Below are 72,089 nucleotides of genomic sequence, written 5' to 3' on the forward strand. Positions count from 1 at the left end.
AAAAAAAACCTGTGAAGTCCATTATATGTTAGTCAACTGCTCCTGAACGTGTGAATTGTTACGTTAAAGAAAACTGAACTTTCCTCTCCCAGAAGATGTAAGTGACAGATCAGGTATTAATTTTTCACTTTTAAAAATATAACAAAATAAAATACAAAAAAGATAAAAACTCTCACATCAAAATTGGATAAGATGAACACCAGAAGAAAAAGAACCCCAAAGAAGGCCCAAGAATTAGAGATCCAATTCCTTCACACACTATTGAATATCATGAAAATACTAAATTGGAGGCTGTAATTTATGTACAGAGAACCTGGTGCTGATCAGTGTCTGCCTTGAGCTTGCTGCTTCAATCTCTGTGCACTCACCTGAGTGTAACTCATGGTGTTTTGTTTTCTTGAGGTCCTCCATTCCTTTAGGCTCTTACATTCTTTTGGCCTTCTCTTCTGCCTGGTTCCCTGCACTCTGAGGGCGTAGATTTGATGAAAATTTCCCATCTAGGGCTGAGTATTCAAAGCAGATATTATATTTAAACATATTTGGTAACACATAACTGCAGATTCCTATATCAAAATACAGTTTTCTTTCCTTTTATTTGAGTATGCCAATTGTGGAAGACACATGTTAGTCAAATGTTCCATGGCTGTGGAAAGGCACAGATGAAACAACTTGAAAGAAGGAAATATTTACTTCTGCTCATAGATTAAGAGATTCAGTTCGAGGCACTTGGAGCCTCCACTTCCTGGCCTGTGGTAAGGCAGAGCATCGTACCAGTGGAAATATGAGTCGGAAAAAGCTACTTCACGGCAGGCAGAAAACAAACACAGAGAGGCCGGGTACAATGTGCCACATCATGGACATATCCCAGTCTCCTATGTCTTCTGATGGTTTCTCATTCCTAAGACTTCTGCAAGCTCCCAAAATAATGCCACCATATGAAGACAAACCCCTCAATATGTTAGCAATTGAGATGACACCTCATATACAAGCCATAGTAAATAATGTTCCTTGGAGCCACCTGCCCCAGGACTATGTCTATGGTTTTATGTTTGTTATGCCATCAATGTATGAGAATATCCATAGTGTAAAATATTGAAATGAAAGTGGAGATTCAAGAACTTGTTCATCTCTTAATTCAGTAGTTAACACTAGATACATCTCCAGTAGATACTAGATATCTTGATATTAATATAATGATATCAACATGTTTTTAATCTCTCTTGAAAAGTCAGTGTACCAATATCATGTTAATATTTGCCAGACTCGGGTGAAGAAGGAAACAATTTGTGGTACTACATATCCATCTCTTCTCAAGGATGAGGCTGAAAGTCCTTTTGTAGAATTAAATCTCACTGATAGTCTGTCTTTTGTATTCATTATCTCCTCCTGTATACTAACTTATCCTCTATTTTCTATTCATTTGCTAACTTTCAACTGGTTTATTTTACATATGGCATTTTTCCCTCAAGCAGTATAGATACTATTCTTTTTAAAATATCTAACTTATATTTTAATTGATTGACATTTTAGACATAATGGAAGTGATGTTTGTGTTGTAGAAATGCTTAAACATCACAACTCTTTATTTAACTTGTTTTTTTCTTTTCATATACTGTATATTATATTACTACAGTAAAGACACTTTAACTTCATAATTAAAACTTATTAGTATTTTTGTATTCTAATACTTTATTTAAATTATTATTATTGACAGAATGTCATCTGAATTTATTTTTTGTACAGATAAAGCAAATAGATAAGTTTAAAATATAGGAGCAGGTTGAAAAAATGGAGCTGTAACACAGACACACATGATTTTAAGATCAAAATTCACTTAAATTGCATAAAAAGGCCATTTCACATAAAAGTGAACTACAAATTAGGCCATAAACTCTATGATAAACAAAAATATGAGGAATTGTTAATTCCAGTAGTTGTGATTCACAAAAATATACATCAGTCTGTGCGTACACATGCAGACTCACTCCTGTCTTATGAATGAAACGAAAATATTTCCTAATACTGATAAAGTAAAGAAAAAAATCATTTTCATTGCAGGAAAAAAAAATCCCAAGTAGGTGATAGCCTGAACCCCAGAAAAATATCTTTAAACCCTGAGAAAATTCCATTAATCTGTTTATTCACTATCTCTTTAAAATGCTGACAAGCATCAAACCAAATATGTGCATTTGTGTATCACTGCCATGTGGGACCCAATGTGATCTGACTGAGACATAGATATTTAAAATTATCCTGTGCAATGAAATGTTTTCTGTTGATATCTCAGAGGGAAAAGGACAAGCTACCCTTCAGATACTCTCTAAAATCTTAGTTTATTTTTTTTTCATTGAGGTTTTAAAAATAATGAGTCCATGCAAATCTCAAAAAATATATTACTTCTGGGACCAGAATCTTGGCTCGGTGAGAAAAGGTGTTTGCTCCCAAGACTGTTGACCTGAGTTGGAACCCTGGCCACCCACATGACTGAAGAAGAAAGCAAGCTCCCAACAGCTGTACTCTAACCTACATAGGTAAACTCTGGCCTGTGTACACTTGTACACTCATGCACAAATACACACACAACTAACCAAAGAAATGCAGTGAAGTTTTAGAGGAAGTCAAGAAATATATCTCTTATCATCTTATATCAGGTATTATCATATGTTGGTAAGATCCTTATTAACACGTTATTATCATATGTTAACTAAATGTAGATAGCACTCCAATCAGCAGCACCCACTCCCCTTCATCCCCCTCCTCCTCCTCATCTCTTCAACTATCATTCTCCCTACTTTCTGTGTCCTTGGAAACCTCCTGCTCCTATCTATTCTCTATCCCTATTGAGTTTGCTTTTTTATTCTTTCAATTTTGTCACAAATCTAAAGAACTATGTAATTTATTTATCAGCTCTAGTTTTTGGGTGAAGTATCTTATCTGGAGTTTTGGATTTTATTTGTTTCTGATGTTACAGTTTATAACAGTTTAATTTTTTTCACTGTAAGGTAATTTAGGATGTACATAAAATTGCTACAAATTTTTAATAAATTTATGTTCTTTTATATAATAATTATAACCATAATTTTCATTATTGTTTTTGGCTCATTTTCTAATGATTTCATGTTCCAACACATCTGTCTCAGTAAGATTTGATTATAACTTTTATATATATATATATATATATATATATATATATATATATATATATATATATATATTTAAATGCTTCAAGATCCCTGGTGGCAGTAGGCAGTAGAAATGCTGTAGGTCCCAAATGGTGGTAGCAGGCCATATGGCGGTAGACAGTGGGCCCTGGGAGCAGCCAGTTCCAGGCAGAGACAGCTGTCGGTCCCAGAGCAGTGGCTGGTCCCAGGCAGGGAGACACATGGCAGGCAGGCAGGAGACAGAGACATGAATAGACACTATTTGCAGAGTGAGGTTGAATATTTATTCAGGTGGTTATGGGGAGGGGAAGGGGTAGGAGGGACAGAAAGAGAGAGAGAGAGAGAGAGAGAGAGAGAGAGAGAGAGAGAGAGAGAGAGAAGACAGAAGGGGGGAAAGCGGAGAAGTGGGGAGAGAGGCAGAAGCAAAGCTGCCTGTCTGAGAGGAAGATGGGAAAGAGAGTAAGCTCAGGCCAAAAGCTGAAGTTCAGCCTGCCTCAGCGGATGGGGAAGGGAGTGGGTGTGGCTTGTCTCTTAAAGGGACCAGGGGCCAAAACCATAACAATTACACATGTCATCTTTCTTTTGTAGCTATAGTTCTTACCCTTGGATGTAAAGGACTTTAACAAGTGAAGTCGCAAGTACTAGTCATGAGATATTTATATAACAAGTTTGAGGTATTGCCATGTTTGGTTGGGGATCTTCCTAAACATTTCAGTTCTACTCAACAGTGATACAGCTCACTGTTCTTTATAATGACCTACTTAGGTCAGACTGAGAGTAGTAAGGTTAGCTAGGTATGCATATGTACGAAGATGGTTAGAGGATTCCTCTGGCCATACTTGGCTATTGGCCTGAAGACAGTTTAGAAATGAAATAAAAACCCACAGGGAAGACAGAGCCCCTGCCCATCGTTCCCTTCTGCTGCTCTTTGACACACCATCCATGGCATCTCATGAGAAATTGGTATCTGAATTATTAGAAGTATGTTTAGGAGTTGGCTTCTCCCTCTGAAGAATTAAGAACAAGGAGTGAGGGAATACTACATCTAAATCAAGCAGGGCTTTTAGCTTTTCGCTTGCTGGGCAAAGGTTAACATCTGCAGCAGATGGTACTGCAGATCGCTCCAGTAAAGGACAATTAATGATGTTTCCAATACCAACAGTACAATTCAAAACCTTTCTCAACAGAGAGGGTTTCAAACTCAATTATCCAGCAGAATACCTAAGGAAGCCTAAATGCACACCCAAAGTTGTGGGATGTTAAAATCTGTGGTCCGCTTATGGCATTTGCATTTCTAACAGGTCCGTCCCTCAAAAAGAATCCTGTTTTCACTGCTCTGGAAATTATAATTTATGAAACTCGTTTATCTGAATGCATCTTTCAGTTTAAGTTCCAACTAGCCCCAGCCAGCTTAAAGGTCTCTATTTCTCTTCTTCATAGCTCTCTTTCTATGCAAATATTTCTCATAATTACATATTTTTCTGTAATTAAATGCCTAGCAGAACAAATTAAAGGAGGGTTGGTTTATTTTTGACTCAGAATTTGGGGATTATAATCTATTGTGGTGGAGAACTGATGGCAGCAGGAGCCTGAAACAACAGCTGATCAGCAAAGTCAGGAATGAAAAAGAATTCTCTTTTTTCAGGTAGCTTTCTTTTTATGCGTTCTGAGACAGACCCAATGGACACACATTTAAGGTACGACTTCTGACCTCAATTGATCTAATCTATATAATCCTACAGAGACATGTTCAAGGGTTTGTTTCCTTGGTGAATCTCCATCCTGAGAAGATGTCAATCAATATTAACCATCAAACGTCTATCCTTTGTCAACTGGATACTCAAAGATATGGATTTTAAAACCTATCCCTCTACTCTTTGTGCCCAGAGGTTCACGGCCATCTCATAATTCAAAATACATTCAGTCTAGCTTTTAAAAGCCTCAATCTTTTATGGATTCCTCAATGTTACAAATAAATGTAAGAACAGAGACTCTGCTGAGATACAGACAATCTCAAAATTGTAAGGTCCATTAAATAATTAATAACATTTAAAATAAGATATAACATACAAAGATATAGAATAGACTCCACCTTACAACAACATAGCAAAAATGATAACAACAAAGCAAGGTTCCAAGCTACATGTTGGGCATCTGAAATTCAGCAAGGAGTCTCCTGAGCGCCAAAGTGCCCAGGGTTCTTTACCTCTAAGACTCTGCCACCCGCAGCACATAGAAGTAACTCTAACACTGGCTACATTCCATGCTCACAGCATTACCTGATGGGAAGTCTGTGATTCCAGCATCGCCAAAATCGTGGGATGGAGACTGCAGCTTAGATTTCATCTCTTTTCCTTCACAGCTTCATAAAGTGTTCTTGTGGGTCTTCCTTACGGGGACCCTGAGCATGGCAAACTTTTGCTGGTCTCAGTAGCTCTCTGGAACCATAGTTTAAGATTCTAGTGTGCATCTTTAATGCCTGCATAATCAGTACCATATGTATGATACTGGCCAATTCTGATGCCGTTTCAGGATAGAGCCTGCACACCTTAGAGCATAGTTCTTCCATCTTTATGTGTTGACCCTTGAGAAACACTTTCCTAGGTAACTGGTTCTAAACAGAGAACCCCTTCCATCTTTCCCAGGTTAGAATCTTGCAAAGGAATTTGTGTTTTCACAACATAGAGCCAAAGATGGGTGGACTCCTGCCCTCAGGGCATTTCCTCTCTTCCTAATGCTGAGCATTATGTTTCTTTTGAATGACACTAATCATACTATCAACACATGTTTTGTCATCTGCACTCTCCTTACCCACAGCTTTAAATTTGTTTCCAAAACCTTACCTTACCATAACGAATTTTTTCACATTTTACTATTAGATGAGCCCCATGGAACAGTCATTCAATTTCCAAAGGGTTCACGAACCACAGGTTGAGAACTGCTGATGTAGTCATTTCTGTATTGCATACATTTCTCAGTGCTGTCATCAAATACCCAAGACAATGTAAAAGAAAGAAGCGTTTTCATTGGCTTACAGTTTGAAGGTCTGGGCAATGGTGGGAGAGGAGTCATGGTGGCAGGGGGTTGAGGAAGAGAACTTGTTACATTGCATCTGTAAAGAGCAATCAGAGAGAGAGGAAAGCAGGTGATCAGAAGAAGGAATGATTCAGCTCACATCTAGGATGCATCTCCCCACTGCCATTAACCAAATCCAGATAATCTCTCATAGATATGCCCAGAGGCCTGTTTCTATGGTTATGTTTACATCGTTCCATTTACCAAACTACACCATGCTTCTTGCCAGAACTTAAGTGTTCAGATTCTGAATGGAACATGTGAAGACTCCCAAATCCTTTTGTAAATAACAACATTGTTTTCTAAAATCATTCCCAAATACCAAAATTTTAAAAAATATTTTTTCAGTATAAGGTTCATCAAAATGAATATTATAAGAATCAAAAGGGAATTTTAAGGTCAAAACAGCTTAATTCCTTTCTCTTACATTCAACATGCTTTTATGATCAGACTGGAAATTTTTCTGCTCACACATTTAATACTTATGTTTTTCTTATAAATTATAGAAAATATTACACCTGCATTCCTTAGTTGGGGAGTGGAATGTATAAGATGAATGCTTGAATAATAATTGTTCATCTCTAACTTAAGGGTAATAATAACGCCACACTCTTAAAATACTTACCAGAATCACTGCTAATGAGTGATTACCGAAAGCACATAAGTAGCATAATTGTGTAGCTTGAATGGTAAAAGAGTACTATTTAATGATTTTATTTACCTCTCTCGTTTGCCATCTGTCTTCCTTCATGGAACCTCTGCAGTGAGTGTTAGGATTCAGCTAGGATCGATAGGTTAGTGCATGGTGTACGCAAATATGAACAAATTCCTAATATACAATGCAGTCCTTGATGGAAAAACAATAGTAATGCTATAAAATAACAATTAGAAGCATCATGCATGCCACTATTATTTAGAAGCACTCTCCTATGTTTCTTTACCTTGTGTTTTTTAACAGTCAAAACACATTCAAATATTCCTTCCTGTAAGACAAAGGCCCTATGTTTGAATCATTCCATTATTTGCTTATTCAAAAATTACTTGAGAGTCTAGACTTCATTTTAAAATGTTTGAAGAGTTGCAATACTGAGATAGACTCTCCTTTGTCTACAAGCTTGTAAATCAAAGTAGTGAAAACAGAAGCAATAAATCAGTGGGCAAACACATTAGGGTAGCTTGTGAAATGGTCCCTGAAGAAAATAAATATGGTGGTATACAAAGGTGGGCTATGGAAAGGTATTTAGGAAAGAGTCCTTCTAAGAGATGGTGTTTGAGCTAAGACTGTCAGCATGAGACATAAGTTGCAGATGACATCAACAGTATACGAGGGCAAAACTATGTTTATTTGCCCTTGAAATGAAAATAATTGATGGTGTTTAATTTCATTGTGGTTAATTCATATACATTATTGGACTTCAGTTCTGGTGCTTTAGAAGTAGTTTTAATGTTGCTTATATTGGTGAATATCCTATGTAGACATGAAAAGAATACATGGCTATGCACCACTGGCATCCAATAACCATAGAGCTGTTTTAGATGATTTTGATATTTGTTTCACTTTTTTCTGTCAATGATGGAAAGAGGATCTGTGATACCACAAGCTATAAAAATGAGTTATACCAGTTCTTATTTTTTTTAACCAGGTAATTTGTTTCAGATTTTCTGAAGTTCTCTTGATTTTTAAAAACTCGTTTATTGTATTTCCTTAGTGAATTGAATGTTTTATTATTATAGAACGTCCATCCATTATTCTTGACCATGTACCAGTTTTGAAGTCTACTTTGCTTTTCCTTGACATTAATATATAGCTAATTCAGCTTTTTATGAAACTAGTGTTTCAGTACTACAGAATGCTTGTCATTTGTTTATTAACGTACAAAGTAGCATTAATGTATGTGGATAAATTAAAATGCTTTCTTTTTCTGTCATGTGAACACACAGACACAAGTCCATGCATACTACATACAAATACCTAAACCTAAAAATTATGGTTTTAAAGTTTCACTCGTAGGTTAAAGAATGAAATAGGAAAATACTCTATCATATTTTAACTGTTATTTTCAGTTTTACTATTTCTTTTTTCTTTAACCCCGCTGTAGTTTTCTTACTGAAGACAAGTTTGGTTTCAGGCAAGGATAGTTATTTTTCACTTTCTACTGGTAGAGAACCTTTCTATTAGCTACAGTTTTCTGAATATAGGCATTTCTTCTTCTATCAAAACTCAGTGTTACACATTTGTGTTCCATCCTCACCTGCCTGAGCATGGAGTCTGGGAGTTTATTCAACCTGTAATTGTCTCATATTCCCTCTTGTTTCTAAAACGTTTTGCTTTTATATAAATTTAGAATGTTTCCAAGTGTTTTAATCAAGAATAATATATTCTATGTCACATACTCTGTTTTCTCTGGGCCTTAGAGAAACCAGAGTTCAGTTTTTCTATGTTGTTCTTCATGTCTCTCAGGTTCTATTTATTCTGTCCACTCTCTCCCTCACCCTTTTCATTGGAATAGTTCATATCTCATGATTTGGATTCAGGTTATCTTTCTACTTTGTGTTTTATCTGTATTCTCTTGTTCAGTTATTTCTTTTAATTGTCATATTGTTCATTTCTTGATTTGTGTTTGCATTCCCTTGACGGATGGTTTTATTTTCTACTTATTACATTAGTATATTTGCTTCTGTATTAGAATACAGTTATAATATGTTTGATATCTCTGTCTGTCATATTCTTCACTTTTTGCATTTAAAAAGTGTTGTCACTTCTCTTGCTCTTTCATGTGAAGGAATTTTCAGTTAAATTCTGTGTCATGAATATTGTTTGTGTATCTTTGACAGTTATATGCAGATTAATTTTTTTCTTGCTAGAGTTTAGACTGGGAATGCCCCTGTTGAGTGATTTTTCCTAAGAAAGCATGAACAAGAATCTAGTATCTCCAGATAGTGCGTTGATGAGCAACAGAAGAAGCAATTCCACTCAAGTGACTTTATTGGGGTTGCTTACTGGGATGTCCTTGAGAGTTACTTACAGGAGCTTGTGTAGTCCAAAGACAACTGTGCCACCAATCAGCGCACCTCTCCTTGAGTAACAACAACTCATGAAGTCTGCCTCCCTACATATCTTCCAGGAAGTTTCTCAGAAAGAGATTAGATTTTCACCCAACCTTTTTTTTTTCCCTTTAGAAATTGTTTACTCTATTTAAACCTTTGGAAGGGATCTTGATATTCTTGGAAAATTCAATAGCTTTTTGAACACCTTTCCTTTTAATTTCAGGATGTCATGCTTCAGTTTGGAGGAAAGAGATACAGAGCACCCCCATGATTGATGTGCTAAAGCTTGATCCTGATCGTAGTGTTCATGAAAAGCAGTGTAAGAGCCCAGCCCTTCCTCTTTTTCTCCTTTATTTTCCATCCAACCATAAGATGGAATCTTTTGTACTAGTGCATGCTATTCTCATAGTGTGCCATGCAGGACCAAAGCCATAGATAGACCTATCTGATCATGAATTAAGACTTCCAAAACTACAAGCTTTGACAAATGATTTTATAAATTGATTATCTTGCAGATTTGTGACAGTAATAGAAAACTTACAAATGCCATTCTTACTTAGTTAGGCTTGTAGAAAACATTTTACCCATTAAAATGTTTTTGTAATGTCACCAAAGCACTTATGTGGAGGAGTATTTGCAGTGCTATTTGGATTAATCTATGTATACTATTCCTAGTAGGTATACCATGCTCAGCTCAGAGGTTAGCACAGAGGCTCATATACCTCCATATAGGATTAAACTACCTCTTTATGGCTCTCATTTCTTTCCATTCTTCCTTGTATTTTCCAGTTCTTTTGTGGAAAAGCCCAGATTTTAATTGTCCTCATCTTCGCACTTCCCTAAACTAGTCTAAATTGGAGCTACAGCATAGGGGCATAATAATGAATTCTTCTCTTGTGATCTCAGTACTCTGTTCCTTAGAATTCCAGGTATCTATTCAGACCCCACTGCTGCTATCTTTCATTGTACATTTAAGACACAGAATTTTTTAAAAAAAAAAATAGATGACCTGCAAACAGTAATGTTTACTGGAAGATGTAGCACAATTGAACTTTCTTTTTTTAAAAAAATATTTATTCATTTTACGTACAAGCCACAGTTCCCCATCTTTCCCCTCTTCTTTTCCATCCCCATTTCTCATATCCCTTCCCTCCATCCACTCTTCAGAAAGGGCAAGGCCTCTTCATGGGGAGTCAACAAAGTTTGGCATATCATGTTGAGAAAGGACCAAGCCCCTCCCAGCTGCATCAAGGTATCATACCATAGCGAATGGGTTCTAAAAAGCCAGTTCATGCTCTAGGGATAGTTCACGGTCCCACTACCCCAGTGCCCCAAGTCATAAAACTGTCACCCATATGCAGAGGGCCTAGCTCAGTCCCATGATGGTGGGAATGCAAACTTGTATGGCCGATTTGAAAATCAATATAGAAAATTCTCAGAACATAGGGGATCAATCTACCTCATGACCCAGCAATACCAATCTTGGGCATATACCCAAAGGATGCTCAATCATACCACAAGGACATGTTCATAGCAGCATTGTTCATAATAGCCAAAACCTAGCTATTGGATATTAATGATAAGTTTCTACTATAAGACAATTCTGGAATTTATTCTAATAGGAGAAATAGTTGAAGGATTGAATTAGGAAATGATAATTTTTATATTAAAAATAGGTATTGTACTGTGACACTAAAAACACATTAGAAATTTTAAGCTACTTTTTCTTTGTTGAATCATCAAGGAAATATACCAGAAGAAAAGTCCTAATACTATTCAATGTGATTAACTGATAAATAAAGAGGAAAAGGATTATATTTGAGTCCCAGTATTGGGGGAGTGACAATTCCACTAATTATGTGGGAAAGAGTGAAAAGGCAAGCTTTGGGACTAAATATGTATGTTTGTGAGTTTTTGGTTGTTATTATTTTATTTTGTTTTTTCTTTGACTGAGCAACAGTTGGCACATTCATGAGATATTTAAATAGAGATGTGAAGTGAGCAGGTGGATGCATTCTCTCCTGTTTTCACAGATTCTACTGATGGGAACTCGCAGATGCAGTCAACATAGGTCTTAGGAAAAAGCCATGCTGGTTCTCCCATAGCATACATGAGCATCAGGGACATTTCTTAGAAATACTCAGGATAGCAGAATTATGCTGTGCTACTAGCTATAAAAAAATTTCCTATATTTTTCTTGAGGCTTCTCAGGAACGTATTATATAATTGGATAATTGGTAGCTATTTCATGCAAGACACAAACTGCTTAAATTCCATTGATTTACATTAAAGGTGTGAATAGTTGTTTGTTTGTTTTGCTTCCCTTAGAATCAGTGTGCAATCTTCTGTACCACATTTCCCAATATGCAAGTTGCTTAAAATAGAAAAACATCTTTCAGGGTGTTTTTTTTTTTTGTTGTTGTTGTTTTTTGTTTTTTTGTTTTTTTTGATTTTGTTTTTTGTTAACTGCTCACAGTGTTGTCTCTCAGTCCTCATCAGTATGTTGTCTCTCTGGCTGTGTTTGATAAATATATCCTTTCTCAACCCTCATTTGATCCTCTGGTCTCTAACAAGAAACTAAACGCAAAAAGTCTGCCTAATGAAAGCTGCTTATTGCGCTCCATGTCTTTTGGTTGTTTTGAGGCAGGCTTTCACTATGTAGAACAGGCTGGAACACACAGAGATTCAACTGCTCCTGGACCCCCTTCTGAGCAGAACAGTGGAATTAAGAGTATCCTAACCTGCTTTCTATATCTTTTTAATCTTCTGAAACATTAACCTAAAGATCCAATGAATTTCTATTTGCTCATCAAACCTGACAGAATGTCCGTGGCAGATTACAACAGCATTGTTAGCCTAAATCAAAAAATGTACGCATGCATATACACCAAATGCATCTATACAGCAATTCGGTGAAAGGAACAATATTGGCCCCTCTGCACTTTTTAAATTCTGTCTGTACCTCTCAGGAGAGATGATGTGACAGGAGCCATGTTCTTCCAGAAAGTAAGAGACAGAAGCAGAATCGTATATAATTAAAATGTTTACTGTTTTTTCCCATGAGATATAAGCCACTGACATTTTCCAGATTGCAAGCCAAGAAATGCTTGGGATTATACAGACGTCCTTAGCCACCTACAATTGCTGCGGGATGAAAACCCAGCTTAGACACAGTTCAGAAAATACTGATCGTATAACCTTTCTTTAGAACTCGAGAATTAAAAAGTTAGGTCTGATGAGAATTAATGGTAAGGTGAACATCTCATCTCTTCTCAAAGCAAATCAAAAATCCGTTTCTTCTTTTTTCATAGACTTTCAGGAATACTTGCTCTTATCTCTATTTGAGTCTCCCAAGGCAAAGTTATGGACTGTGCTGTGCCCTTCTTTCTGTACTCTTCCCAAGCGTTCTGAGCGCTATACACATCCCTGTCCCACTCTGACCCCATCATCACTATGGCATCTGTAAAATGTGAATATTGTCCTGACTTCAGCTTACCTCATATGCATTTATTCTTAATTCTGCATCCCTTCATCCAAACAGTATTTATTGAGTAGCTGCCTAGTTCCAAATGCCTTTACAGTAACAGTAATTAAAAAGGAAAAGCAAAACAAGAAAGTGTCTATTTTCACGATGCTTATATTCTGATAGAAAGAGTGGCAAACAATAAATAATGAATTGAAAAAATGTGCATTGCTTTCTTCATGATGAACACCAGGAAGAAAATAATCCAAGAGAAAAAAAAAAGAGTTCCAATACAAAGAGTAATTTGAGCCTTCGCATTCAAAAAAATCATCTTGCAAATCTGTGTTTCCTTCTTTTCTCCTGGGATTGCTGGGGTTCTCTTTCAACATCAAGTGCAGATAACTGGCTCCCTTTTTCAGACAAAGATCAGTTTATTTCTCACAGCCCATTGTGTTATATAATGGAATCTTCTGAATTTAAAACCATCCATCCTTGGGGGAAATTTCTCTCAATACAGGATGTACAAGGGGAGTGAGACACCAGGACACTTGAGGACTGGATGTTCTAAGGTGAGTAGAAACGGTCAACCCTGTAGGAAAGGTGGTTAAGACAGGACGTAAACTACTGAAAATAACTTCAAAATATCCCTGAAATTCTTGAGATTCTCTAGGTTTCCCCCTCCCTGAGATTATTATTCAGTAAGGACTGCTGAGAGTCGCTCTCTAAGCCAGCAGTTCTCAACCTGTGTGTGGAAACTCCTTTGGGCATTGAAAGATAGGCTTCACAGATCACCAAAGACCACCTGCAAATCAGATACACACATTATGATTTATAAAAATAGCAAACATACAGTCATTATGTCTCAATGGAAATAATTTTTATGGGTTGAGGCTTACCACAACATGAGGAGTCGTGTTAAAGCTTTGTTAGGAATGTTGAGAACCACTGCTCTCTACTGAGGTGCTTAGAAAAGACACAGACTCTGCCATGTGGAAGACACAGAGAGCAGCCAAGCCACCTAAAAGAAGGGAAAACAGCTTGATCCTTAGAAGAAACACAGGCCTGACAAACTACCTGCATGAAGCTCACACACACCAACTGAGCAACCGAGAAAGGGCACCCTTCCACCTGTTACTCAACCTCCAGGCTGCTCAATGTGCCCCAGGTTTCCAGCTTCCCTGAACTGTCACCAAGAAGGGGTGGGCTTTGGTGATACAGCTGTCTTTTTGTCATTTTTGCTCTTATAAGCAGTCCTTCACCCATATTCCTGTAAGAAACCCAATGAAATTTATTGAACCACTATGTTGGACTTAGTGCTATTCAAACATTGACTTGTTGCTGGAACCCTACCTGGAGTAAAAAGATTCTTGCTGATGTCTCCCCCAAAATAGTGTCACACACATTTTTTATCTACCTAAAGTGCAGTGAAGAAGGCAGCAGATGATACACTTTGCTACCAAAAGCTTCACTTTTTATCAGTAGTACAAAAGGATTTTATGGTAGAGCATCTTCACACCCCTTTCTTTGTTCTTTTTACTCTAGGCTGTCCTTAGACTTCTTTCAGCAACTTCCATTTTTTAATTTTTTTAAATTGTGCTAAACATTTTTGCTTGCTCCCCTCCCTTCTTCCCCTCTTCTCCTTCTATCCTCTTCCACGATCCCCACACTCATAATTTACTCTGAAGATCTTGCCTTTCACCTCTTTCTATATAGTTCCATGGATGTCTCTCTGCAACTCTTATAAAAGAAACTACAAGGTCACACCTCTTAATTCTTCTCAAGTAGGGCCACTCCCTGATGACTAAGAATTGTAAGTATATGAGCCTAGGGGGACCATTTTTATTCAAACCATCACATTCTATTCCCTGGCCCCATAAGCTTATAGCCATATCATAATGCAAAATGCATTTAGTCCAACTTCTAAGTCCCCATAGTCTTCTGTAGTCTCAACATTGCTTAAAAGTAAAAAGTTCAAAGTCTTCTCTGAGACTCAAGGCAGTCCTTTAGGTGGAACCCACTGTAAAAGCAAAATCTAAAAGCAGATCACACACTTCCAACATATAATGGCATGGAAGATGCATTACCATTCCAAAAGGAAGGGAAGGAAGCAAAACAGAACCAAAGAAGCCTTCCTGCCATGACTTCTCTGAGGCTCCATGCAGGACCCGTGTCAGGCCTCAGAGGCTTTCATTAGCCATAGAAGGTTTTGCAACCCCTTTCCTGTATTCTTGACTCTGAAGCCTGCGCCATGTGACTAAAGTTACTCAAATCTGCTACTTTATGGGGTTGGAATTGGCTCCCTCATTCCATGACATTTGTACCAACTTTCTGTTGATTTTCTTCCTTACTTGAGATTCTATTTAACTCCTTTGGTCAAGGGGAAGCTGACCTTGGGGGAATTTTGCCCTGAGATCACCACTCCCTTTATTCCATTTAGCAAAAAGTTTGTTTTTTAATCTCTCTCTCTCTCTCTCTCTCTCTCTCTCTCTCTCTCTCTCTCTCTCTCATCTCTATCTCTCTTCTCTTCTTCTCTTCTCTCTTTCTCCCCATGAGCACTGAACAGGGCTCCAGCATTTAATATTCTGGCACTCCTTTTTCTTCTCAAACTGTGTAATTCAGTTTTCCTTGCTCGGCTTTTTCTTTTTCACTGTAGATCTGCCTAAGATTGACCACTAATACCACGTGAGATGCTAAATACTAGGCTATATTGAAAAAAAAATACAGATAATGCAATTAATTTAAAAGTCTTCAATTTAGGAAAAGGATAAAAGGTAGCCACATTCTTTGCAAAAATATCACAAGAATGGTCTCTTAGCCACTTAGTAGTATCATTCTCCTCTGAAACTTTTTGATCTCTGTCCCCACATTTCAAATTGCTCTTGAATACCCTAACAGACAAGCTGACCTTGAAATCACAGAGCCTCTCCCTCCTAAGTTCTTGATTAAAGGGTGCTTATTTTTAAGTATTTATTCTAGTATTTTTAATTGTGTGCGTGTGTGTAATTATGTGTCAAATTATGTGCACATTAGTACAGTACCCATGGAGTCCAGAGTTTTCATATCCCTTGGAGCTGGAGTTACAGGAGGTTGTGAGCCTCCACATGTGGGTTCTAGAACCAGCACTCTGGTCCTCTGCCAGAGCACTACTTGCTCTTAAAAGCTCATATACCTCTTTAAACCCTCTTGGTATATTTATCAAATGCTCAAGTTTTAAAAATTGTGGGCATTATTGAGATTTTAATTGGTATATAATAACTAATGTATTAATGAAATGCAATATGATGTTCATATATATTATATGTCGGGTAATGTCTTAAGCAACATTTATGAATTTCTGATTTTACTGGTCAATACAAGTAGAAAAGACACAATAAACAAGCCTTCTCCCCAAGTGCAGAGAAATGGCTTACAGTCAGATGATACTTTATTATTTCCATAATGTCAGTTAGGATAGACTATCTTACTGCTTTTGAAGTAAGGGAAGGATTCCAAATTAAAATTTCTATTAGACTAAGCATTAATAAAGGAAAATTCTATTAAATTAAAATTATATTAAATCCAGGAAACCTGCAGACATATTTAGAATGTAAGTATGAACTTAGGTAAAGAATTGAACATAGAAAAACTTAATGAATACCCAAAATCTGCATGTTCAGAATGACTCCTAAGGGACCTTTACTTTTCTTAGGATTAATTTTTAACTAGGCTTAAACTTATTTATCCCTAGCTAATCCCCAAAAGATTCATAAAGCGAAGATTCCGTTTAATTATTTATTTGTGATAGTCACTGCTCAGGTGATGTGACATTGACCATAGATTGCCTTCCTATATGCTACATGCCCATGTATAACAAGGTACATATTCATAACAGGAGATTATAGCTGGGATCACATTTGCATACACCTCTTAATGGCCCTACACAGAATACTACATATGATATAATACTTCTTTTAGAGTTAGTATATAACTTTTTTACATAAAATAATTTTGTTATAATTCCCCCTCCTCAACTTATCTAGATTCTCATCCACTTCTCTACACATCCACTTTTATGTCCTTTCTCTCTTTCAAAGAAAATAAAAAGAAAAGAAAGAAAATCAAAACAAACAAGTAAACAAAAATTACAAGAAAGGTAACAAGATAAAAACACCAATGCAAAACGAAAAGCACCAAAAAACATGGAGTCCATTTTATGTTGGCCAACTACTAGGAATGTAGTAGATATACCAGTTTCACTACACTAGAGAAAACTGATTTTCCTTACTCAGAAACTTCAATTACCAATAAATTATAGACAGAGGTCGGATATTTTCTCTATATCAGATTCTCAGTACTGATGTTTTGTCTAGCACTTATGCTTGCTGTCATAGTGTCTGGGAGGCCATATGTTTATCAGTTATGATTCTGGAAGACACTGTTTCCTTGGAGTCATCTACCACCTCTGAATTTCCAAATCTTTCTGCCTCCTCTTCTGCACAGATCCCTGAGTTTCAAGGGTAGGGGATGATAATAGCATTACATTTAGAACTGAATGCTCCAAAGTTTCTTTTTTTTTTTCTCATGAGGACATCATGGAAGACCTGCCTACATTCTCCATCAGTTTGGCTTTTCTGGAACTATTTTTGAGGCTCCATGTCAGCACACTAATTTTTACTCCTTATGCTCTCATCCCTTCATATAATTTTCACTTCAATAGAAATGAACACTATTCAACTTCTTAAACTTTAATTAGACTTTATTCATTTAGTGGGGGCTAAGTGAGGGGGTGCGCAGGTACCTGTGTATGTGTGAGGAGGTCAGAGAACAATCCAAGAGAATCAATTTGCTCTTGGCGTTAATAATGCGGGTTCCAAGATGGAACTCAGGTTGTCAGCACTGAGCCATTTCTCTAGCCTATGATAACTTTTTAAATTAATATTTTTAAATGTGAAATTTAGAATCGCAGAACATAGAGAGAACCCATCCCTCTACACTGTCAAACAGTAACTATATTTCTCTCTTAGTGCTTCAAACGATAATGATACCACTGTGCTCTGGTTAAGCAGAGTAGCTAGTTTTGGCAACTTGACATAAGCTAGGGTCCTCTGGTAACAAGGAACCTCAATTGAAAAAAAAAAGTTTCAAAAAGGTTGTTTTGTCAAGTCTTTGGTTAACTTTCTTTATTAGTAATTGATGGGTAAAGACTAGTCTATTTTGATTGGTGCCAACCTTGATAAGAAATCAGACTGAGCAAGCTATGGAGAGCAAACCAATGAGCGGCATTTCTCCATGGTCTCTGGTTCAGTTTTTAATCTTACCTTCTCTCTCTGGACTGTGAGACTGGATATGTAAGTCAAAAAAAAAAAAAATCCCTCCTTCACAGGCTATTTTTTTTTCCTTTGCTCATAGTTTGATCACAGCAATAAGACACCAACAAAGAAAAAAATGGTGAGGGGAGATAAGTTAGAGAAAATTAACCTGTTAGAAGGATTTAATTTGAACTACCTAGCTTTTGTGGTTTCAGGTGATAGCGTTTGAAAGGATTAACTTTTCTCTTCTAACACTTCTTTCTGTTTTGTTCTGAGGATTTCAGTGGCTCACTTTGCTTTGCTACAACCCAGGCTGTCTTTCCAGACCTCTGCTCGTATATTTACACTCAAATAGCCTGCTGTCCTCTGTTTTATTTTGTCCCTGGTCTTGTTTCTACTAATAACCAGATGTGACAAATTACCTTGGATTGAATTGAATGAATTTTTATAACCATTTGAACAGAACTGGTCATTGAATAAATTGGCTTTAGACTTGTTGTCTGTCTGACTCCACCACTTACTGAATTATTGTGGGGGGAAAAGTCATCTTTACATGGCCAGGGGGGTGGTCAAGCACTAATATTTATTTTTAAGATCAAACTATTCTTCTTTATCTTATGTGACAAGCATTTATATCCATGAATCAAAAACAATAACTGCACATCCTTCACCACCCTTCCTTGTTGTCAAGGTGTATCCTGATAGCTCCAAGAAAGAGAATGATACTTCTAAGAAAGTTCTTTTTCCTGCATGAGTAAAGAGGGCTTCCTAAATTTGATTTATGTGTGTATTTCATAGGGCCTTTTAGCCTATATGATTTTTCATATAGATCAATTGTGTCTGCAAAGCATGAATGCAAGAAGCTTATTCATCAGTTCTAATAATTCAGAAATCACTGAACTCTTTCATAAGTACTGGGGATGATCTTCAGAGTTTCTATTCACCTAAGCCACAGGGAATTGTAGTCGCTATTGGAGTTCCTAAGTTCTCAAAACCAACAGTTACTTGGAAAAAAATATGTCTCATCTTAGTCTAAGTAGGAGTTCCATAAAAATACATAGAAATTCTAAGACACGTAATTGAAATATAAATCAGAATTTATTCTGTGCATCACATTTGTATGGATATCAAGGATAAATTGTATTCTCATTCTATCTTTCCAGCTTTTGGTTTAGTCGTGTTTGAGCATGTGGAAATTCCTATGAATGCAAATATTTCCTGTGCTTGAGAATAAGAGAATAAAAAGTCTAAGGAAGTAAATGCATTGTGCTATATAGAATTTAAAGTAAATATTACATAAAGAGAACATAATTCATTCTTTGTTTTTCCTACTAGATAAGAAAAAAACATAGTGAAACAATTTAAGATATGGTAGTTATAATACATTTAGCATAATGGCTTAAACACATTTACTCTGTGGGAAATATTCCTATGATAATAAGGCAATGTGAAAAATTGCCTGTGATAAAAATAAAATATGAATGCAAAGATAACTCAGAATCTATCATACCACAATATAAGATGTGATGCAATATCATAAAATACATTTATTCATAATATATACAATGTGAAATATTATTAAGTAAATATCAGTATGTAATTCCATTGGGTCCTTTATGGTTGTTTTTGAAAGTAATAAACTGAGTATTTAATAAGTTCAAAGTCTTTTGCCCCATTCTACTGCCTCGGGTTTTGAATTTAAAGGCCCTTACATCTTATAAAGCCAGCATGCAAATCAGCACTAGCTTAGCCATCCAAACACATTAATCCACTGCTGCATATCCTGTCTGAGCGCGTTCAGGCTCTACTGATAATGCTAACTTTCTGACTGCATGTGAAATTGTGGCGGAGAAAGTTTGCCAACCAGAATGCTCAGATATGAGGCTATTTCAACAGCTTTATTAGCACCCCTGCTGTGGCAAATGGCATTATGCGCCCACTTGGGATCCACTTGCTTTCTGTGTCTTGCTTAGAGTAACTTGCCGTGGCTCACAGTGGATGATGTATAATGATTGGTATAACTCAATGAACAGAATTCTGCTCCTGGCTTTGACATTCCCCCCTTAAAAATAATAAAAATAAAGTTGATCTCAAGACCCAGATAAGTTAATGAGGCTCAGGAGAAAGCCTTTTGGAGGAAATGGGGTGTCTCTCCTGGTAAATCAGTGCTGACACAAGCTGTACCTTCCTCATTTGTGAGGGGAACAAAGCCATGGTGTCTGACTCCGTGGCAACCTTCTTGAGACACGGTGTAGAGCAAAATGAGAGAGGATTTGAGCATGCCAATTAAAGCAGTTTGTAAAGAGAGAAAAATTAATTCCTAACCCTCTCACAGCTTCATTTTCTTAACAAAAGTTATCTGATTTACAAGGACAATTTCTGACACCTTTTCCCCAGATTAAATGCTATGCACTTACAACTGCACAGGAGACTTCTTCATCATGATAAATTTCACAGGACAATTCTCCTGAGATTCATGGGGCTTATATCCTGAATTCAGGAGTAAAAGATAAACCTCTCAGTATATCCAAAGCCTGCATTGTGCTAGAGCTGTTTTTCACTTCCCTGGTTAAGTTTATCTCTTTTATTCTTCTCTGAGCCGAAGCTAAATACATCCAAAATCTCTGACCAAGAAATCCTGAAAACATTAAAACATAAATAAAAATATCCCATTTCAGACTTCATTGGGGAAGAATTTCTTGATATCTAAGCCTAAATCTGTAGCCCGTGGCTGCTCTAAGTAGTCTGTTCTAGCATTTAAATGAGTGTGTCATATAACATCAAAAAAATTAAGAATAGTTTAAGAAGAGTCATCATCACTTTCAGAATTTACCATCAAGTGTCTGAACAGTGAAGCCATTCTTCCTGAACTCTGAGGTTCTCAATACAAGTGTTCACAGACTCTGCAGCCATTTCTACCATGCAGCTAAGATGCTTGATATTTGAATTACCAGATCACACACAGACAGGGGCTATTTGAAAGTTTTAGCTATCATTTCATGCCATGAGTAAAGAGACTGTGACCTACTGGTTTTAGAATTGTTACAGTGGCTCACAAATATACTCCTCCAATTTCTGATTTGGGCTCAACATGTTGGTTACACATCACTGCATCAGCTCTAGATACTTGACACACCCCAAGAACGTTTCTCTTACAGAAAGTAAGTATGAGGCTAGAGAAGACTGTGCCAATCTCTCTCTTTACAAGGAAGACTCATTCCAAGAATCTATGAGTAGATTCTGCTGTGGGTGATTGGCTAGAGCTGGATCATATGCTTTTAAAAGACATATTGATGTGTAACAGCAGAATCTGACTTTTAAAGAATGAACTAGACCTTCTTGTCTATGACATTAAACAAAGACTATGGAAACAAATACTGTTGCTTGAATGTGAGTTTCTCTGATACTAATTTCTAATATCCTTTCTTTCTTTCTTTCTTTCTTTCTTTCTTTCTTTCTTTCTTCCTTCCTTCCTTCCTTCCTTGCTTCCTCCCTTCTTCCCTCACTCTATTCCTCTCTCTCTCCTTCCCTCCCTCCCTTCTTTCCTTACATCTTCCTATCTTCCTTTATTCCTCTTCTTAAAGAATTTGTGATAACATAATATATTATTTTCTGACTCATGAAGCAAGGTTCCACGAGCAGTAAGACTTAACATCACAGACATTTATTCCTCACTTTTCTAAAACCAAACATGAAAAATCACTTGTCAGGTTCCCTAAGTTGCCACACAACCTCCAGAGGCGAATTTGTTTTAGACCCTTTTCTTAGCTCGCAAGTCTTGGCTTGTAGATGCATCATTCCAATCTGTATCTCTGATCACATACTGTGTTCCCTATAAATTTTGTTTCTGTATCATTTATCTTCTTATGCGGAAATCGATGACATTGGATTAGAGCCTAGTATCCTGATTCTAACTTGATTGTGTCTGCAAAAACTCTGTTTTCTCTTTGAACAACTTTTCAGCCATGGCTATCAGGACTTAACACTTCAATATTTGGTTTTGCAGTACACATTCAGCACGTGACACTGAAAGACCGGATGGAATCCTAGAAATACAGAATGAGGGAAATGGTCCTGTAAAGGCCCTTTTGAAAATGCAGATGTTAGGCAACAGTGTATAGTGTTGTCAAAGCACTGGCCCATGAGAGAAGTCTACTCATGTTCTTAATTTACCTCTTTTCTCAATATTTACATTTTTTGACCGACAGTGAGATTCACTGTTCTATCACCATGCCTTCCCTGGACAGGGAAAGTAGAAATTGAGAAAGGACTTTGTTTTTTATCTCACCAATTATTTATGCAATAGTGAAAGGAAAGATCCAAGGCCTATCTAGATGTATAAGCCGAAGAAACATGATATTGTACAAGTAAGAGGGAGAATGTGTGATGCATGGATAAGTCAGTTATGATACTATACTTATTTTCGTATTTATAGTGCTAGGAATTGAAAACAAGTCTCTGTGATGACACATGTTGCCCTGCATGTCTGCATCCCTAAACTGGCTAAGCCATGTCTCTGCCATCTCTCGCACCTGATTTCAACTGATTCCTAGCCCTCTTCCATACTGGGCATGAGAAAGTTAAATGATCTTTGATCCTCTGGAACAGCCAGCTCATGAGACCCTTTAGAAGACACATAAGCACTACAGGAGACAGAAAGCCTCTCTCTGTATGTAACAAGAATTGATAGCAGGCATTAACAAACTCTTTATCCCAACGAGCAGCAAGTGAACATCAACTCTGTTCAGATACTGCCCAATGCATGGATGGGTGGATGAACAGTAATAGTATAGCCCTGATGGTATATTATGTTCAGTTCTTGAATGTTTGTGAAGAGAACCTAGGGAGGAATACACACATGTAGATAAAAGTATCTTTCACCTGCAATGGAAACTGCACTGTAGTTAAAAATTAAAACTCTGATGACCATCTTTAAACAGATCTTATCAATGTAGCAAAAACTGCCTAATATTATTTACCTGTTGAACACTCTTGTGGATAAAGCATTGGGTATGGATTTGGAACACTTACTGAAATAAGTCAAAATTCTGCTATTAAAAAATATGTAAACTATTTAGAGTGGAAAAAGAGAAATAAGCTTTAATTTGGGGCAGATAGAGAGCGGCCATTGGGGTTTGAGTCACACTGGAAGTAAACAGAAAAATATTTATTTTTCTTGAGCAGTAAACAAGGAAATCTTCACTGTTCAAATAAAGCTTTGAAATAGCATATTGAATCGATTAATGAGATCTAGTTTGCTGTTTCCTTTTGTTTGTGGTAAAAAAGTGATATTGAAAGAAGAAAGCGTTTATGCAATACTTTAAAATAGGTATTGGGTGAAAGCAGCTGTTGGACCTTGCTCTTTGATCTTCTGTCATTTTCTTTGTATAAACTGGAATTTATCTCACCATTGACTCACACATTTCTCAATGCCATCTAAAAGAGAATCATTTATAGTTTTTTAAAGTGCTACCACTTAACTATCCACAGAGCTCATCAGAGGGGCATGAAAGTGAAGGTCAAAGATGTTATGAGACATCATGCAAACAGCAAGCCTTGATCTGTATATTGAAGAAGAAAATTAAAATGGTGTTTGTGGTGGCTGTTGACATACAATAGCTTTGCAAGGACAAGAAGGGACAGTTGCTTTGTTTTCATCTATTGCCCTGGGTTGATATGCATCTTCGTGGTGAATGCTTATATGCTTTATTGAGTTATGTGTCTCAATCCATTCATTTCCCGACTGGATATCAGGATCACTCAACCTTGGTCTTTTTGGCACTTTTCACTTTTAACTGTCTGATTCTTCTTGGTTTTGGGGGAAGAGGAAATGGGGCCCAGCACAGTGTAGGGTAATTCAGCAACATCTCTGGCTTTACCAAGCACATAGTAGTAGCACCTACCTGTTTGGGACACTCAGGCATGTCTCCAGGAATTATGACACGTCCACTCTCGAGTGAGAATTCCCATTTGTTAGCTATTATATAATCAATTACATACCTTCTATACTTTTAAGCATATTGTATTTTAAACTGAGGTTAACTATCTAAATCTCTGTAATAGAGTGGAATTAGTTTCTCCGAACAGGAAGAGGAACATTTAACAAAGAACCACAAAAACAATTAAGGAAAGGTTAGACCGTACACTTTTGTCCACTAATTCTGACAAGTGTAGAAGGTGAGTCAGTGTTTTATGTGACGGCTGTCTCCATTATCAAATGCTGTACCTTATTTGCACGTATTTAGCCACTGGCTCAGGACTTCAAGAACTTGACTCACGGTGGGTCAGACCACTATGACTCTGGATTGTTCTTAAACAAATTCTCCATTGCATTAGGCACGAATAAGCTTGTCTTTAATGTCAGACATGCCGATGGTCTTATTGCTTCTCATTTTCTTCTGGAATATGTGTGACACAGAAACGGGAAGGCAGCACTTCTGTACAATCCTGCTCCTGGACTCTGTGTTCCTCGTACAGGATTCCACGCTTGACTCCAATCATGTTGGTTCACTCAGTTCTGGGAGCTGGGGAGCAAGGTTAAAGGCTATCTGAGCTGTTTATGTTAGTCATATAATAAAATGAACTGAATTAAACAAAATGCGGCAACATTAATAGCAGTGGCTTCTAAGTGAAAGTCCCAGGAGGGACTCCTTTGGCTCAGCTTTGGAGTTTGTCTGAAACACAGTTGTCAGATGCTACCTTAGTTAGAATCTAACTAAGTTAGAATCTGGGGTATGTCTTAATAGATGCTTAGGCTTGTCCTCCAGGTAAGTCTGATAAACACAGCAGTATATACACTTCATTATATACACTAGGAATTCATGTGTTTTACCCACAAAACAAATGGGATGTACCTTTTCATATTTTTCCTTTAGCTCAATGTGGTAATGGGAACTGCCAATTCAAAGCTTCAAGCAATTGACTGAGGGTCACAGAGTATAGCAATACCATCTCCTAAGCTCATATATCCCATTTCCCTTTTGCCTTTCCTTTTTCTCTTTTCTTTTGGTTTCCTTTCTTTTTTTTCCTTTGCTTTTCTTCTTTCTCTGCTTACAAGAGGCTAACAACCTTTTTCTCCCTTAGCCCCGTAAATTGGCAGTAATTGACAGCCTGACTGGGAGCTGGGCTATAATTCCAAGTTTGAAGGAGCCAGGGACATGAACTCCTGTTTCACTTTTAAAGATGGATGTTAGATCTGGAGCAAGGAACACCAAGGTAAAGAGTTCCCTGGAAATGCAGACTGAAGGCTATTGCCCGTACCCTTTGCTTTCTAGACACTGAGTTCAGGATGAGGGCTGCCAAATGAATATACCTCTCATCAGCATTGCAGACATTTTTCTTTTTAACCTACACCTACCTGAATGACCCAGAAAGGGTCATGTCCAATGACAAATTTATCCATGCTGGCTGAACAAAAAACCCACGAATGTTCTCATCACCTCAACAAAACAGTACAGTGACTCTCAGGCCAGCTAAAGCTCCATTTAGCCCAAGGAAAATAATAGCATCATCTTCCCAATTACAAGGTGTTTCCGGGCACCAACGTGTCCAACAGCAGTCATTGCATACATATAATTACCAATGCCAGCAGATGCCAATCCATGCTTTGTCCTGTCCACAAAAGCTTCCTCTGCATCAATCATATCTAAGATTACTATGTACAAAATTAGATAACATGGTCCTTGGTAGAAAAATGCTGGTGGGGTTGTCAAGGAAACCATAAGTCAATAGTTAACTAAGAGTCTAATACCAGAGCCAAGCATGTGTGATGACCAAAATAAACTTACCATTAGTTTTTTAAAGACAACGTGTATGATATTTAATGATATAAGGTTCATATTTTAATCTTCCAGCCTCGATCATGATATACATACTAAGTTGTATGTATTTCCTAACAGGAGCTCAAAAAATTAGTGCATGGAATTCATATTCAAGCAGCTTTTCATCAACCCCTATTTATCCTTCCATACTTTATCAGTTAGCCTTTCTGGAGTATGCAAATATCTGGAACATTTTCCCATCATTTCATTTCCAAGTATCAGAACAGTACACTCATTTTCACGTTTGAAGCCATCTGACAGGTTTTGTAGGCATAGCAGGAGCATTAAGGAAGCAGCTACAAGGGAAACGTTACCATAGACTTAGTACTGGGGAGGAGTCTGAAGAGAAACAACATTGGAACAGAGTCTGAATCATTGCTTCCCATAGAAAAGTAGCAAAGCTCTTTTTAAAGAGTTGTATTAAAAGTCGCAGGATTGAGCATTTGATGACACAGTTTCACTTTATTCTGAAAAAAAAAGAATAGCAATAAAACTTTTAAAAATGACATCAGATTAAAACAGTTAAGTATAAATATCTAAGCAGGTATTAACATATTTCGTGCATAACCTTCTATTTGTAGATCATTCTGGTAGACCCTGTCTAGGGAGCGATGAACAATAAACGTAGTTTTCTGAACTATAAACATAGTTCTCTGAACTTCACCATTGCCAATTCTGGAAGACTGATTATTTCTTACCCCTAACTTTCAGCGTAAAGCAAGACCACACACTAGGACAATGCTTCTCAATCTTTCTAATGCGGTGAGTCTTCATGTTTTGGTGATTCCCAACCAGAAAATTGTTTTTTGTTGTTGTTGCTATTTTATAACTGTAATTTTGCTATTATTATGAATCCTAACAGCAGATAAGCAGGCTATCAGGTATGTGACCCCCTATGAAAGGGTCTTTCAATCCCAAAGGGGTCTTGACCTCCATTTTGAGAAGCACTTCACTAGGTGGTCCAGCTCAGACAAAAGCATCTTCCTTTACTTGTTTACATGCTACTGTTCTCTTACTCTGTCTTGCAAACTCTATCAGAAATCACCAATCAAGCTACACCATTCTAGTAAAAGATAAGATCACTTCTCTTATTACATGCTAAAATATGCTAATCCCTTTTCTCATTTCCATTTCTGCCTCAATAGTTTGTACTTTACGTGGAATGTAAAACAATTGTTTAAATGAGAAAAAATAGTAAATCTACTTCTTAAAACACATCTCTGGCTTTTTTTTGCTCTTAGATCAAAATTCCAAACAAAAAAAAAAAACTTAAGGCACTGATGACTACTATGCCCAGATTACATATGAAAGAACCAAATTAAATTTTGTTGTGAACGTATGATTGGCAGGAGGCTGAGCCCAGCCAGGGTAAATGTACGTAATTAATCGGCTGCATATTTCCTGCCCTCCTGTGTGCTGTGTTTATAGCATTACTGCACAGACATGACAAGGCACATAAAACTAATTATGAGATAATCGTGCCAAGAGCTGTCAGATAAAAGTATTAATAATGATCCTCACAAGATCAGTAACTCAAATTTGCCAAGCACACATAGTGAAGACCTGTAGACTCAAGGCATTGTACAATGTTACTTTTGATTTTCATAGCAAAGCTCATTCAATTTCTCTGAACAACGGAGTAATATTTAACCATAAATAAGAAACTTATGGAATTAAAAATCCTACAGTTAAGGTTTGCCCTCTTGATGTGTAATTTGGAGAGAATTTAGTAATTCTAAGCCCTAGCTTTTTTTAAAAGAAGTTTGTTTATTTATTATGTATACAATGTTCTGCTCCATGCATATATTCCCACATGCCAGAAGAGGGCGCCAGATCTCATTACAGATGGTTGTGGGCCCCCATGTGGTTGCTGGGAATTGAACTCAGGACCTCTGGAAGAGCAGCCAGTGCTCTTAACCACTGAGCCATCTCTCCAGCGCCTAAGCCCTAGCTTTTTATGCTCTTGATTTGCTAATATTTGGCCATGTAACTTCACTGAATATAAAACAACAGTAATATGAACTATAATATAATAAAACAGTTAATGTCACATTATAGATATAGTTACATATGATGTTGTGTTAAGTAAACTTAATAAGTTGGATTTTAGTTAATTTAAGTCACTGGCAATTTCAGTGACTCTCTTCAAATCAATAAAAAAAGAGACCTTTTAGAGATATAAAATATTGTGTTGATTGAATAATGTGTATTTTGTTCTCTTCAATATTATTCATTTTATTAAAGCATCTCATGGAGACCATTTAGTTGAATTCAAGTTATTTGTAATTCATTTCCATCAGTGCTCAATCAGAGAAGCAAAAGCAATAGGAGATCAAGATATAAATAGATGTAAATAGAACATTGGATAGATGGATAGACAGATTAATGACAGGTAAGGAGAATTTGACCTTTTGTAATTGTGGGGTAGTGTAGTCTCTACAAGATTCCAGCTTTTGCCTCTGGTCTTGAAACCTGATGTTTATAGCAAAGGTATTTGGATAAGAAAGATGGAAAAGGAAAAATTAAAGCAGTCCAACACCCACATGCATAAACTCCAGCCATGGATAATTTATTGTAATGCACTCTATTCCTTGGCACTTAACATGATAATATGTGGGACCCAAAGAAGGTGAATCCTTGCTATGGAGGCAAACAAAAGTGCTCGGTTCAAAAGTCAGAGAAGTTGAAAAAATATATGAGGGGCTTCTTTAGGAGTAGGTCTCCATGGGTGTCTCTTACCAATCATGGATGTGCTCTGTCTCTTTACACTCAAGATCCTAATTAGAAACATTGTCATTTAGATGTTGATATGCAAATTTAAACCAATGTATTATGTTTGGTAAGGGGAACAGAGGCAGGACTATAATCAATGGATTATATTATATACATATAATTAATTATATACTATAATTAATGGATATATTAACAAAATATATATTGAAGATAGAGGTTAGAGTCCTTTCTTGACTAACTGATCACATGGCATTAATATGTATTTATAATTACATTCTTTCTCTCTTAGTGTCATATTCTCTTTTTTCCAAACTAGTACCTCAGAAGGTTACACTAATCTGTGTAAAAAGACACAGTAGGGGCCACATCAAATACTTGAAAGATGAATTCAACTCTTCCATCAAGCTGTACTAAGGGACAAAGGGGGCGGGCATAGAACAGTAAGATATGTAAATATTGGTATATTGCTATGCTTTATTTTCTTTAAAAATAAAATTCTTATTAAAAATGGTAATATTCATCAGTTAAGTACTCTATATAAACATAGTCAGAGGTGCATTACAAATAACAAGGTAAATTCATATTCAGAATTATATTTATGTAAACAAAAACAAAATGTTGTCAACCTATGGTGGAAGTGTACCATTATAATCAGACTGCCAAGAGGTCCCTGTCTGATAATTTAGAGAATGATGTATGTTTATTGTTTTTAACAGATACAAAATACGGGGCATAAGCTTTGTTAGTCATGAATGGTTAGCAACCCATGTTGCAGATACACTAAAATCTACCTCTACTCTAATGGCTATTTTGTTCATGAATCCAGTGTTCATAGTAAGCATCGGCTATGGCTAGGGAAAGAGTCAGTAATAAAAACCACAGGTTCTCACTGGAGCCCTGCATGAATACATTGTGTGCTTATACACCACTGACAGTCTTGGAATAGGAGCTATAGAGAAGCTGGAGTTTTTGTCATGATGTTAATATACAAACTTGGCCTGAGTGTCAAATAAGCTCCAGTACCATCAAAGGCAACATAGAGTAGTTATAGTCCCAACTCTAGCTCTCAAGTGAGGCCTACGAATGGGCAATGGTCATGTCCCCTTTGGCCTTAAAATCTTGTAGAATGATCTTTTTGATATCTGTCTTAACCGGAAGCATACAAGAATGAGAATTGTAGGAAATTCAGATAATTCAAACTAGCCAAGTTACATTTTTTTAAAACCTCTTTTAGAATTGAGAGAAAGTTTGGGCAATTATATAATTGTGTGTGTGTGTGTGTTATATACATATAAATTAAATATATGTATATATATATATATAATTTTTACTTTTTTAAAATTTAATTATGTTTTTACCTCTATATCTTTCTTCCTACTCTTCCAGTGTCAATCTGTCTACCTTCTCCCTTTCAAATCCATGACCTTCTCTTCTTTAACCAATGTAGCTAGATATACACATAAATGAATAGACATGTAAATTCAACCTGCTGAGTCAGTTCTCTATTGCCTACATGTTTATGTTTCCAAGACTAACCATTTGGTATTGGATATCCAATAAGAGGTCTGATTCCTGGAGAAAACTAATTCTCCTCTCCCAGTCATTGCTAATTGTCTGTAGCCTTTCTTCTAGGGTGGAGCCCCATAAGATTTCTCCTATCTACATTGGGAAATCAACCACTGATAGAATTGTTAAGGTGATCTTTAGGCCACTGTGTTCTTGGGACTTTTGATTTAGCAAACTCTGGTTCCTATGGATATGCTATAAAGAGCTCAGAATTATAAACCTGGAGATTCGTAGCTGGTAGTACAGTTTGATCACCATGTAGACACAGGACTTTGATCAGTTATGTATTGTTGCACGGTATTCATCATCTCTCACAGCCATAAAATAAAATAGATACAAAAAATTACACTTGAGGGACTTCACTAGGCGAGGGTACAATTCATGCTTTTTAGTTAGCCAAGTGTCCAATCTTACCAGCTGTGGGATAAAGCCCAGCATTTGCCTCCGCAGTATGGAGATATAGGGATAGTGTAAGAAATGTGTAGGTTACAAATTTGCCTGTAAGTTTATCATCCCATGTACTATAGAATCACAAAGACAAACTGATTGTCTCAAATAAATCTGTTGCTAACATAGGAATGAAACAGAAATTGCTACAGGTTTTTGTAAATTCATTTTGTCCTTTGTAAATGAAGAACTTGCCCTGCGTTTTGATACCAATGGTAGTAATAAAGATACCCTGAATACCTGTAATGAAGTAGGCATGGAATAAATATGTAAATGAAGTAAATATTTAGTGTGTCAGTCTGCATAGATCTTTGCAGCCAAACATCAGCCTGGGTGTTCTAAGTAGCACAGATTTTATTTATTTATTTATTTATTTATTTATTTATTTATTTATTTTGCAATCGTGAAGCCCCAGAATAAGATACTATTATAGTTTTTTTTCTGGATGATAAACACACACCTCCTTCCCACTCTCTCCCTCTCTTGCCTTGGCCCAGAGATAATCGCATTTCTGTTTTTGGGTTGCCTGGTTCAGTTCTATTTCTTAAGCAGGATGTAGTTACTGCATTTTTTACCCGATTCTCTATATTGATTGTGTGTCATTTCTGTATCTATGTGATAGTTTTCCTAAAATCAGGTAAAATAATGACTGATACAAGGGCTAGTCAGTTTTGAAGTCCTTTGTGCCAATATTGATTATATTTGATAGTTATTCAAGTCCCTATGACTAAGTTAATCTGGGAACTAATAGCATATCTTTAAAAGCAGAAAAGGAGATAACAAGTATCTGTTACAAATAATACGATGTTGTATCAAGAAGGAGTCATGATCATCCAAACAAGATGGGTAGTAATGAGACTCGTGGAAGGAGGTGGCTTCAAGATATAGTAAGCTGATGGAAATAAGATTTGTATAAATGGAAAATGAGAATTACTTTGAGATCTTATGACTTAGACTAGAAAATCCACAATGGAGTGAGAAAAGATTATGATAATTTAGTCTCTGAAAGCACTGGGGATGTGTTCAAGTGAATTGCTTAAAGGAAAGAATTATATAAATAGTAATATTTTTGCTTTTTATATTTTTAAGATAGGCTTCCAATATACACCCCAAAGTGGTTTTGCATTCCTCCTACCTTAGCTTCTGTAGTACTAAGAATGAAGCTTTGTCATGACACCAATATCATAAGTACGTTTAGGTTGAAATGGGAAATCTTTGATTGATGTGTCTGTGTATTTGACAAGAGAAAAGAAGAACATCAATGGTATTAAAGAGAAGATTGGTTGAAATACGGGTGAAGATTGGGTTTTCTAGGTAGACACTGAAGTCAACAAAACTGATAAGAAGACTTTACTGAGTGTTTTCTCCCTCACCCAAGATCAGTATAGTCAGGGCATAGGAGAAGACATCAGAACATAATATAATAGTAGTGTCTTTATTCCTCTTGCTTTTACTCTTTTTCTGAGTTAATCATCACTTGTTTAGGGGAAACCTCACCTAAACCTTCTAGCACTGTGAGTACTGGCCCTTTAAAGCATCAATCAATTATGCCCCTACTCATTACAAACTCTACAATGAAACTGAACAGTTGGTTTTCCCTCCATGAGACTATTAGTTTCTTCAGCCAAAATAAGTCTATGCCTGTTTAGACTTCAGCACAGCAATTGGCTCATGAAATCTCTTCAAAACTGTTTGCTAATAGAATGAATAAATGAGAAGATAAATAAAACAGAAAGTGTAGGGGGCAATCTCGAGAAAACTGTGTGGTTTATGCAACACCACGTGAGTACTGTGACACAACAGACTGGAACTTCTGGTTACTCTGTAAGAAGATAAGCAATGCCAGGATTTCTGACGCTTCTGAAATCTCTCTCACTTAAAATTCTGAATATTAACAATATATATCTGCCGCAAATCCAAGACAACATCAAGACTTCAGAGTAATTAAATTCAATGGAAAATTCAGAAACTAAAAATTTTAAGGAAGTATAACATGTTCAACTCCTCAACATGTAATTAAAGTTACATTTGTAAAAACAAATTTTCACAGAACATGTGATAGCTAACTACATCATTTTGTATTCAAGACATGGCCTAAACAAAAATAAAAGAGAAAAAAGTACAGAGTTAGCAAAATATGGAAAATAAAGACCCATAAAGCAAGGGTATTTTCTGGATACGGAGATGAAACTAGTTTTGACACTATTTACTCATGTTTTCTATTCAATGGAGCACTGTATTCTGAATTTTCTTTGGATAAAGGGGCTTTTTTATTTCTTATGTTGAGCTTGTGAATTTTGCGATATTATTCAGGAAGAAAAGGATCACAGAGCATAGAATCTGCTCAAGCTAAAAAATGCATGCCACTGAGATTTGAATCACATAGATCCTCATCCAGTTTTCATTAAAAAAAAAATGCACTATAAGTCTTCCCTCCAGTGATTTGCAATGAAACACAATTTGTAGACATTAATACCAACACAAGCATTCACACTCTCAGGCATTTCAGAAAAAAACTGGAGAAAGCAACCTCAAGGCTGAATCTATGTTGTGTTGTCATTGCTCCATAGGGAGCACCAATTTCTTAAGTGGGTTCTCTTGAAATAAGTTAGGACTGGCAGTGGTCTGTATTGCCACTGTTGTCATGAACTGACTAAATTTATAATCCAACCACAGATTGTGGTCAAATGATGGAGCACTATTTAAACCTCTTTTATTTATGAAACAAGTACACAAAATTATTTCTGTTTCATCTCTATTCATGTGTAGTTAGGGATATTTTGAGACTAATGCAGCATAAAAACACACATTACAATCACCAGAAATTCCAAATATAGCTCTGCCTGTATCACAATTGAAATAGTAATCTTCAAGAAAATATATATCATTTTCGTGTTAGTTGCTATTTGAGTAAGTAAAAAAGAATAAGACTCTGATATATACATATGTAAAAAAGACTCCATGGAAGTTAAGCATAAGATCAAACAAAATATTAATTATACTATGTTTGGTTCTATCTAATGCTGGGTTTATACTTGGAATAACATATTCAATATTTAACCTTGTGCTTGTGTATTTGAAGTAGGTTATGCGCTACACATTATTGAAAAGCTTGGGAGAGTTACACTGTCCTGGGTTTTTTACTGAGCAGAGATTTACCCTTTTAAATTTGAAGAAAGCCAAGATGGCTCACTAATGGGATCAAAAGTTCTAGTTTTTCAACATGGCCTTGGTAGTCAAGAGTAGATTTCTTTCCATGATTAACTGCTTTTACCTATAAAAATGCATTAATTATATTTACTCACAGATTTAGACCTAATTTTAACTAGCATTTAGTTTAATACATATTGTATTAAAAACACACAGTAGTCATTAGCTATATAAAATACGCTATTTCTAAACTCTGGAAAACCAAGAAATAAGTGATTGCATATGTGTATGTGTATATGTGTATTTCTGCATGCATGTACATATACATGTACAAAACATATATATGTGAATGTATGCAACAATGATGATCAATGATAAAGATACTACAACTTATAGAGTGAGGAGGATATGGGAGGGGTTCATCAGAGGGAAAGCCAGGACAGTTGGAGGAATTAATGGAATTCTATTTCAATTAAAATAGAGTTTAGAACTCAGAGCTACTTATGAGTGACTAATTTCAGTTTGAGAATCAGATGATGTCATGGAAAACATCTAAGATACAGTTTTTACGTTGAAATAATAGACATACAGATCAGGGATCTAGACACAGTGATTAGCATGTTATACCAGTGGGTAGGTAAAGGGAGGAAATTGCTCTGGAAATCAGAGAGGCAAAGTTAAAACTGGATACATGTATTACATAAGTTTACATTTACTACATATTATTATATATTATGTATTTTTACTATATATGATATATTTATTACATTTATTGCAAAGTTGCTATAAAGCGATATCATGTATTTGTCTTGCCACTTGATGCAGCTGTGGTCACTGGTACATCCATTCAGAATATATTTGCGGGAATAGTTGTTTGTGAAATATTGAGATGCTTGTTAAAGAGCAAATCAAGCATACTAAGACATCTGCACCACTGGGGAATTATATGTAAAACACCCTTACAAACAGCTGTTGGCATCTGTTTCCTTTGTGTAAATATAAGGGGCTTCATGTTTGGTTTTTATTTTTAGTTTTTAATTTCAACACAAAAAAGCAAGTTCAGTTCTCCTTCTTCAAACCGAGTGTTGAATTGATGATTTTAGATAGCATTGGCTTGGGAAAGTCCGGTGTACATGGTGAAAATGTGATGTTTTGCTGCTACGGTTAAGTAAGTTCCAGTGTCACTGCTTCGAATCATTCCTATTCTTCATCTGTCCTTCTGTCTCTGAGGTCAGCTGTATGAGGGTGTGATTGGAACCAGCAAAACCTCAGAGAATATATATTTGGAGGCAGGTGTTTTATTTAACCCTGGACGATTCAATCGCATATTACTTGGTTAGATGACAATCACTGAACCGTGAAATTTCATGTGTCTCTGTGGCTATTGTTTTATAAATAAAATCATTGAAGAGAGTTCCATTGTAGTAAGAGCCACTGTGTGAAACATACTTGATAAAGAACTTGGTGCACTGAAGATGCACAGCTTTTGTAAAAATGGAACAAACCAAACAGAGCTATTGCTGATTGAACCTGTTCTAATTATTCTTAATTTCGACTCTCTTTTAAACAACTCCATTTAATCCAGACATAGACTACAATATGCATTCTTTGGAACCACAGCCATAAATCCTAAAGGAACAATAAATATTAGTCTCATTAGTAAATGTTGTTAATGGATAAAACCTATTTGAATGCAGGAGCTTTTGTTTCCCAGTCCTTTCATAACAAAGGTAACATAATGATCATTCAGAGGTCTTAACTTTCCGCCAGGATGAGGTGACATTTGAATGAATGCAACGTGAGAGAGAATCCAGGATACAAGGACAGATTATCTTTACCTCATCTATACTGAGTTTCTGATGTAGAAATCAGACTAAATATGTTTCTGTAAAATATTGCCATGTTGGTTTAATGTTAAAGAAAGATGAGAATAAAGAAAGGAGGGAGAAATGGAGGGAAGAAAGCAAGGAATAAAAGGGAGTACTGAGAATTCTGACTACCCAGAGGCAGGCACTAAGATGAGGATTTCTTTACAACATTTTCAAGGGCATCATAGTTGTAAAATGAGTCAAAAATATAATCTAGACTTATATGTATTGTTTCAGTTAAGGTTACTATTGCTGTAGTGAAACACTCTGGCCAAAAGCATCTTGGCAAGGGTTCATTTTGCTTACTCTTCCGTATCACAGATAATCATGGAAGACAGTCAAGGCAGGAACTCACACAGGACAGGAAACATGAGGAAGGAGTTGATGCAGAGACCACGGAGGGATGCTCTTTTCTGTACTGCTTGCTATGGTTTGCTCTTATAGAACCCCAGACTACTAGCCCAGCATCCATACACAAGGAATTAGGCCCTCCTAAGTCAATCATTTCCTAAGAAACTGCCCTATAGGTTTACTTGCATTCCTTTCTTAGAGGAACATATACTCTATTGAGATTCTGTCCTCTAAGATGACTCTAGCTTGTGCCAAGTTGATATAACACTAGCCAGCAAAAGTATCATACATAGAAATAGCAAGAAATTTATACAGAGTCTGAGAGCATGGAACCAATGAAGGAATATTATGAGACAAAAGGAAAAGAAAGGTCTCTGTGGGATACTGGATGTGAATTAAGAAGCACTCAGAGAAGGGATCAGGAAATTTCTCTGTCACTACAGGACCTGAATGCAGAAGGGAGCCACATTAGAGACAGAGCAGTCAAAAGAAATGTTACATAGTAAACTGGGAATTGTATTATACCATTATACCAACCTCTTTGGTTCAGAACCATTTGATTTAACTTTTAAAGACTGATACTAATTTTAAAAATACTTGTAAAAAAATACTGATCAGTGTTTTTTTAAAATCAGACTTTAAACAACTGAATTGAATTCCAGGAGAGGCCTTTTCAACTCAAGTATGAACAAAGGAGATTTGAAAGATGTTTATCCCGTGTTTCATCTTTCCTATCCATGCTGACTTCCTATGATAGGTCCCGTGAACTCACAAATTTTAGGGCTATTGTGATCTGCTGATCTAATCAGCAGCTTCTGCCAACACAAGTAACATGTGTGTGCCATGTATAGAAAGATGGCACTTGGTTTCAATTTAGTAGACTATAAACAAATGATTTCTGGATACTTTAGTAAACTAACTAGAACCTGGTATGATGACACACGTTTTAATCCTAGAACACAGGAGGCAGAGGCAGGTAAATTTCTGAGTTGGTACCTACCCTGGTTTTCCTGGGAAGTGTTGGTTTCCAGGGTACACATTGAGACCTTGTCTCAAATAATAAATGAATAAATTATAAATGTCGTAAGGGGTTTTTCTTTAAAAGAGAATTGGACAATATTATTGTCAAGATATGCCTGCCCCAAAATAACTTAGCCATTCAGTTCTGGCTTTTGGCTAGTCTAAACAAACCTATGGAGAGTACTGATTTTTATTATTATAGTGAAATAAGGGACCTCTCAAATAAGTGTAATATGGTTTATTTTATTATGATAATATATTATTAAGGCAGATTTTTTGAGCATTTCTTCCACACGCAATGCCTCTTTGAGGTAGTCATGACATATAGAATGCTTAATCCTTCTTCCTGTTTATTTTGGGAGACATAGTTAACTATGCCTCATTTTGAAGATCTTAGATTTTCTACCCTTTCCACAGCAGAGGGCGATATAGGCAGGAATTGCATGATTAGTTGCTATTTATTGAAATGTTTAGCTGAGTAAATATATTTGTTCACCTTACCAATGTTTACTGAGCACATTGTGCTGGTTTGAAAGGGCCAAACCACCACATATAGTAAATTCTTTGCCACAAAATAAATTAGAAAAAAAGCAAATACTTAAAAATATGAAAAACTCATGATGTGAAATTGTGAAGAGATGGATGCATATTTGTATGGAAAGGAAGAGCATAGATGGGATTCCAAGAAAAGGAGACACCAAATTTTAGTCTTATAAGACAAATAAAAAAATTAAATAATTCTGAATGTGAGTTTCAGAAGTGATACATTGCCAACTAGTGTTTGTATTTAGCAAATATATGTTGAGTTTGTCTAGGTTTTGTGACCCACAATGAATTGGGACATATGATTTTGCTTGGAACTCTTATTCTTATAGGGAGACAAAGTGTCTGGAATTAGAATGTGAGCTAAGGTAAAGTACATACATGGGTCACACTGTATGGTAAGTATTTATGCACAGTATTAATTTAAGACACAGAACTACCCATACAAGTATTTTCTTCCACTGAGTAAATAGAAATGATTGGGTATATCAGACAGAGTAATGAACAGACAGTCCAAACTAGGTACCCAGGCTGTGACACGTGTGCTTTCAAATATCAAATAACTACTGAAGGCCTTCGTAGGCGTGGAAGTGCAATTAGTGAAAGGAAAATGGTAATCATCTCAGAATGGCAGAATGGAAGGTTCTGTTGCAGAAAACAGATCTTTGATTCTGACCACATCAGCAGGCTGAGTAAACCCTTCAGCTCCCAACTGTTACATCTTATGGGCTTTTCTGACTCCAAAATGAAGATCATTTGACCTCAAAAACAACAGATCAAACACCATTGAAGCGCTGTCCACAAATGGCTTTTGGAGCTTGTTTAGGATTTCCCAAGTGTCATCAACTTTCCTGGTCTAGACTGTTCTTCAGTTGGTTTTCTCAGGGTTGCGTGCCATTGACCCACAGTGGTGTCTTTATTAGTGTCATCTGCTTTAACACGACTCATTGTCCAGTCTCTTTCTCACTCCCAAGGGTTTCATTTGTCTCCCTGAATGAAATGTAAGCTAGGTTCACAGTAAGCCTTTGGAAAACCCCAAATGACCATCAAGCCTATGGGCGAACGCTGATAGACCAGCATCCTATTATACACACTGAAGGCCTGAAAAAGGCAAGAGCAAGAAGTCTTATCTAGCTGATTGAACCAGATTGCCAGCAGGGACCTCAATGGTGACAGAGACAAAATAAATAAGCTAGCAATTTAAAAAAAAAGTGACTTGTTATATATCATAGAGAAGAGGGTAGAAGTAGAAAAATAAAGATCTAATGTGATTGTAACAGTCGAGAAAATGAAACATATCACTGGTAACTGACAGGAACAGAGTAAGGCAAAGCAAGTTCTACCCTAATATAAATCTCAAATCGTCTGATCCCCAAGACACACTTAAAAGAGTCACACTTCGCGAGCCTTAGAGAGGTGATGATAGAGATGTCTCTTTTAGGGTTGAGCACTCTCAGTAACTTATTCTCAGAGATTCAAGCAGTTATGAGAGTTTGTTTTAACCAACAAGCTATTGTTAGTAAACGATGGCTGGGAAGGGAGAGTCATTGTTCTATCATTTTATGTACACTAGGAGTCTGCCTATGTACCAGGGAATAGTTCTGAACTCACATTGGATTGGATGCAGTGGATTGAATGCAATGGGAATTTTTTTTTTTTAAATTTTAGTGCAGAGAAAATGGACGGGGGAGAAGATATAGATGTGTATGATCTTAACACGTTATACATAGATATGAAATTTTTAACGAATAAATAAAAATACTTTAAAAAATCATGCTCATATTAGAAGCTCATCTTCATACATCTGAAAGAGGAATAGCAATGTGGCAGTATGCTTCATTTGAATGAGATTGGGATGTCTGTTTTGTCTTAATATTTAAAAAAAAACACTGCTTTTTCAAGTTCATTGCTCTGAGTTCCCATCGCACAAGACACAGCAGTTCTTTGCCACTCTACCCCAGAAGAGACCAGTGAGCAGACTGCAGGTGCTGTCTTTCCTACTGAAATCCATGCAGGCACTGGCAAGGCAGGTTAGGAAGTGAGGCCAAAACTCATGGGCATCTGTATTCGGGAATTTCTGCTCTATGGGCTCCCTATCTCAAACCCTGTTATTAACGGGGATGCTAACACCTGCCAGTAAATGGGCACTTCATGTCACTAGGTGACTCAATCATTAGGTGAGGGAACTCTATCCAAATAATAAGTTTGGTGGATTGAATCTTTGTACAACCTGTTTTTCAAGAACAAAGCCACTGCATGGTAAATTTGTTTTTCTGGGCTTCCTGTTTACCACATAAGACAAGATGAATTTGAGTAATGCCAAAGGGAGGGATTGAATCATTTATTAAGTGCAGTCTTGGACAGGTGTCTCAAATGTCAATTCTAGGATTTAATCTAAACTAATCTTCACAAAAGTTAGATTTAATGGAAATGAGCACCCAGAGGAATTCAATGTGCAGGTTAGTTGGATGCTTAAAATCGCAAATACTGCTGTTAATGACAATCTTTTAAATAAACTCTCTACTTGGCTCTTATCTGCCTGTGCTCTCAGGTAAAAAGTATTTGGAAAATTAATGCTGGCTTACTGGTAGGAAGGATTTATACAAAACAAGTTGTTTTTTTCTTTATCCCAGTCCTTGGAATATAGTCAATTATTTCCTTTTTCTTTAATTTTCTCTTTCTTTTTTCTCATTTTTGTTTTTAAAGACCGAGTTTCTTTGTGTAACCTTGACTGTCCTGGAACTCTCTCTGTAGAACAGGCTGGCCTCAAATTCAGGTACCCCTGTGCACTTTTGTTTACCCATTGCTGGGGTTAAAGTTATTTGCCACCATGAACAGCTTTTCTTCCTTCCTTCCTTCCTTCCTTCCTTCCTTCCTTCCTTCCTTCCTTCCTTTCTCCCTCCCTCCCTCCTTTCCTTCCTTTGCATAGCAAAGGAGATGATAAATGTCTTGTATTTCTTGAAATGGAAACATTACAGTAATACCAATGATATTCAACTCAACTTGCATTTTTCAGTAATGACCAGATATTTTGCTATTTTTCTTTTTCTTTAATTTTTATTGAGAAAGAAATTTTCCTCATATAATATATCCCGATTAAAGTTTCTCGTCCGTCTACTCCTCCCATTTGTCTGCACCTCACCTCCCACCCAGATCTGCCTATCTTTTGTCTCTCATTAGAAAACAAACCCTAACACAGTAGACGCTTTCTAAAATATACACACATATGAAGGGGATCTAAATGAAATCGCCAGGTAATAGAGGAGACAGAAGCAAAAATTGAACATCTCTCTTCACCAAAGGAAGGTTCTAGTACTGGGAATGGGTTACTTTTAATTAAGTTGTTGATCTACGGGATTTCCCAAACACCCCAGGCTACTGCCAAAAGTATAGGTGGGTCTCCAAAATCTAACAGGAAGGATCCATTGCTGAAGGTAACACATACACAACTCATTGAACAGAGCCTTCACACCTGTGTGGGAGCAGCCTAGATAGAGGAAGCTACTCTGCAGGCTACTTAAGAAGAAATTTAAATGCCAATACAGTCACAAATCCTTTCATCCACAAATAGTGTTCTAGTGCAGTGGTGGCACAAAGCCTGTGGGTGTAACCAACTAATATCTGATTTGACAACCAATAATCAAATGGTAACTAACTTTACCTGTCTCTCCTATATCCACTCCCTTGTTCCACTCTTCCCTCTGCACACCCCCCACCCACTTAAGCCTATAATTCTATCCCATCCCCATCTATCCATAACTATTTGTTCAATGCTCTTTTCCTAGGAATATTTTTCTAATCTTGCCTCCAGTTCTTTATCTAAACTTTGTCTTTCTAAAGATTGTAGTTTGTTTACCATTGACTTAACAGCTAATAGCCATGTGTAAGTGAATACACACCATATTTGTATTTCTGGGTCTGGGCCACCTCACTCAGGATGATTTTGTTATAGTTCAATCCATTTACTTGGAAATTTCATTTTTCAGTGGCAGAGTAATATTCCATTGTGGGGAATGTACATTTTCTTTATCCATTCATCTGTTGAGTGACATATAGGTTGTTTTTCGTTTCTGGCATTAATGAATAGGGCAACCATGAATATATTTGAGCAAGTGTCTCTCTCTAGTAGCATGAATGCCCTTTGGGTATATACCAAGGGTAGTATTCCTAGACCTTAAGTTAGATCAATGTCCATCTTCCTGAGGTACTGACACACAGGGTTCCAGAGTGAATGTACAAGTTTGCATTCCCTCTGTCAATTCCTCAATCTTACCAGCAAGAGATGTCCTTTGTGTTATTGATCCTAGCCATTGTTATGGGTGTAAGACAAAAACTCAAAATAGTTTTGATATGTATTTTTCCATCAACTTGAACATTTCTTTAAGTGTTTCTCAGCTGTTTGAATTTCTTCATTTAAGAATTCTCTATTTAGATCTGTACTGTTTTCAAATTAGGTTTGTTTTAGTAATATCTAGTTTTTTTAGTTCTTTATATATTTTGTATATTAGTCCTTTATTGGATGTATCGTTGGTTAAAAAAGAAAATCTTCCCATTTTGTAGTCTGCCACTTTCTCCAAAGGATTATGCACTTTGCTTTATAGAAACGTTTCAGTTTTATGAGGTCCCATTTATTAATCACTGATCCTAGTGTGTTATGATGCTGTGGTGAAAAAAAAATATATCATGTGCCAATGAGTTCAAGGTCATTCCTCACCTACTCTTCTATCTGTTTTTATGTTTATATCTTTGATCCATTTGGAGTTGATTTTGTGCAGGTAATAAATATTGATCAATTTGCATTTATCTATATGTAGACATCATCATTTATTGAGCATGCTATCTTTTTTCCAGTATGTGCTTTTGGCTTCTTTATAAAAAATCATGTGTCCACAGATGTATAAATTTATGTATCGGTTTTCAATTCCATTGATCAATATGTTTGATTGTGCCAATACCATGCTATTTCTATTACTACAACTGTGCAGTACAATTTAAGTTCAGAGATGGTGATATTTTCAGCAGTAATTTTATTATTCAAAATTGTTACAATTATCCTGAATTTTCTGTTTCCATATGAAGCTCAAAATTATTTCTTCATTATCTGTGAAGAAGTGTATTGCAAGGATGATGGGGATTGCATGGAATTTATAGGCTGCTTTGGGTAGGATAGACATTTTTACTATATTAATCCCAGTAATCCATAGCATGGGCAGTCTTAGCTATGTTCAAATAGAGTTGCATGATCATATCTCTAAGAACCACAATAGCCTTTGTTGTGTGAGTTCTTCAGGAGCATTGGCACTCAAAAAATATGCTTCACCTTATATATTAATTTCTGATTACAAATATGATGCCAGATGGTATATTTTGAAAGTGACAGAGTAAGCCTATACAAAAGACTGTCACACATCAAATCTAAATATTGACAGGTCAAAAAATATCAGATATGTGTAGTATTAAATGAAATTTGTAAAATAATTTGAGCTGTGTGTCCCTTCTTCAAGGCCCTGTATCTCATAAAAAGCAAAAAATAAAAAGTCATAGTTGGGATTTCACTCCTCTAATATAAACACACACACAAATGTGCAAAGATACATATATAGTAATTAAAAACATAGTTTTTAATAGTTAATAATTAAATTAAAATTTATATAGTTAAATTTTGGCAAATTTGAGAAGGTCTATTATATACAGGCACTAATCCTGAATAGTTTTTCTAGAGAAATAGTCAAATAGGAGTGCTATGGATCACTTCTGAAATTCATTGACAACATATACATTCATAAATGTTATAGCAAACTAGCTAACACAATTCAACTGTTTCTTAGAATCTATTCCACACTAAAGGGTCTAAAGAATATAAATAATGTGTAAATTTTAAATGGGCAAAAATCAGACAAGGAAAAACATTCGTGTGAAAGACATAAAATAAAATTAGCCTAAGAGATAACAAATGAATTTCAATAGATTCTGAGGAATTTAAGACATATTTTTTTCTCTCCATCCCTTTTTCTTTCCTTCCTTTCCTCTTTCGTTTTTGTTTCTTATTTTTTCCCCCTTACTTCCTTTCCTTCTTCTGTCTTCCCATGTCCTCATCTTTTTTCTCTCTCCCATTACCTATATACAGATGTACAAGTAAATATATATGCACACACACATGTTTGTGTTTGTATCTCTTCCTAAAATTTCAAATATCTATACTGTAATAAATTATGGGCAACCTTTTTTCTGTGAAAATCCCCATATTTTTACCTTTGAAGCTTCTGCATTCTTATTTGCAACTATTCTATCCTGTCGTATTCTGAGTGAAGTCATACTTATAATGATACAATGATGTGCTATGTTCCAGTAACAATTTATTTATAAATCAGGTGGCTTCTCGTTGTCAATCATAGAACAGTAAGTGAACTTTGACATAATTTATCTGTCTTTTTCATGATCAGTGGCAGTATGAGTAATACATTTTGATATAATATTCAACTGATAAACTTACTTATTGTATACATTATTAACATTTACAGATAGGCAGTGATAAATTTTTTAAAAATATTTAGTATGAACTATTTTATATGCCCAGTGTCTCAAACATTGGTCCTATCTAACACTGGGGATAATATTCTAAATTTGATATTGTAATCTGTATTTCATATAGATTTGTAAACCATCTGAATAAGGTGTTAGCTCACGGAGGGTCTCATTGATTATTTATACAATGACTACTTTTCACTAGCAAAATTTCTGCATTACTTAAGTGACAATTAGATCTCAATGCTGTCAGAAAATGTTTGACAGTCCTCAAGCTGCTAAAGATAATATACATTGATATTTTAAAAACTAAATTATAGTAGATCTCACTTTAGTCTGATAATTAGAGATTTAGGCAGTGGTATCAGACTCTCCTTTCATTGGAAGATATAAGAAAAGTACCATTTAACAACACCATGGTAAAGTGTCTACTCTTGTCTTACAAGTAAAAGGTGTATGAGAACCATCCCTTGTTATTTTTTTCTTTCTGATTGGGACTTAACTATGTGGGAGCTCCAGTCACGGGTTGCTACAGATTTGTCAAATGTAGGAGATATGCCAAGAGAATCTTAGAAAATGCGAAGGGTGCCTGACATGATCGAAGTCCTGAACTAATCAGGACTGTTTATTTTAGCATTGTGCTACACATAAAATTATAACTTTAGAAGATGGCCAGTCCCAGGGAACTTTATTTCCATTTGTGAATATTTGAATTGCTGCACGAGACTAATAAGTCTCTATTTCTTGGTGGTCCAAAGAGTGGAGCCCAGAATCAGAGGCCATATGGAGGCTTTTCCTCTTTATCTCAAATAATGCAGATTCTTATGAAAAACATTAGGGAAGAAAGAAATGCAAAACAATACTTTTACAGATTTGCTAAGTCCTGTTTTATTCTCCAAGGAGACAACCTTAGGGTAATATTATAGTAATAATAACTTCAGACTGAGATCTCCATTAATAGAAGAAGTCTAAAAGTATTATTTTTATTCATTCTTTGAACTATTCATAGCTACAGTCAATGAAATTTGATCATATTCATCTTGGACCCTTCTCTCAAGTCCCTGCCCCTTCCATGTCCTTTCTCTTTTTTAAGTAGTCCAATAAGACAAATAGTGTTGTGCTTCTGCACCTGGATATGAGGCCATCCACTGGAACATGGTCATATACTAGAGACCATACCCACGAAGTAAACTGACTTTCCCTCCCAATGAAGCCATAAGAAACAATAATAGCTCATCAATGAATGGTAGAGCCACTTCATCCTTCTGCCATCCATGCTGCAATGTTGATTGGTTTGGTCTGACTTTTTAAATGCAAAGCTAAATATCCAAGTTGAGGTAGAAGGTTCCAGCAGAGGCAAGCTATTCTCTTTGTTTATAAAAAGACAAGAAAGGAGCTATAATGGCCATTTGACTTCATTGTGTTTTGTGTATTCCTACCATGATAAATAGCCCCATATCTTCACAAAGGATGAGGATTTAATATTATAATTCTTCTAATTAAATGATGTATTTTTTAGATCCCATATATGGAAGAAATATTTCCCAAAGCCCGAGTCATATTCATTATCAGACCATTAGGAGAATTTGATGGAGCACAAGGGATTGAGTTTATTTTGGAGGCTATCAATGTCATTAATGTGAAGGGAAGTTTGAAATATAGCTGAATTGGACTAACCATTTTTGCATTTTTGAATGTCAGTCCTTCTGAAGATATATGGCGCCACATGCTTGTCTAATGCCATTAGAGCTTGTGTGGACATTTGGGTGTGGGTGGGACAATAAGCATTTGCAGCAGAATCTTTCTGTCTGTGACTTTTTCGGCACCATCTGGGTTCCTGTATTTTCTCCGACTATCTATTCAGCATTCAGAAGGAGAATTAGATGAAAAATAGATGAAAGGATGTGAACATGCAAAGGCAAAAGGAAGCGCTTTCTCACTCAACTCCCCCAGTTGAGCTGCTCCCTGATTAAAATACTAATACATGACAACTGGTGCAGGAAGTCCATACTGAGGCCTGAGAGCTTGGCATGATCAAAGGCGCGTGTTATTCCTGCCTCCTTCTGTCAGCAGTAACTGAGCAATCCGGGCTCCTGATTGGAAGAGCAAATTTCCTTTGTCCTGCACATGCTGTATTTATCCCTCACGAATACCCACAAAACTCAGCAGGGATTTGGCTGAGAGAGTAGGATCACTCCTTGCAGAAAAAGTGGTAATAAATCTGGAGGCTTTGTAAAAGATCTGAAAGCTGCCTTCACAATTTGCCGGAGGAGGTGTGTATAGCCAGGAGGAAGGAGATTATGTAAACTACAGAGGCGAACTGGGGGAGCTTGGCAAAGAAGATCTAAGAAGACTCTCTGAATATTCTTAGCTAGAGGTGGTTAGCGGCTCAGCACACAGACTTCTTACATCACCTTTCCCTTCCACCCAGAGAAGTCAAACAAGAGGCTCCTCTGCTCTGTTTTGGAAATTTAAAGGAACCTTTCTGCTCCTAATTTAGACAGCATACCTTACATTAAAGGCCAGTTTCTGTTTGTCACATTGTGTTGCATTGTGGCATTTATTTGCAGTATTTTCTGCACAGTTACTTAAAAAAAAAAAATAGTATTTACCTCTTCCAAAATCTTTGAAAATAGGCTTTGGTAAAATGTTCCAGAGATCAGACTTCTGAATACTCTGAGAAATGATTTTAACACTTTCAGTTTTCTCCTCAGAATTGAGGGTCCTGTTGCGACCCTCTTCTAATCTGCAGAGGATGGGGGATCCTGGGGTGAGTGGGCAGTGGTCTATGGGTGGGAGGATGGGGGTTCTCTCTCCACGCCTATGTTACACCCTGACTCTTGAGCACCAGTGCTATAGGAAAGAAGCAGGAAGCTGAGAGAAAGCAAAACCCCAGAAAAACCAACAAAAGAGGTCATTTCCCCCCTCCCATTTGATTTTGGCAAAGCTTTAATATCACTAAATACATACCGCACTTTCTTTAGCATGCCACTTTACTTACAATATATATTCATGAGGCTTTTATTTTAAAAACCTCAATTTCATAAACAGCAATGAAAACTTTCTAAATCTAATTTGCCTGTGTCTGAAAAACAAACCAAGAACTCTCACAGGGGCATCTTTCTCTACAACCTTACAAAGGGAAACACTGTTTTTTATTTACCTCTGCCTTGTGAAATGCCTCTTCTAATATTGCGTTCTTGTAAAGCAGAGATTAAGAAACCAAACCATGCCCTTGGGCAGGCAGGGAAGCTGGGCCAAGATGCTCTCAAATAAACTGTATTAATCTGAAAGTTAGAGAGCTGCTTTGATGAGGTCAAAGACAGAAGGGAGCTTTGGGTGGGAAGCCCTCATCTTTTGTTAAGTTAGTCAAAGGATTATTTACTAATAACTAGGGTATTTTCTCCGAAATCTATCTCCCTCCAAGGTATTTCCCAGAACTCCATCATCACCAAACTGTTTTTCTTCTATGGAAACATGATTTTTGATGACAACAAACAGAGAAAATAGTATTTGAATGAGATTCTGACAAAGCAAAGATTCCAATTTTCCATTTTCAAATTTAAAAATGAAAATTGATGCTAGGATATGAGCACCAGTGCCATGCTGAAAGTTCTTCTGAGATTTTATTTTTCAATAACTAAGGCTACATGGATCTTCCCCTTTGGAAGGCTTCAAGTGTAGCAGTGTGTCAGATTAAAACTGATCAGGGAACGGTATTATTAGATTAATGAGATAATTAGCAAAATTCACAGCTGCCCCCTTTGACAAACATATTCAGTGCCTCTGAGCTAATAAGGCAGACCATAAACTTTTCAAAAATGAAATTTACAGAGGCATTTATTCAACTGGTATTTATTGTGAACACTGATTAGGAAAGGCTATGAATTCTGAGAAACTCCATTGCTGGAGATGGTAATCATGGGCTGTTTTTAGAGACTTGATTTGGGACTTCTTTATTCATAACTATATACAAAAATGTATTATATATGTATGCTTTTATATGCGTATCTATAGTTCAGTTGGAAGATATTTATTACTGACTTTCTTAATTGAACCACTAATGAGGTGGTAGAATCACAGCCATGTGTCTCTATCAGCCAAAATATAAATAAAAAAATCTTGTTACTTTCAAAGGAAGCCATTTCTCCCTTTTTCTTCTCTCTTTCTTTTTTTGTGAGGGCGCACAAGATTCGATTCTAAGAGGGTACATATTATTTCTAGGCATTTAAATATTCTTTCAAATGTCTCCCTAATAAGGAAGTGAGGGATTTTTCTCCTGTTGTCAAAAGTGCAGCTGTGAGTTTCTTCTAATTGCTCAATTAATCTAATGATACACTTTCCCTATCATTATCTAACTAATAAGTCTCAGCACCCGGGTTCTAATCTTTGATGACGCTGCCTTGTTTGTCTTTTGATAACATTGACTTGTGAAGTTTTCTACATGCTTTCTCTAGTTCAATACAGCAAATCTCATGTCCCCCACTATGGCTGGGCTGCCTTCTGAACCAAGAGAGGGAGTGCTTTAGATGAGAATGTCATCTCATTTAACCTTTTCCCTTTGACTTCATTTAACCTTTGTTTGAGTTTAGGCTACCACTGTCCTGAAAGTACTTAATACCTAAATGGAGTTTTGGGTTTTGTTGTTGTTTGTTTGTTTGTTTGTTTTTTAAGTCTAAAGGAATCATATCTGAATAAAATGACCAATGAGCAAAAGAACAAATGAATACACAAGATTTTCCTGCTGACCTAGTATTTGAAGTACAGAAGTTTACACAAAATATGCTTTTTTAAAATTTCTAATACATTTTAAACTGAATTGGAAAATAAATTGGTATGTGTTGTTATAATTGGTTTTCATTTGTTTGTTTGTTTGTAATAAGTTACCAGGGGAAACTTAGAATCCAAGCTTTTTTGTTAGGTTCTCAAACCATCCTCAGAATAGAATTGTCTCATGGATATCTTTCTATACTAATCCAAACTATTCATATCCCGAAACCTTGTAGCTTTACCAGTTTCTCTTTTTCTGGTTTAGGCATGAGAACTGCTTCTCTTGCTAAGGAATTCTGTGTCATAATGACTAAGATGGTCACTTTCCCCTTCACTGCCATCAAGTCTAACTTAATCCACCTCCCATCACAGCCCAGGAACAGTTTCAGGTTGTGCTGCCGTTTTAGTCTAGGGCACATGTCCTGTGACTTCTGAACTTCAGCATTGCTCAATTCTGTATTCCCAGGGAAGACACCTATGAGGTATACAAGACAACTGAATGAACTCAGAGTTCCTAGTAAGGCATGTTATGTTGCCAATGCCACCGTGTTCTGGAGTTAGGCAACTCTGTACTTTATTGAAGTACTGCTCTTTAAAAAATCAACTTCCTGATTTTCTCATGAAATTTGTTCAGCTTTTTATTCCCAATTCCATTCCCAATATTACAATTTAGCAAATCTACATTTATTCCTAGTTCTAAATATGGACCAGCGAGCAATCCATCTTGAATGTTACACGTCCTTCTCTCTCCCTTGCAGTAAGTTTCTTATCTAGCATGCTGGAATTTTACAATTTGACATTTTGTCCATAGAAAAAATAATGCTGAGAACTGCCATGTCATTAAAGTTTCTCACTGTTTTATATTAAACACTTACATGACTAATTTAAATAAAAGTATACAATATATTTTATCCATAATTAAAAAGTAAAGCAATAAATATTAAAGAAATGTCCAGAGGCAGGTGGATTTCTGTGAAGTTGAGGCCAGTATGGTCTACAAAAGCTAGTTCCAGGACAGGCTTCAAAGCTACACACACACACACACACACACACACACACACACACACACACACAAACTCTGTCTTGAATAACCAAAATAAATAAAAAATAAGAAAAATTGATAAAAAGCCTTTGAATATGCTGCTTCTCTCTTAGTTAACATCATTAACAATAAACAGAACTTGAGTATAGGGTAGTATTTTAATCTTTGTTTCAAGATAAAAAGGATATATATTTAAAATGAAAAGATCTCCTTATATATGCTTTTTGTTTTCTTTAAAATATTTTATAATTTATTCATTCATATGTCTTTCTTATTTTTATTTTAATTCAGACTTTCCATTTCCAAAGTATACCCAGAGGCATTAATGATTTCTGGAATTGAACATGAATATGTATTTGTTCCTTTTGAAGCAGATATAGAAGAATATACCTTCAGTCTCTTTCCTCGATTTTTAATGAAATTATTTTGGTATCTTAAGGCATTAATCATTTGAAGAGAGTAGTCAAAGCAAATTCACCCAAGAAAATTAAAATTAAGCAATTACATATGACTGTAGAAGCTTACTAATACAACCAACTCCATCAAGTGTGCTGGAAGGCAGGGCAGTACAAAGCCTATCACACCGAACTTGAAGTTATGTTCTGAACACTGTCAGTGATTTGAAGAGGACATTATTTTCAAATAATGTCTTCAAAGCCTAAGCATGTTTATATTATCAGTGTCAACAAAGTCATAAATAGTAAAGTCATATGCCAAAGTCTAAACTTACACCAGAAAAATAACGATAGCCAAAACTTTGTAAAGAAGAGCAAAAGCAAATGCTATTTTATTGAAGTAGGAGTTTAATACTTAGATTGGTCATGCATTAGTTGGGTTGAAAGAAAATAAAAATTTCTTTGGACTTAGTTTCTCAAAAGGGGAACAAATGAAGGCTTTGAACAGATAATATTCTAACTAACTGTCTCAAGCATCAAAATTCTGTTGTTTCCTACTTGAAATTTTTGTCGATTTGTGTGAAAAATTTTGGGAAATTTTTGTTATCCTCTTCAGTGAGCATTTTCATTCTAAATATGGGTAGCAGAAATGGCACATGAAAATATTCCTTTCCATACATCATCTTTTAATACATGAACTATTGTCCTGGACAAGCAACCCTTTGCATACTAAGTGTGCTCCATAGCTCGTGTTCTTGCTCTCATTCAGCAGAGTAAACAAACATCCTGTTGGGGTTAAGGATTAATGGCAAGGAATCGCATGACTGTACAGCGTGTAACCTTGAGGGAAGAGATCAAGGGAAATGTCAGTCAAACACCTGCCCTTAGTGCAGTTGCTAATTAATTCGTGAACATTGACTCAGGTTGCAGATTTGCTAGTGTACAAGGGAATCAAGTCCCATCCTATAAATACTGCCTTGATTTAATGAGGCTTTAATAGGATTAAATGGTTTTAACTTTATGACTTCATGTTTTTGATGATGGCCGTATAGTGCTTTTGGATATGGATAGATATGATTTTTCTCTGAGTTTCAGTAGGAGATGACAGGCGAAAAGTAAGGTGCATGAAAAGGGGCAGAGTCTGCTCAGCTTATTTTGTGGAATTTTAAAATAAGATTAAAAAATGAAATGGTCTGGTATCTCAAAGTAAACATGATAAGTTATTCAGGATCTCCATCAAAGTTAATTAACATCTATTTAAGTGGGCCATATTCTATTAATGTGAATGTGAACTGTTTTGCCCACACTAAGTTTGCAAATTTATGTGGACGTTTAGTCTAAATCATTTTTTAAATTATGTTTGCTCTCAGATTTGCAGGTGACATATTGATGCTAGCTTGTCATTTTGAAAGACTTTGGGCATAATGTCAGAATAGTTTGGATATTTTTTATCAGTTGCTACAGGTTTCTAACACTATAATTTGACTTTGAATTCTTAAAAAATAAAAACTGAAAATTTGGCTATGCTTTCATTTCACATGTTTGAATGATGTTATCATATCATCTATTGATAAACTTTTAATCTTAGTTTAGACTTAATGCCTTCATCATCTTTTAATTCAAGATTACTAAAAGTTATTGTTAGTTTTATGAAAACATAAAGATATATGATGCAATGCGAGATTATTTTATTTTGTAACTACTGTTAACTGTGGTAACAGTACAAAGGAAAATATCACTCCTTGCCTACGAATCAATCCAAACCCTTGTATTCCTGTTGGAAAAGTGACGGTCATGCTCTAGTGTGGTCTATGTCCTTTCGCTGCTATCATTCTAGGCTACTCAGTTATAAACTCTGTAGTAAATTCAATGAACAAACATTACAGAATTATTTATTATTAAAGGCAAAAATTATCATATGAGGAAAACATAAAGTAATTACCAAGAATATCATTTCTACTAGACATAGGTATCAGGAAGTAGATGTCATCTTAGCAGACCAAGACCAAGGCAAGCACCTTCAGTTTAGGTATGATCCATGAAGTTGCTACTTTAGATAGTTAATATTTGATCCAAGAACTGCCAACAAAGCCAAAGTAACCTTGGAAAGTTCGAGAGTAGGGGACCAAGCAGGATAAACAGCCACAGTATTACATTCAAAAGAAGCAATGAGTTTTAAGGTTCAACAGCATCAACTGGAGCACAGTTCATTAGAGAACCAAGCTGTAAATCAGAAAAGCATGGACCATGCTGTTTATTTTCAAAATAGTCACAAGGATTAGCTATCTACTGTATTGATTTCCTTGACTCTGTTTGAATGCCCTAGTTGAGACATGTTCATCTTAGTCCTGGTCACTATAGTGTAGGAGGTCTTTCTGTCTTTGTGTTGCTTTCATTGATTAATAAAATTAATAAAGAAACTGCTTTGGCCCTGTTAATAGGGCAGAACTTAGGTAGGTGGGGAGGACAGAACTGAATGTTGGGAGAAGGAAAGAATCAGAGAGATGCCTGAGAGAGATTCTGGAAATTTTACCCAGTAAGCCACTGCCATGTGGCAATACACAGATTATTAAAAATGGGTTAAATTAAGATGTAAAAAATAACCAATAAGAAACTAGAAGTAGTGGGCCAAGCAGTGATTTAATAAATATAGTTTCTGTGTGATTATTTCAGGGCTAAGCTAACCTGATGGCTGGGACAAGCAAGTGGGCCTTCCTGTTACATCACTATCTTTGTTTCTTCTAGGAGTGCCTCCTTCTTCCTCCTGTATCAGAACATATCACATATAATAGGAACTTCATGAGTGGTTGTGCTTGTCAAAAGGAAGAAATGATACTTATCAATCATTTGTGAAATCTATCATGCCTCCCTTTTATTATTCATTAAGAAAGATGCATTAGATTTTTTTATTTGTTACTGATGTAATCATATCTATCCACCCTGTCTCTACCTCCTTATCACTGTATGTGATTCATACTATTTACTAAGAGCTAAAGAAGCATGTCCTCTTTGTATCACTCCCAACATCCACAATTAATTATAAAAGTCTATTATTTTTTATAGATATCAAACCAAGAAATAACTATTTTCAACTTATTTTTATTCCCCTGAGCATTTGTGTGCTTCCCACCATTGTCTATGGTTATGACGATTTTATGCCAGGAATCAGGAGAGTTAAGAAATTGAGGAGACCCACAAGGCTGTCACCCCTGAACCCTGATGTGGTGAAGCTGATGAACCAAGGTGTAGAAGGGCTTATCATATTTCTCAGCAATCAGTAAAAGCTCAAATCTCTGACAATTGGCATTTCTATAACTTATTATCCAAGAATAGTTCACCAACTCAGTGCACCGTGCACATTTATCTAAGAGCATTGCTTGATATAAAAGAAAAATCAATTTTGACACTACACAGGAATGAGGATGGAAGTTCCTCGTTAAACTCTTATTTATTTGATTTAGTGGAGAGTTTTGCATCTGTGAAGCTGGACTTCTTCTAGAGGTCCTGTGCTAATTTTGGCCTGGTATGTTTCTACCTGATCTCTCATGCCAGACCTTAGGGTTACTTGGGGCTTTGCACATACAACAGGTTATAGTACTTGCGATGGACCTTTTCATTGCAAATTATTTCTATAGAAAATGTTTACATTCTTTGTAGGTAATTTAGTTGTTAGAACATAGAACCATTTATATTTAAAGTTTTCCCTTGCTATGTAGACACTTACCCTATTTATATTTTCAACTGTTTTTTAAAAAAGAATTATATGTCTGATAATCAAACTCAAAACCTGGTCACACAAGGTAAGCATTATACAAATGAGCTGTATCTTCAACCAATCTTCCCCTTTATTCCACTACAATTTGGTCTCCTTGGCTGATTTTGGCTGGTTATATGTGAGTACATAGCTATAGTTTTCTGGGTTTTCTTACAAATATGGAAAGCATAAAACCTTTATGAGCACTTATCTATAGGTATATCTTTAAGCTTTCCAGTGTTCATCAGAAAAAAATTAGTTAGCTTACTCAGATTCAAACATAATTGAAATGATTTAAATTTGAGCTGATAATAAAACTGTTTTATTCTGCTGTCTTCAATACCTAGCAAAGCCAAAATATTTCTCCGTCATCATTAATTGTCCTCTTCAAATAGTTCTAACAACCAACTGAATCATACTTTTAGGAGGCTTGTCTTTTGAACTATTCCCCTAAAATTGCATAACTTTGTAGAACACAGTTGGTCATGTCTATAAATCCTTAACTAGTCATAGAAATAATGTGATTTTTTTGTTCTCTGTAAACATATTGTCACATTGTTTTGCTGTAAATGGTATCTTCTCTTTCATCCAGATCCCTTCTTCCACATATCTTCCTTGAGCATTAGGATGCTCTTATATTCTTCTTAGTTCCTTTAACTACTGGAACCAAAACATGCACAAAGAAAGACAATTAAAATATTTAATGAATTATTGAAAAATTGAGAGAACGAATATATGAGTATATAAATATCACTTCCCATATCTCATACTTATGGTGACTGTGCATTTCTGTATAATTCGAGGTTCATCTGTTAATCTTGTGATACTGAAGAACTTGTGCCTCTGGCATACTTTATGACAACTTTTAATATGATCAAATAGTTTTGTAACTAACTCAGCTTCTACATAAAAGGATACAAATGCTCTTTCTTCTATAATCAAAATTGAATTCATGAGGTACAATATGTTCATGAAACCTTGAAATGATCAAGAAGCTTCATCCTTCTGTGGTCACAGGATGTTACAGGAATTCTGAAATTTAGATTATGCCAGATACTTTTGGCAAATTTATAAAATCACATTCTTGATAAATACTTAAGAATCCTCACACCCCTATTAGACTTTATTTTCTATCTATTGCTTCCATTTCTGTTGTTCTGTTAGAAAATATATATTATGTTTGAAACAAACATATACTAATTAACTAAATAGAAACTAAACAAAAATATAAGATAAGCAATTATCAATAAGAGAAACTGCAAGCAAAAACCAAGATGTTTCTGAGTGATTCAGTACATTTGTCAACATTCTATTACTAGAATAAATAGCTGAGACTGTTATATAACATGTAAAGGTTTATTTGACTTATGCTTTTGCAGAAATTTCAGTCTGTGATAGGTGGTTCCAAGAGTACCCAATTGTGGGTCTGTGTACCATGGTAGGCGTGGATGTTCACTTCATCAGGTAGAAATTTAAGTGGAAGAAGATAGGATCCGATGTTTGAGAACATGTTCCCAGTAGCCCAAATGTCTTTTTCTAGACTCAATTTCTTAAAGCTTCTGCCACCTACCTAGCACCACATTCTAGGATGGAACTATTAGTTTCATAGTCCATCAAGGAATATTTATGATCCACACATAGCAAGAGATCATTCTGGAGCATAGTCTCTTCTCCTTTAATCCACCAATATGGGGAAATATTAGAGTCTTTGGCTTTTTGGATTGTGGACCTTAAAAAAGATAATCTAAGTCATACTTACAGTAGGATGCCAGTTCTCAGGTCCAGATAATAAAACTCCTTGAAAGCACAAATGTTGAAAAAAAGAAATCAAAGTGAACAACCTCAGAGGCTCCAGAATAACAACAGATGCCTGTGGAATCAACAACAACCTGATGGATATGCAATAACAAAGGTAATCAGCAGCAACATAAATGAAGGAAAACAAACAAATCATAAAAGGATTTAATGAGAAATGAGACTGTGATTAAGATATTTGGGCATTTATATGAGCATAGTAGGTCTTTCTGTGCTCTCTAGCATGACATCAAAAATCGCAGTCCTCCTTGTTCAGCCTCCTATACAACATTTAAAATACAGACTTATTATTAGACAATGTATTCAGGTTTAGATCCAGCATGTCTCCATTATTCTAAATAGTATGAAAATGTTGCTTATACTGATATGGCAGAACTTAAATTGTCTCAGCAAAGAAAGCATCATTGAAGCATTTTTTTGATATCCTAACACTCTATACAAATATGCACTTCCTCCCAATGTTTTCTAAGCTTGTCTAACAGAAGTTTATAGCCGTTCCTGAAGTAAGCACACCATTTTAACAATAGCTATTACTTATGCAACGTAGTAAAATGTTGCCCATTATAATTTCAGTACCTCAATTAAAAACCCCATAAAGGTAATAAAACTGTTACTAAATAAAGAAATTAAGTTGTGAAAAATTTTAACACCTTTTAGCTAATGAACAGAGCTGCATGTTGACCATCAAGACTTAGTTCCAGATTCTGGGAACTCCCTAGATTTCAGGAGTGTTGCTTGAGAATAAGGCTAGGTTCATGTAGACCTTCCAGGAAATGCATGTTGAATTAAATTAAATTCCTTTCACTATAATGAAATTCTGCCCACAAAACAGAGGTTAAATATCACTTCTACTATGGGTACAGAGTTGATACAAATAACTTAGATTTGAGCAAAATAAATCTCAGAGCCAGCTGAACATGGGGTTTCAGCCTAGCTCTCACAGCAGTGAGCTGGATGTATCTGTGCAGGGTAGCTTCCTGAGTGCATGCTGTAATTACAGCCATAAGATCTGAGTAAATCAATTCTTTAATGTAGTAATGGCATTGCAAGGGTAGTAGTAATGGTAACATTAATAACAATAACCATAATCCCGTGAAAGTTGAGAAGCATAAAGTCTTACAGGGACAGTATAGCTATTTGCTAAATGTATTTTTTAAAAGGAAATAATTTATTTTTACTGGCCTTGAGCCAACAAAATATTGATATCTTTACATCATTTTTATCTTGATAACAAAGGGGTTTAAAATTTGAGCATTTTCTTCTTCGGCATTGCTCCAGATCTTACTTCCTATTTAGTATTACAGTATCCGTAATTGGTGTCTCAACGTTAACATTTATTTAAAGCTGCTGATTTAACATTTAAAAATTCTGGGGTTAATGGATCTGCATTCACACATCCATTAACCTCAATAAAAACAAATGGAACCTCTTGTGAACTAAACTCCGTTCAGTTCATGGATGTGCTTTCTCTAATACCCACAACATTTATATGGTTCTGCTAAAATGTCAGGTCAGGAGAGGTCTACGAACATAGGAATATTCGAGGTGATTTTCTGTCTTTTATCACTATTGCAGTCCTATGCAGCTAAGCATATCCCTATTAAGTGGGAGGGGGTGTCTTTTAAAAATGTAGTTTTGGCAGAATGCATTTGTTGCCAGTCGTTCATTCTTACACACGCTGGAGTTTCCTTTCTCTAAACCTGTGACTTAAATCCGGGCATCTCATTAGAGATCCTGACATGTTTGGAACTTCAAAATCCAACTTATGTTGTCTCCTTCAGGAAAATAAAAGAGACAAAGGAAGGAAAGAAGAAAGAGACACAAGGAGGGAAGGAGGGAAGAATGAAAAAATGAAAACTCATAAGGTGTAGTTAATCTGAGATGCTAAGCAGCTACGTAAGAATGAAAGGACAGGCACTAGAATGCTCTCTACCCCTCCCTAGCACTGCGAGTGAGGAAGGCCACTTACATTCACACTGTTCCCAATAGCACTCAGGTACAAGGGTATTTTGATTGACTTCTTTTTTTGTTTTCTTTGTGATTTGGTGTTTAAAATAGCGTTGTTTGTGTGTTTCTTATCATTCAGAATAATTTACCAGCATTAAGTGTACAGTTCAGGTGGAGAATTAATACAATATATTCAAGAACTTGAACATTTCAAGAATTTAAAATAAAATTCTTACTTTTGTGCACAGAATATATGTTACATATACCTGCAGTTTATAGTCTATACTAAAAGGAAGCTATTATTCTAACTTGTAACATTAAAATGCATCAAAAAAAACACAGCTGTGTATCCAACTTCCTTCACTTATGACTATGTGTGTGAAATTCCATCGTGGTCTGTTCTGTAGATCAGGTGGCTTTATTGCTGTATATATCATACTTCTTAGATGCACCATGGTGTATTTATTTATTCTCTTGTAGAAATTTTGGGTTATTTTCCAACTTAAGGCCAGTAAGTGGAATACCATCATGTTTTTAATTGCAATTTAATTCTTTGAGTGAAAGCACTATAAGGAAAAATAGATATTTTCTAAATGCATACAAGCTCGTTCTCTTCTTCCTCATTTTGGTCCTCCTCTTCCTCCTTCACCCTCCTCCTTTTATTCTGGAGATTGAATTCTGGGCCTAGCAGGTGACTTTAGAAATAGGAGGTGCATTCTCAACCTTTTTGTTTAGCTCTAATGCTGGCTTGTTCCTGTGTCTACAATCTCAATTAGTGCAAGAGTTAATTAACACAAAATTGGTGCTTTTTAATTTACATGTACTCATAAATTGCTGAAAGAGAGTATAGTTTAAGGAAATGACCAAAAATTGACACTTGCATATTGCTCAGAGAAAGAACAAAACTTTTAAAAGGAATGTCAAAACATATGTCTCTCTGGAATAGGTTAGTACCATTTAGTGATGCTCCTAAGAGGTCTGTGGGGCAAGAAGGAAAAACTTTGGAAAGATAAGAACAAACCTGGGTAGGTTTCTCCTTCACATAGCAAGGTTGGAAAAGTATCCTGAATTTTGGATCTCACAGCCTGGGCAAACAAAGGCTCCTTGAAGTAGAATTATTATTTACCTCGTTAGTTCATCACTTCCAAAGGCTTGTGATAAGCAGCAAAAAGAAACTAGTTTCACTTTTAATTGTCTGTAACCATATTTTTGTACATTACACTTACCCATGCTTCTCTCAGTGATATTAGTTCATTCAATTTATACATAATTATGCAAACATTCACTTCCCACACTTAAAAAAATGTATTATTGACTTAAACCATCTCACATTTTGTGGAGCAGGAATATGGGCAAGGCTCAGTGTGATGATTCATCTGTATAATGGATGTTGTCAGTGAGACTAGACAGCATCTGAAATGGCCTGGAACGTAAGAAAGGCTTTTGTGTATGCAATGCAGCACATAACCCTGTTGAAGGCTTTTGCTATGCTGTGGTTTTGTCAAGCAAGGATTACATTCATGGGCTTCTCCACAGTGACAGAAGGCGCTGGCGGTTGTGTTACAGCTGGCAGTTGACACCATGCTGCTCTTTCTTCCTCCTGTTGATCAAATGAAGCCGTAAGGCCAAAGCAGATTCAACATGGAAGAGTAGACGCTACCTCCTGAGAGCTGAGATTTACAGCCATGGACAGATAAAACTGAAAGTGGCCAACTCTATGAACAAAGGATTTATATATTCATAGTCACATATCTTTGGCTTTTAAGTTTGTTGGTTTGACTCTGTTGTATTTAGTTCTGAGTACATAATATCTGTTATCATTATTCCACGTGGGTGCTACTACCCTCATTTAAGCTTCTCCTTTCTCTCATCTTTCAAGAGAACGTCTCCTAATTTATGCCAAAAGCATTGTCCCAGGAAACTTCACTACTGTCACAGAACTATTTAAGCACCATCTATGTATGCTGTTATATACTCCATATTGCATTTCAGCATAATATTGATTATGTTTTATTTTTTTAGAGTTCAGCTTCGCAGGACCACAGCTATTTCATGTTCTTCATTATTCTTTACATTGAGCCAGGTACAACACATTCATATTAAATACATGTTAAATAGGAGGACCACTGTCACCAGGTATATTTGAACATTAGGAAAACCATATGAGAAGTGAGCTCATTACATGTATGTTCATCGACAAGACTATTATGGAGCACAGATATACTATACTTACATCATGTCAAATTTTAGGTAACTTTTGTGAATATTTGCAATGCCCCCTTTTCTTCCCTTTAAATATAAGAAGCTATGATGGAGAGGTAAAACTCTTTGACAGTGCACTTCACCTTTTAATGGGCAAAACCTGACTCTCTTTGACTCTAAGTCCCTGATCCTTATTACTAAATGCTTCTGCATAGAGAAATAGGAATTCACACTTTTATTGCTAGGACAGCTGAAAAAAAACCTCTGAAGTTCCCTGGAGGATCCTCTCTACAGATTGGCACTGTGGGCATAATTAATATTCATGCTTGACTTACTCTACTCCCCTTAAACAGCAAACTCAAGTCCTAGCTACCATGTTTCTACAGTTTGGGTACCAATTATTGCTCCATCTAGACTGTTGGTAACACACTTCATCTCAGTGTATTCATGTTGATTTGGACAAGGTCATGAGAAGTCACTTGTGTCCTAAATAAGATGTGTCATTTTCTTGCTCAACATTTTCTACAGGTTTACTGAGAATTGTACTTCATATCTAATCATGGCACAGTCCTATTATACTTTGCCTTAAAACAAGCCGAGCTCTTCAGATCCTCCAGCTTCTGTGCTAGTTTGCTCCAGAAAGGTCTTCTTTTGCATCACAACATCACCAGGTTATCAAATGCTTGTGATATTTGTTCATGCATTATAATTTATAAACAATAGACTCTCTGAACTGTCTCTGGAACTACCTGTACATCAGCGCATTATTACATTTCTCCAAACAGTATAATATCTCATCTTATTTCACATTGGAAATTATAACTTATATTTCTTTTAAAGTTTTTTTTATTGAATTTATTGAGCTCTACATTTTTTCTCTGCTCCCCTCCCTGTCCCTCCCCTCCCCTTCAACCCTCCCTCCAGGTCCCCATGTTCCAAATTTTCTTAGGAGATCTTGTCTTTTTCTACTTCCCATGTAGATTAGATTTATATATCTCTCTCTTAGGGTCCTCATTGTTGTCTTAGCTCTTTGGGATTGTGATTTGTGGGCTGGTTTTCTTTTCTCTATGTTTAAAAACTACTTATGAATGAGTACATGTGATAATTGTTTCTGTGTCTGGGTTACCTCATTTTCTATTTTTTCCCATATGGCACAGGCTTCATGAAAGACATGGGATTTTATTTTAAATTATTGCATTCCTAAAAATGCATCCATTTCTAATATGGAACAAATAGCTTCTGCATCATAGAGAAAGATATAATTAAGAGTATAAAACGGCTTATTATCTCATTGGATGATCTCTACTTTGATTGAAGTAGAAACCCCATCTATACTACCAGAGATCCTGAAGTATCAGAATCATGTGGATTCCTTTTCATCTTCCTGTTGCTTTGCCCCATTAGTGTTGCTTTGATTGTTTGTGTTTTCTAAGCCGTGAATTGAGAGCTTCGGCTCTGCCCCCAAATCAGTTCTTTGTATCATGCACATTGGATCGTATTTGTGGCTACTCTATAAATCTTTGTAAAATGAGCATAGACTAAGCTCTTCTAGCATGGAAATAGAAGCAGTAACACTTTACTCTGTGTACTGTTGACACAATCTGAGACTTTAACATCCATTTGGCTTTTTAATTATAAAATACACTATAATTACCTAGGAGATTGCATATTGGGAAGATTGGCTGAAAATGACATTGTATCTTAAATCTATGTAATTTAGTGAGTAGGATATGTTACTCTAATTTAATTTTTGAAAAGTTTCTACTACGTTAATGTGCAGTTTGTAATACAAAGAAAACATTGCCTTCAAATTGGAAAGCATTTACAAACCATAGTTGCTTTTTGGCAACTTAAAGTCAGATTTTCTAGGCAATATTAGGTCATGATTTTTACTTTCAGTGAGCCAGTCTGAAATGGAGGTGATAGCTATGATGGGGCCATGGCTACAGGCAAAGTTATTTTGAGAGCATAATGTCTTGAGCAGTATGAACAGGTATATCCTAGTTGTATTCATAGGTGACGGCATGGTCCTTTTCATCCAAACTTTTCATGTGACAGGCATAATCAGAGGCTCATATCCTCCAGGTAAAATAAATTAGCTTTCAGGAAATAAAATCAGGAATATTTAAATCCTGAGATCTTTATCTTCCTTTCCTTTAACCTGATTTTGTCTCCCTCAATGAAAAGATGAACATCAAACTAGTACAGGGGCCCATCCTGTGCTTTCAGCATTTTATGAAGGTCTTATTGTACTTTTTAAAAAATAGTTATTTTTTTTTCTCCAGGGAATGCCTGAGCTATTTTCCTAGGACCAGAATCACATGGATTCAGAATATTTTCTGACTTCCAGGAACTCACTGATCTGCTCAATAATGTTCTTCTTATATTTAATTTCTTGCCATGGAAAATAAGAACAGCATGTAGAGGGGTTAATTTCTTGGAATAACTAATTAAAATAATATGAATATTTTTTAAATGTATAAAAGCAACAATTCTAGATATGTAATACTTAACACTAGATCAAGCCATCAGGATACATGATGTTATTTAGTATCTGGGATTATAGGTGATGGTGTGTTTTTGAAGAAGTTTCTAATACCGATAAGCCAGGTGTTCATGACAGACCCTGAACTGGTTCCCAGAATCTTCAAATACCAGACTGTCATTAGGCTTCAAAGTCTTTCCTGAAAATGAGTTGTGCATCAGAAGCTTTCCCTTCAACCTGTTTTAATTATTAAGAAAGGGTATTGTAGAATTCAGACACAGAAGGCTATTATCTTTCAAGAATAATAGGTGCAGTATTATAATGTAGAGCTTGGTAAATAAAGCATAGCCAGGCTTAGAAAATATGGAAAATATTTAAAATATTTCTCTATTTAACAGAATAGACCTTGTCAGTTTTCTGGTGCTGTGAGTTTGTTTCAACTCTACTAAGCATCAACTAGATTGGATTCTCATGTTGGAGACTAGAAGGCATCGCTGTGTGAATTGAAATGCATTACTCTGTGAATTGGAATGAATTAGGCACACTCTGTTGCACGTCTCTCCTGTCATATTTCTGCTCTTCTGAAAAATGATTTCTATAGGAGTTTGCCATCAGATGCAGGACAACACTTTATAAACAAAATTTAGTGAAAGCTTTCATCTGTTAAATTTCATTACAACTCATATTAGCTCTCTTTTGCACTATAAGCATGCTTATTATGTGTGTTACAGATGTATCAAACAGAACCCTGTAGGTAATGCAGTAAGTTTAGCCCCCCTGGAAGTCAGGAAATGAAAGTTTGTTGTATTAATTACTTACCGCATTTCACGCCTGTAAAATTCAAATGAATTAGAGTATTTTGGTCATAATATTGCTCACATTTAAGAAAAGAATAGTCAGATAAGGATAGGAATCCACAAAGCATTCTAAATTCAGTCCTGAAGCTTCCTATTTTTTAATTTGAATTTAAGTATTTGAATTCATGCACCATAAAGTATTTGACAAAATACTTTAAATACTGTTTGCTCATCTAATACATTTTGAAAAAGAAAAAGAAAGAAAGAGAAAGACAGACAAACAGAAAGAAAGAAAGAAAGAAAGAAAGAAAGAAAGAAAGAAAGAAAGAAAGAAAGAAATCTAATCTTGGACCAGGATGTCTCTCTCCATTTAGATGTGCCTAATTCCCTGATGACCACTTCCAACTCATCTTAACACATTGCTTTCTGACGTGGTTGTATTTGAAATTTAGTTTGGAAAACATTCTTGAGAATTCAGAACTTAAAGACCTTGACTCTCTCCATTCTATTGCTGTGAATGCTAAAGTTAGATATAGAACATTACAGGCCTCTTTTCAATCTTTTGAATACATGTTCATATGAATTTCTGCTGGAAACCTCATAATCTAAGACAATTACACCTGGGATGTGAATAGATCGCAATGTTTGTGAGTCCAGGTGGGCATACGGATGAATAGTCTAATTTTGTAGCAAACCTGGCAACACTTCTGTAATGGCTTTTGTTTACTTGGCACACTTTTTTTTCCAGAGCCCGATTGTGTTTTTATGTTCATGGATTTTTCATTTTGCTCAAACAAGTCATTGATCATTAAGTTCAACTCTTCCCAATTACCGCACCATGCCAAGTGTCACGTCTTAGTGAAGGGAGGGGAGGCCCCTAGGCTGCCACTGAAAAGTTCTGCCTGACAACTTATTTAAAGTGTGATTAAATAAATACAGAAAATGCACAGGAAAATTGACAATCTAATCTCTTCTAGAAAGTACAATAACATAACATTAATGTGCTGTTTCTGTCAAAATACAAGCGTAGTTCATTACGTTGTTATTTAACAAAAGATACGTATGTAGTAGATAAGTAGAATCATCATTCCAATTATAAAGATAAGAAAGGTCCCAGTGAGATAGATTAGCTGGTAAAGGTACTTGGTACTAACTCTAGGTTTAATCCTTGAGACATACATAGACATGACTAATAAATGTGTTAAAAGGTTGGAAGTAAGCAGGATATTCCTAATTTAAATATTTAATTCTAAATATGAGTATTATATTAGAAATAAAGTCATTATATTTATAGAAGTGAGTAGATTTAGCAGAATCTATCTCATGAACACATACAATGAAACTGAATTAAAAACTATGTTCTATCTTAATTTCTTCTTAATATGCATCTAGTAGTTAAATTTGGGTCTGTATTATATATTTGATGTTGAGATATTAAGTTTTGTGAAACTGCTATATAGATCAAGTTTTATTTAAATAGCACATGTTTGTATATTTAAAGATCTTAATAAATACCTACTCTGTAAAAAGTAGATATTTTAATATCCTACAAATATCAAGAACATTATGAGCTTTCCCTTGAGGATTTTCAAGTGCTGGACCTGTTAAAAATTAGTTTTCTTAACACTATCTTCTTACCTCTCCACTAACTCTGATACTTTCTTGATGTGTGACCTATACTAACATCTTTGGATTTCCTAGTTCCTTGTCTGATCAACGTAAAAGCTTGATAATAAAAAAAAAATTAAGATTTTAATTTTGTTAAATGACAAGTTCCTAAAACAATGACAATGATGATGATGATAACATGTCTGAAATACCATTAATCTCTAGTTGTATTTCAAATTATTCCACTATTTCCTTGCTCTTTCTGGAATTTGTTACATACTATCCCTGTTATTCCTACTAACCGTCCATTGTCTCCTTGACCAGAAGTGTAGACAGTACCATGGTTATGCCAATATTTGGAACCACAGACAATCATTTGATACTGTCTGCCACATTAGATTGTTCTTTATTGTTTTGGTAACTTGCCTTTTAGGTATAAGAAAGCTTTCTAATTTTCCTGGCAGCTGTTTACTTTTCCTCAAAAGGATCCCAAATTTTTCTAACAGATCGCACATCCCTTCTTGATCTTATATTCTTCAGGTTCACTTTACTTTTGTGCAGCTTTTGGATACAATTGGGATATGCACACTTAACCTCTGTCTCATCAAAAAGTGTGTTATGGCTGTCATAGCAAGCTCATTGTGAGTTATTGGCTTCAGTGTGAGTTTTGATAACTTCTGCATATTTGCAAGAGAGCAATTTGAAAATCACCATGTCTTTAACATATCAAATACATTAAAATGTTAATCTTAGCAGATAATCGTGAACATTTGGAGTTCAAATGGCAATCCATTAAGTTTTTTTAGTTGATTTATGGTAACTCAGCCTACATACTGAGTTGAAGATTAAGTATAAATTACTACAATTATGCCCAAACTATGTTCAAGGAAGAAGTGAAGGAGTAATGATTGTTTATTGTTCACCATCAATGTGAGTCTCTACTGTCATCAGTTGGGCATAGGACATAGAATTTTATTGGGGAAATACAACATTCCACATTATTAACAGCATTTAAAGATGAATAAATAGTTTAATTCTTGAGGGACTGTCAAAGATGATGTCTTAGAAATGACAGTAGAATTTTGTAATGTTGCAGAAGGCATTCCCCGGACACTAGTAAGGTACATTGTGTATTTTGCACACGTGCAATGGCAGGCAAGGAATAAGGATTCTATTAAGCCTTAGAGCTTCCAACACCAAATCCTTACATTGTGAACACTGTCATCAGCCACTGGACCTCAGTCCATAATCCTGACATTGTGAACACAGTCATCAGCAACTGGACCTCACTGTGAATATACAGCAAAGTTAACAAATACACAAATTTTTGAAATCTTTTTTTTTTGTTATGAAGATTAAAACATAGAAAAACAAAGATGTGTGATTTTGTATTTGGGAACTTGATTTCACTACAACTTTGCAACTTTATTTTTCTAAGATTTGTTTAAGAAACCACCAAGAAAATTTATTGTATCTTGGGAACATGCACCACAATGAATCATGAGTTCTTCGTATAAATAAAATAATATATGTACATATATATTATTATTATTATTATATGTGAAAATATACATGTATGTATATGAGTTGTCACTATGTGACCCTGGTTGGCCTCAAACTCATTATACAGGCTTTTTTGACCTTAATCTTAGAGAACTAACTTCCTCTTGTGTCTCTCAGAACTTGGATTAAAGGAATGTGGTCCTATGTCTGACCTCCAACTGTATTCTTTACACTAAGAACTAGGACAGGTGTATTGAGCTGCTGAAATGATTGATATAAAAATGCTTGTTCCCTGTACATATGCTTCTGCTACTTTAGCCCAAGGCTGAAGTACCATAGGAATTTGGAGGATGTGACACTGTGGCTTGTAGAGGTTTTCATTCAAGTAGGATGATCAGGGATGGTCATGAACAAAGTCTGCTCTTTCTTACCCTGCAGCAGGAAAGGCCAAGAATTCCTGGAAAAGGTTACACAGTAAGCGTTGTTTGATTGGTAGATTATGAGTCACAATTGAAGCTAACATGGAATTAGATTTGACATGAGACTTTCTGATAAATGTTTTATTGATGATATTCTTTAAATGAAAATGAACATTGTTGTGTAATAGAGATCTATTAATGAATACAATAGTGATGTTTTGGCATAGTTAACCGTGTTGCAAACATCTTGGAGAGACCACAGTTCCAGTTTCTCACTGATCTTGCCCTTACTGTCTTCCCGAAAATTGGACAGAAAATCTAAAGTGTACAATGCTCTTTTTATGTGGCTATACTAATCCTATAGAGTTGCAGAATTCTGTTTAAGCAAAACAAACAAACAAACAAACAAACGAATGGATGAATAAATTAAATCATATTCTAAAGTAAGAGTCTATATCTGAATTTAGTTTAAATACTCACTAGTTAGGTAGTCTCCTCTCTAACCAATCGGTTGGGCTTTCTTACAATTCACAACTGTTTAAGATGAAACTAATTAACATGTGCATAAGACATTCTAAAGTACTAGGTAGAAACAATATTTTTCAATTTCTATTCTATTATCTAAACACTGTATTGGTTTTTAAATTGCATACTGTAAAAAGCAGGGACCAACGCTATTGCTTGTTACTCTCTCCCCTCAAGTAAATACTATGTGGTGCTCCATTCCAGTGCATTGTCTCCAAAAAGACTCTCAGTCCCTCTCTGGTGGGGGTACTGAGTAGTCCTCTGAAGGGACTGTGGAATTGCCAACATAGAGTGAGTAATGAAGGCATAATTCAAAGGTCTCTTCTCAGAGATAAGACTACTATGGAGAACTATACCAGATTGTGAACCCTTCCTTGGTTCCTTTTATGATTATTTTGTGATTTTAGAACAGCTCTACTTCCTTTCTTCCACCCTTTTGTCAAAGAGCCTGTTACCACATCTCAAACCCTACTATAGAACATTTTTACATCTGCCCTAGCTTCATTGCTGTCGTAAGACATCCTCATCAAAGGAACTTAGGGGAACGATGGTATCATTTTGGCTTACAAGTTTAGATCCAAGTCCCATCATTGAGAAAAGTCAAAGCAGGAATTCAGAAAAGAAACTTGAAAGCAAGGCTGCTTCCTGGTCCACATAGAATATCTTCAACTAGGAACCTAATTCATGGCCAAAAGAGTACAGCAGGATACATGAAGAATGTTGCTTGCTACTTGCCTCACAGGCTATCCTATATACTCTTAGCATTCTTAAATATTCAGGGCCACCTGCCTATTTATGTAACTGTCAGCAACAGGCTAGACCCTTCTGTATCTATTAATGTTCAAGAAAATCTCATCCACAATATTTCGCAATTGAGTCTCTCCTCTCGGATTATTTCAGGCTGTCTCAAGTTAGCAATAAAATCTACCCAGAATACTTAGTGCTGTTGACTTTCATAATTGGGTTCATAATACAGTCCTTGTGGACAAAGCATTTCTAGATGCAAAGTAAAACTGGATGATTGGGTTATTCTCAAATAATGCTCATGTTCTGATATGATTCAGTGGTTCTCTCTGAAATGGAATTGAATAAAATATGAAATGCAAAAAAATATTTGAGAGCCAGTTTTTACTTATATTTTGCATAATAACAAGACTTTCCAAAGTATCTCATAAAGACTTTCTCAGTGTTGAGGTTGTTTTATTCTAATCCCCACCCACCACCATCCAATCTCACTCTCTATTTCACATTCAGGGAAAAGCTAAATTGAGGGAAGTATTTGTAGTCTGGTTTTACAAATACAGATGTGAGATATAATGCTATCCTTCCTTCCGTGCAGAGCAGCATCACTGCTTCTGATTTGGTGAATAAAATTAAGCATGGAGGACATTGTGATAGATTGTGATTTAAAAAAGAAAAGATGCAAGCTCATCTGGTTTATGAATTTCTATGGCTACAATTAAAATGCTAGCCTACAAAAATGCTTTCATGCTACTGTGAGTCTCTTTAGCTGGGGGAGGATATAAGTACAAAACAGTATCCTGAAAGTGCTGGTTTAAGGGTTAAGTGATGTTTCTTGCTCTTACAATAGAGATTGGAAAGGCTTGAGACAATTAAAAGAAAACACTATTTTGCTTGAAGAAACACTAGTGGATGGAGCATTTGACTCTTAGTGGTAGATGGATGATGTCTTGAACAAGACTAAAGAAAGTTTAACTGATGGAACCACATACATGAAATAGAAAACAATGCACATGAGTCATATCATTGCTTTTTGTCCTGTATCATGGAGTTAATGCCTACATAGCCCTGTCTTTTAGAAATAATTGCTCAACAGTATTGCCCAAGTAATTACCAGTATATGGTATGGCAATTCATTATTCTGGGAGGATTTAGGATTCGTTCTGATAGTATGATAGTCATTATACAAGAATGGCTACTGCATTACCTCCAGGCTTGTTTAACATCCATGTTGACAGTTATGTGATCTTACAATCACCACCTTCACTTGAGAGCTTGTCACACAACTATATTCTTGAACCCATTTCAACTTGTTGAATGATAAGTGGTATAGAGCAAAAACATCATGTGTAAATAGTTCTTTAGGAAATGCTGATGATCACTTGTGTGGGAACCACAAACGAAAGTGAAACAGACAAGTCAAACCAAGTCACTGGGACAGAAGGGCTTACGTGGCACTACACAAAATTTTATGAAGCTTACTTAACACACGTGCACATCCTGGCATATTGTTTGTAAGATTAACCACTTCCAGTAAGTAGTTCTCTCCATGAAAAAGTCTCTAAGCCAGGCAACGAAGGACAGAGTAAACTCAACAGTAATATGGAACTACCCTATTAGAAGAAAACATAAGAAAGTACAACGTCTTGATTCCAAAATAAAAATCATCATCATTTCTAGGGAGATTAACTCCTATGGTTTCTATATTCAAGATGGATACAGTAAGTAAATATGGAGCAATACTATTTGAAGAACACAAAAAGCCTGAAAAAAGTAATTTAACAAACAATACATTTTTGTTCTTTTGGAGCAAAAAGCAATGGTTAAGTGCTAAGATTAAGATTCTTGACTAAATCCTCAGTCTAAAATTTTGAGTAAATAATAGCTAAATAAATAAATAAATATTTTAAGGTCTCAGAATACAGTCAAGTAAAGTCCTGTCACATTGATATATTAAGCAATACTTGCCTTTTCAGAAGCCTAAGGTGGTTCAAGTGCACAGATATGAATGACTACTAAACCCCATGCATTCTCTCACATGCTTGAAGAACTGTATCTTCATCTTGAGTCTCCTGAATTTTCCTTCAATGCCTGACTCACACATTGGTCTTGGTATCCCACTTTCTTTTGATTGACTTTACCTGATCAAGGAAAGTGCAGTCTTCCTGATAGAGAAAGAAATGTGGTCTAGTAATTTTCAGAAACTCATTTCAGTCTGAAGCGAAAATGAGTACATTCCCTGCTGAGTTCTTCTATGTCTTTCTTACCAGCTCTGCCTGGTATGTAGATTAGCGATGATCAATGAAGTAGAAAATGGAGGGAGAAAAGTATATGAAGTCCTTGTTCTTGGATAAGGTATTCTGGCCATCTTACAGTGGAGAATGTAGTGATGAGGCGAGCAGGACACATCCCTCTGCCCGGCTAGCTTTACCAGAAATAATTACACAGAAACTGTATTCATTTAAAACACTGCCTGGCCCATTATATCTAACCACTTATTGGCTAGCTCTTACAGATTGATTCAACCCATGACTGTGGCTTACCAGCAAGATTCTAGCCTACGTCCATCTTGGGCCAGAGAGCCATGGCGTCTGCCTTACTGCCTTCTACCCAGCATCCTGTTCTGCCTATTCCACCTACCTAATTTTCTGCCCTATCAAAAAGCCAAGGCAGTTTCTTTATTTAACCAATGAAATCAACACAAAACAGAGGACCCTCCTACACCAGGACGATATCATAAGGTCTGTAGAGAACACTGATTGAGACTTCACTTTTCAACACCATGTTTTATTTTTCTTTGTGTTAAGTGCAATTGAATCTTTTGGCTCTTTAGTAAATACAATGTCAGTGTTATCAGATAAAAGTCAAGTCTTTTTATTTGCATTATTGTGACATCTTTAATAGTTCTGAACCTGATGAGCCTCAACAACATGCTAAAGTCACAAGCTCAATATTTGAAGTAAATTGTATCTTTGTGAACCTGAATAAGCCAGATGATAGCATTTTAAATAATGACAAATAAACCAATTAACCAAAATTTTTATTATCACTGTATCCAATAATGTCAAATTTTTCCTTACCAAAGCAACATTTATTATGGAAATTGGAAGTTTCTACTGAGTTTGAAAATATTAGCATGTCTTCATTCAGGCAGGGAAAATTAGCACATTATGTATAGCTGACATTTCTGAGTGCTCGTTCAGTATTGGGTTCTTCACAGTGAAAGTACTGCATGGCACATTTCAGTTTAATTTCTGAATCTATTTATGAACTAGTTTTTATTCTTTATGTTCCAGACATTCATTTGTTTCAGTGGATACTGACCAAGTGTCATATTATCACACAGCACTCGTCTACCCTTAGGGAGAATGAAATTTACAGAAATCAGTATTTTGATGTTACCTGGCTTCCAGTAATGACAATCCTTTAGAGATCGCAGTCATTAAATACCATGGCCTCATACCTTGTAAATGCTGCAAACTAATATATAGATTTCAATGTTGCATTTCATTAGAGTCAAATATTACAAATGACGATTTTTGCCCTAACATAAAGAGAATTAGAGTAAGGAAGAGAAAGGGGGGGGCATGGAGAGGAGAGAGAACATAAAATACTAAGCAGATAATGAAATTGAGTGTTTTATAGATATATAATAAAGTACTACTTCTGTGGGAAAATTAACATAATATAAATAGTTCATGGTATCTAGTTGTTTTCAGACATTCCTGAATATATTAGCATTCACAAAAAAGCTCATGAAATTATACAAAATGTATTTTTCACTTATTATGAACCACCTATTTTCTTAAATGTCTGTTAAGATGAAGAATCAGCTACATATGATATTGTACTTACTCTTATGTCTAATTTCAAAGCAAACATAACATGTAACAAGCACTCTGGTGATAAATTCTTGGTTGAAAGAGCATTCCTTTGGCATTATGCAAGTTGTTTATAATCTTCAATTCAATGAACATGCTGGGTTGCACTATTTCATGTAAGAAAATAATAGATTATAAGCTTAACTA

This window comes from Microtus pennsylvanicus, chromosome 11 (assembly GCF_037038515.1).
Source record: "Microtus pennsylvanicus isolate mMicPen1 chromosome 11, mMicPen1.hap1, whole genome shotgun sequence".
NCBI lineage: Eukaryota > Metazoa > Chordata > Mammalia > Rodentia > Cricetidae > Microtus > Microtus pennsylvanicus.